The sequence below is a fragment of the Dipteris shenzhenensis genome, chromosome 11 (genome assembly GCF_047967505.1).
Source record: "Dipteris shenzhenensis isolate YYH24624 ecotype China chromosome 11, Dip_SZ_1.0, whole genome shotgun sequence".
NCBI classification, from domain to species: Eukaryota; Viridiplantae; Streptophyta; class Polypodiopsida; order Gleicheniales; family Dipteridaceae; genus Dipteris; species Dipteris shenzhenensis.
Genome location: NC_141606.1, coordinates 24,537,920 through 24,610,008, shown reverse-complemented (window position 1 = coordinate 24,610,008; position 72,089 = coordinate 24,537,920). Strand labels below are relative to the sequence as shown.

Genomic DNA, 72,089 nt, shown 5'->3' with positions numbered 1-72,089 from the left:
CAGCATTTCTGTGATACACGTGGGATTAAGACGGAGCTCACATCCCCTCGTACTCCAGAGCAAAATCCAGTTGCAGAAAAGATGAACCATACCATTCAAGAAAGGTTGCAATGCATGCTTTCCAATGCAAGTCTTTCTGGTGGTTTTTGGGCTGAGGCAATGAAGATTGCAGTGCATGTGATCAATAGATCACCTAGTAAGAGTTTGGATGGTGGTGTTCCTGAAGAGGCATGGAGTGGCAAGAAGCCCTCTTACTCTCATTTGTGTATATTTGGGTGTGAGGCATATGCACATGTGCCAAAAGAACTTCGAAAGAAGCTAGATCCTAAGTCTGGGAAATGCATCTTTCTGGGTTATGGTGAAAGTGGAGAGATGGGCTATCATCTCTGGGATCCAGAAGCAAAGAAGATCATACGCAGCCATGATGTAGTCTTCAATGAGAAGAAGATGCATAAGGCACCCATGAGGGATGTGGAAATGAGGAGAATCACTTTCCAAGATGTGAATCCACCTACATATGTTGATAGATAGCAAGCTGTCCATGCACCAAATGTGCAAGAAATGGTACCACCAAATACTCCCACAGGTATACAATCAAGGGTAGATGATGGATCATCTATTGGTGGAAATGATGAGCCAAATGTGGCTGATATGCAGGTGGGATAGCAAGCTGAAATGCCCTTGAGAAGATCATCTAGAGTGTCTAGGCCACCTGATAGGTTTGTTCCAGGGGTAGACTATGTGATGCTTACTGATTGTGGGGAGCCTTCTTGCTACAGAGAGGCTATGATGCACGAGGATCAATGCAAGTGGGAGTATGCTATGCAATCAGAGATGAGTTCACTTATGCAGAATAAGACTTGGGACTTGGTTTCTTTGCCACATGGAAAGAAAGGATTGCCATGTAAATGGGTCTACAAAATGAAGGTCACACGTGATGATGTGCCTAGGTACAAGGCCCGTTTGGTCACTAAAGGGTTCAAGCAAGAGAAGGGTGTGGAATTTGATGAGATATTCTCTCCGGTTGTGAAGATGACCACACTTAGATGCATGCTTGGACTAGTGGCAGCAGAGGATATGGAGCTTATGCAGATGGATGTCAAGACAGCTTTCTTGCATGGGGATTTGCATGAGGAAATTTACATGGTGCAGCCGGAAGGCTTTGAAGAAAAGGGCAAAGAGCATTTAGTTTGCAAGCTGAAGAAGAGTCTCTATGGTCTTAAGCAAGCACCTAGAGAATGGTATCAGAAGTTTGATGCTTTCATTCGGTCCCAGGGTTTTAGGAGGAGTGAAATTGATCACTGCCTCTACACTAAAAGGGCTAAGGATAACAGCCTGATAATCCTAGCACTATATTTGAATGATATGCTATTGGCTAGCAAGAATACTTATGAGCTAGATGCATTAAAGGCCAAGTTGCATGAGGCCTTTGATATGAAGGATTTGGGACTTACAGGTCATATTCTTGGTATGCGCATCATGCGTGATCGGAGTAGGAAACTCCTTTGGCTTTCATAGGAGTATGTTACAAAAGTATTGTAGCATTTCAATATGGAGGGGGGGAAGGCAGTGAGTACTCCATTGCCTCCATATGTGAAACTGAGTCATACAGATAGTCCCAAATCAGATGAGGAGAGGGCCATGATGGCCAAGGTTCCTTATGCATTAGCGGTTGGGAGTCTTATATATGCTATGATAGCTACTAGACCAGACATTGCATTTGCAGTGGGAGTTGTTAGCCAGTATATGGCTAATCCAGGAAAGAGGCATTGGGAGGCAGTTAAGTGCATCATGAGGTACATGAAGGGTACCAAGGAGATGTGCATTTGCTTTGGTAGAGGAGACATGCGTGTACTTGGGTACACAGATTCAAACTATGCAGGGCATGTGGATAGTAGGAGATCCACTTCTCGTTATGTGTTCACCTTTGCAGGTAGTGCAGTGTCGTGGATGTCTCGCGCACAGAAGTGCGTTGCTTTGTCTACCACAGAGGCTGAGTATGTTGCAGCCACAGAGGGTTGCAAGGAGGCTATATGGCTTGATCGGCTAGTGGGAGATTTGGGGATTCATACAGGTGTACCGACATTGCATAGTGATTCCATGAGTGCTATTCAGCTAGCACGGAATCCAGTCTTTCATGCAAAGACCAAACACATTGAGGTCAGGTACCATTTCATCAGGGAGGTACTTGAGGACAAGCGCATAGAGCTTGTCAAGGTTCATACAGATGATAACCCTGCAGATATGCTGACGAAGACTCTACCTAGTCAGCGGTTTGAGTATTATCGTGTATTGATGGGCATTGGATAGTATGCTCACTGGTTGTTCTCCCTTAAAGGCACATTGTCCTTTAAGTGGGAGGTTGTGGGGGTTAAAGGTCACTGTGCCTTTACCCCGGTTATGTACAATACTCAAACACATATATAAATGAATGAAAAAGAAGATGAGGGTGTTATGCACCCACCAAAACTTGTGTGGCTCTTTGTCTCTCTCTCTCCCTCTTTCGTTCTTGCTTCCGTTGAGAGCACTCTCACCTGATAGCTTAACATTGATATCTTTCACCACCCTAAGGTACTCCTATAAATTTGCAGTTATCTGCCAATGACCTTTTGTGCAGTTCCTGGTGCCCACATGGTAGCTAGCATGTTGCCCATGTTGCATCCCTACCAATGTTGTCAGTTTTTCCCCCATGCAATATCACATTGCATTCTAACCCTCTGTTGGACACCTCCCCCATACTCTCCCATGTGTTGCCAACAATAACAGCATGGATATCTCAACCTTTCTCTAAGGCTGCTACGTTAGCACTGAGAACACAAACAAAGGTTACCACATTTGGCTTCACACCTTAAGCCTGCTTTTGACCGAATAGTTGTAGAGCTTCCTTGATGAACCCGTTCTGAGCAGATGCTAAAATTATGGTATTCCATGAGACCACATTCCACACAGGCATCACTACAAACACAACCCTTGAATCATCTAGACTCCCACATTTCCCATACATATTGAGATAAGGGCTATCCCCACAACAATATTAGATTCCAATTTATAGCCAACAAAACTAGCTTAGAAGTGCTCGCCTTTTTCCAAGGCTTTTTCTAAGGTGCACACATCCAAAATGCAAATGAAAGTGACCTTGTTATGGTCAATGCTTTCACCATGCATTTGACCAAGTAGTTGTAAAGCCTCCTCGCTATGCCCTTCCTAGAGACAAGCTGTGATTCCACAAGATCGCATCCTATAGTGCAATCTTTGCAAAAAAAACCATTGAATCGTGTAGACACACTGCAATCATGGCATTCTAGGAGGATGCATTCCGAAGTGGCATCTATGTAAACACAACCCTTGAATCATCCATGCTACTGCACTTAACATACATATAGACAAGAGCTGTCACCACCACCACATCTGACTACCATCTGTTGCCAACAATAAGAGCATATATCTCTGAACATTTCTCTAAGGCTGCTACACTAGCACATGCATCTAATACGCAAGTAAAAGCTATCTTGTTTTTCTAGACTTGTATTTGAATTTCTTCAAACAATTGTAAAGCTTCTTAGCCAAAATCATTCTGGGCTTACGTAGCGATCATAATACTCCAGGAGTATTTTAGTGAACACAACTTATGCATACTCCAAGCTTTCAAAATTTTCCATACATTTCAACAAGAAGGTTACTCAGAAATTTGTTATCCAGATATCCATGCCTATTCATTTACTGATGCACACGTTCACTCTTAGATCTAAACAAGGATCTCCTCATTCAAGCTTTCAAGATAGCAGTCATAATTCCTTGCAAAGCCAATCTCCTCATTCAAGCTTTCAAGATAGCAGTCATAATTCCTTGCAAAGCCAATCTGATGGTGCCCATCCAATATATGTATATGACAAGGGTTTCTAGTTTGTAGCTCCTTAAGCACCTCCTTTGCAACCTTGGACCACTCGCAATTCACCCCGTACTTGCCAAAATCTGATTTCGTATCCCTCACCCAGTGGATCTCATCATACAAGCTTTCAAGAGGATAGAAGCCTTCATTCCTCAAAAGCCCACTCTTATGGTGCCCTTCTAACCTACGTATGGGAAAGCTCCTCGTCATTCCTAGCTCCTCTTCTGCAAGCTTGAGGCAAGCTTGAAACCATACAAAGTCAACGCACCATATAGCTCAATGCACGTATACCTAAAACAAGGACCCCACCCAAGATGTTGATATGGCATTTTAGCCATTTTAACACTAGTACCTAAATGAAAATTGCTAGATACTAAATGCAAAGTTCTATATCCCAAACTCAAATTGCTACATGCTTTATGCAAAATACTATGTGCAAAATACAAAATCATACATTCCTAAATGCAAAATACCATATGCAAAATGCAAAGTTCTATGTTCTATATCCCAAACTCAAATTGTTCATGCCGCTATGCAAAATACTAAGTGCAAAATGCAAAATGATATGAACCCAAGGAAGGGCACGTTCCTCGGTCTTATAATTTTTGGAGAGAAAATGTGCCGACTCTCCCCCCACACGAATGTGTGGTTAAGTTTGCTATGTGCTAAATGCAAAAATGCTACTTGCTCAATGCTATATGCTATATGCAAAATACTATGTACAAAATACAAAATCATACGTTCCTAAAAACAAAGTACCATGTGCAAAATGCAAAGTGCTATGTTCTATATCCCAAACTTTAATTGCTAATGCTATATGCAAAATGCAAAATGATATGAACCCAAGGAAGAGCACGTTTCTTGGTATTATAATTTTTAGAGAGGAAATGTGCCGACTCTCCCCTCACACAAATGTGTGGTTAAGTTTATTTGTTTATGTGTTGGATACAAAGTGCTCTATGCTAAATGCAAAAATGCTAGTTGCTCAATGCTAAGTGCTAATTCTAAATGCAAAATGCTATGTACAAAATTCAAAGTGCTATATCTCAAATTCAAATTGCTACCAAATATATACATACTTATAAATGAAAAGTGCTATATCCCAAATTCAAATAGCAACAAAATATATGCAAAATAATATATGCTAAACACAAACTCCTATGCACAAAAGAAAGAGCTATTTACCATGTTCTATATTCGAAATGCAATATGCTACATTCAAATTGCTATATGCTATATTCAAATTGGTATCAACATAAACTAAAGATGTTATAAATTTTGTGTGAAAAATATAAAGTGTTAACAACCTTGATATTTTGTTTGGAGATTATTCGAATTGGTGAATTTCAAGTCATTTTTAACACTCTCATCTACAACGGGAGAATAAAAGGTGCTTCTATTTTAACATATAATTTACTTTACAAATATGAAAAGCTCACTTATTGAAAGGAGAGAACGTGCTTCCTACATTAGCATAGAAAACAAGAAAAGACGATTACAACCGAGTTTCTCTTCATGGCTATTCATCGATAAATTTCTAAAAGAATGAAACCAAATAACTTCTCAATATATTTTAAAGATGCAATATTGTGTGTTTTGTGGTAGAATCGAATTTAACATAGGTTCTTTTACAAAGTTAAAATCACTAATACCATCACTACTAGAATCAAGTATAACACCATATGACTTATCTAATATGATTATAAGTTTGCACGTAGAAAATGGCCTAGGACATAGATCAAAAATGTCTTGTAAATCATGCATAGATAGTCCATTCAGAAAGTTGTACTCGGTTCCCTATAATCCAAACTATTTACAGAATGTATTAGGTGCGGACAGATTTCAAATGCAAATGCTTTCTATAATCGATATATCCTTAAACGTTTCTAAAGGTATTACATATTTAGCAACATGTATACTACAAAGGAGATCGAGTTGGATAATCCACTAATATGTTGGAATCACTAACAAAGATTTTGTAGTAAATCAACAAACTTACTATCAACAACGAAACACATTCTAGCGTTTAACTCTAGAACAAACCCCATATTTAAAAAATACTTGACAATGTATGAACGACCGCATCCAAAACTAGGAGTAAGTGTTTTTTCTTTAGAAGTTATTTTTGATATTCTTGAAAGACACTTTGTTGACTCACCATTTGATCTTATGAAAATTGCACATGAGGACAACTACTTGTCATTACTAGAACAAATCAAAATGCTACCTACAACTCATCAATTCAAAAAAAATACATCGCATGAAGTCGGCACAATTGTAATTCATGATACAACAAGAATTATTGAGCGTCAGCTCATAACATCTATGGAAGGTCTATCACAATGTGACGACTTAACACTTGAGTATGCATTATTCCCATTCCTCTATCCTTTCGGCTATGGTGCTCATGATGGCAAGATGTTCTTCAATGTATATTTAAAAATGAGAATATCAACATTGTTCTCCGTGCTCACTCTTTACAAACCATACTTGTTATTGATGTACCAAATACGTCAATCTATTATAATAGCAAGCTCTACTCAAACTACAGTATTACAAATAGATATTGACCAACAAAGACGACAAGATCCAAGAATATCTGAACAAGAGATAATTAGACGTATTCTTAAGTTTTAAATACCAAGTTCTATTCCTGGATCTCCTTCATGGCACTGTAGAAACTTAAAAGATCTAATAGCAATGGTTGACACATGGCCTAACACTTACTGTAGATGAGGTATCAACCACAAGATGGTGTGAAATCGATCAAATAGAAACCATTGCCAAACAATTCAATAAAAACTTCACATGGAGAGATTGTCCAATTGAATGCGCAGTGCTCTTCCATGTTAGACTGCAATAATTCTTAGCAAGATATATTCTGTGTGATAAAGGTCTACTAGGTAGAGTCAACCATCACCAATATACATAACACAGCACGTACAAAATTACTTCAAATGATGAACGAGTTCAAGGACTTCAAAAATGCAACTCTTTCTTCTAAACAACAAGAAATTTACGAAAATATTAATGGATCACCCACAGGACTTCATGTCATTTGTGGTACTCCTGGTTCAAGAAAGACATTTATGATCAAGTACATTACTTATAATTATGTAAAACAAGGAAAACCCATTGTTCTAGCAACAACAACAGGAGTTGCTGCAATGAGACTAAGTCGATTAGCAACTACTGTCCATCATCAGTTTACTCTACCAAAGAGACACGATATGTTTCGTGCCTCCTTACTAGTGTCAGATGAATGATACATAGAATTGCAAAATAATAATTGATGAGATCTCAATGATGACATGCCAAACATTAAATACAGTAATCAGACAATTGTGCGAAACTTGCAAGCAAACAATCTTGCAACCTTTTGAAAATAAAAAGATGCTCTTATTCAGAGATATGTCCCAATTGCCTCTAGTATGTAAATGCAAAGTGCAAGAAAATGAATTTTGTAAAAAATGCTATATTTGAAACTCAGGTTTCTAGACAACTGCAACCTTTTCATTCCTTCACACATCAATACGTAACCTAAAAGATCCAACATACATAGAATTCTTAAACATAATCAAAATAAGACAACCGACGGTAGAAGAGATTTAGTATTACCGAGGTAATTTAATCATAAGTGATAGTGAAGCAAACGATTTCATTGACAAGGACACAACTATGCTATGCACCCATCAAAATGACACACGATACTATAATGAGCTCATACTACATAAGAAATTCAATGAGCATCAAATTAAAAGCGTCATTGTGACATCCAATGCAAATGACATCTTAGAATTACAAAAATGGATAATGAATCCAGATTTCCACTCCATTCAACAAATAGCAATAGGAGCGAAAGTGATGATCATAGAAAATGTAGATCTCACAATCGGAGCTACAAATGGTGCTATTGCAAGTGTCATATCACTAGAAATAGATAATAACACAAACAACATTTTAAAAATTCATGCCAAGATCTTATCAACAAATGAAAAAATCACATTAAGATGATCAAAACATAAACGGAAGGTATTAAACTCCATATGGTATCACAAAACAACTTTTCCAATCACACTAGCATATGCAATTACAGGACACAAGTCACAAGGATGCACAATCAAAGGAAAGGCTCTTGTAGTAATACTGAACTATTATTAATTCATGCTTTTAAAAACATCATGTTTTTAGTGATATAACAATTCCAATAATAACTACTTTTAAGTATACAAGATAAATTTTCATGTATTGTTACTTTTATAATAATATTGTAGTGTATTTCAAATATTTCTACTATTATAGTGCTCTTCTTGATATCATAATTAATACTTCTCAAATTGCAAGTTTACATAAATCTATTTTCTAAATTCACTTTCAAAATTAAGTCAAAATGGAAAATATTATTTAACAATTTTTAGAAAATAGCACTAAATTCATTTATATATATTCTAGCTCAATACAGCTACCTGCCCGAATCTCGTTTGCTATCTTTCGAGCTTGAAAACTCTCACCCCTTGTGAGGGAATGCTCTCTTAGCTTCTGATGTGCACGCAGTCTTGCGACTAGGATGCCAAACATTTTCTTTGGAGAGTGGCGATGTTTTCCCTTGAACAACCATTGACTGCGAGCGCTTTCCCTTGAACAACCATTGACTACGAGCGCGTCAGGCCGCATGTAAAACCCCCTAATATGGGCGATGAAGGACCCATTGAGTATGTGCGGTATGCGCACCGAAACTAAAAAAACGTCCATTTCAGTGCCGTTTTTTGATTGCTGATTCGTTTTAGAACTGCACTCTGATGTAGCTGAAAATGCCATTACGTAAAACTCGCTCCATGTACGTTGTAGCCACACATTCAATCGGACCACGTAAAATTCCACGGAAGATCCGGTTGTAGCAGCACAAATTAGACAGTGTATATAAAAGAGGCACTGATGAAGAAGACGACGATGATAACGATATCCTAACAATTACTACGGAAACTTGAAGGTGAAGCACTGGAGCAGGATTTCTCATCGGCCAAAACGCGAGAAAGTCGTCACAAAGGCGTTCAGATTCACGTTCCCGTGACTTATAATTGAGATGAAAACAGTTACCAACTAACTCACGACTCACAAGTCGTTGATCAGCTGGTCATGAAAGGCGACGCCGGCGTTGAATCAGATGGGCTGCCGTGAAAAATCTTTGTGGTTTTGTACGTTCACACGCATGTGTCTCCTTCCCACCGCCGTGCATGAGCTTTCGCTTGTATCCCACTTTCGGTGCGTCCGTTTCCTGCTGCCTTATTTAACCGCCCGGCCTCCTGTTAGATTTCCTCATCCCACCCTTCACCAAATGCTTCGCACTAGAAGAGCTGAGCGCTTCTCTCCTTCCTTGATCTCTAAGCCACCACCTAGGCCATGGCGGAGTGTTCCAAATCTGCCAGCTTGCCCATACCCCGAACCCGTAGCTTTTCCAAGCTTCTTCTCCCCGCCGGATCATATAAGACCCGCAAGATCCAGAAAGCCTTCACCGATGCAAAGATCACTCTGATATGTGGATTCTTGACGTTTATGATGATGCGAAGCTGTTTTCAGGGGGGCAAGTTCAGGTCTCCGATGGAAGATCTCGAGGACATCCAACGAGGGCGGAGACAATTATATCAGGCGATTGCTGGGATTGCGGCGAAAAAGAATGATTCTGCAAAATTAGCTGTAGCTGTCGACAACAAGGAGAAAACTATAGATTCTACGACACCTCAGAAGGCAGATCATATGGAAACAGATAAATTAATGCCATCTCACTCTCTTGCCGAATCTCTTTCTGATTCATTGCGCAAGATAGCAGATCGGCATCAGCATACGAAGGGAGATCACATATTGGAAGCACATAAGTTTATACCATCTCTCTCTCCTGCCAAATCTCTTTCTGATTCATTGCGAAAAGTAGCAGATCTGCATCAGCATGCAAAGGGGGGTCATACGGAAGCAGAGAAATTTACATCATCTCTCTCTCTTGCCAAATCGCTTTCTGCTTCATTGCGCAAAGTAGCAGATCGGCCTCAGCATGCGAATTTGCCGCTTGATGGACGCTCACATTTAAGTCTAATGAATGGCGTACTGCAGCAAAGGAAGCCCCGCATCCTTCTTGTCACAGGCTCCCAAAATGCTCCTTGCCAGAGCGCGGAAGGGAACCATTATCTCCTCAAATCTATCAAGAACAAAATGGACTATTGCCGCCTTCACGGAATCGAAATGGTACACAAGATGTCACTCCTGCATCCTGAAATGCCAGGATTCCGGGCCAAATCGCCCATCATCCGGGAACTGATGCTGTCGGAACCACAATCGGAATGGATATGGTGGATGGATAGCAATGCTATTTTCACAGGCATGTCACGTGAAATTCGGTTGGAGAGGTATGCGGGCTATAATCTTATAGTGATTCAAGCTCGGAACGAGCTTGTGCAGCGGAACGGGATGAGGCAATGGAGGGGGGGAGCGAATTGGGGAAGCTTTCTAATGAGGAATTGCCAATGGTCGTTAGATTTACTGGAAGCATGGGCAAGCAAGGGAGAGGTCGAATCAGAGAGGAATGGAGATGCATTTAAGCTGCTCGAGCATATGATGATGGAAGAGCCATCCAAAGTGTTCGTGGAGAGCTTGGATCAAAGCAACGACGATTTGCATGCCGATAAATTATACTGGGAAGTGCGAGCAAACAGATTTGAGAATCAGGAGGAGAAGCAATATCATCATGTACAGCAGTACATGGATCAGGAGGAGATCAACTGGCCTTTGATCACCCATTTCGTGGGCTGCAAACCATGCACTAGAGCTCCCTTAAAAGCAACCCGGAACTGCGTGGCCCAAATGCAGCAAGCGTTCAACGTCGCAGAGACCCAAGCTCTTAAGCTTTCCAGCTCCACGCATCTTCAAGATTCTGAGAGCTTGCATCATCCCTTCAAGCATTAGCGCTCCATCACCCCCTTCTGAGTTTTGTAAATCTCTCACTATACTATCCCTGGGCTGAATGCATACAAAAATGTAGAGGATATGATATTGTAACATGACACAAGATGAGTCCCAAAAGCTTTGCATTCGATCGTTTAGCTCTACGTAATCAGTCTGGCATTCAAAGTTTAACTTTACGCGATGAGTTTTATTATGAATGTATATTGTGAATGATTGGTTTCCTAAAAAGATTTGATTGATTATGTATTCATTTTTAAAGTAGCCTTGCAAAAGCATGCAGGCTCCTCTTTACCGTTACATAAATTCACCACAAATGGAGCTTTTGGGGCCGCTACACTTGTCTTTGACTGGATACAGCAAGCAGGATTGCAAGCATCATGACTATGAGCTCCAAACGAAGCTCACGCACAATAGGAGAAACAAGGTGGCCAACCACAAAGGCCTTGCTGTGCTTGGTAACGTTGGTCCATGTTTTTTTCATCGGAGGGTAAAAGCATTACTTATTGATAGAAAAAAGGGCGCCTTCAAAAGGCTTATCTAGCGCCATAAACGGCTGAGTGCACCACAGGCCTCATCCCGAACTCCAAAAAACTGTACTGCCTTCCTAATCTCCTCCAGTTTGCTTTCTACTCGGATCTTTCCTGCTGGGATCCTTTGAAAGGACACGTCATTTTTGAATTGCCACAGACGGGCATCAGTACTAAGGCTCTAAGCACTTGTATCATCTTGTGGGTGAGATCATTTTGACAGTTCTTGTCCCCTTTATCTTGTTCCCAATGTTTAGATTGACAAGCTTGCTTTCCAGTCCTAACCATAGTCCTAACCATAGCTCCTTAGACACTGGGCATTCCCAAAAAAGTGCATATGGGTTTCTCTGAAACCTTTGCACAACGAACCAAATGGGGAAACTTTGTCGTTCCATTTTGCAATTCTGGATTTTAGTGGCATCTTACCCACGTTGGTCCATCTTATTAAATGTGAATGTAGATAACTGAATGATCAGGCAATCCATTATGCGTACCTTGTACCTGTTATACATTTGTTTAATGGTATGTTTGTCCATGTATGGTTAGGTGAGATCCATACATTGTTGTTGGTTGTTTAAATTGTAATTTTATATTGAAGGTGTCCATCATTTCTTGTAAGTTGGTTATGTTTTGGGACATGCCAATATTAAAGTCTCTTAAAAGGATAAAATGGATTTCTTTTTCTATTATATTTTGTGGAAAGGAAACAAACATATTGTATTTTTTCGATGGTGGTATGTATATGCTGAAATGTTGTAGAAGTGGTTGTTCTATTGATATTAGAGGAAGTAATTTCTATTCCTTGATGTGAATGTCTTTGACACTGAGTGATACATATTGATTTTCTAATGATTGCACATGATCCAATGTTAGCATAGTTGTTGATGACATTGTAGTGATCAGGCAAGTAAGTTTGAGGTGTTGATGTTCATTGTTCTTGTTTCTTGGAGACATAACATTTGGATCGGGAAATTTTTTTGTTTTGAAAATGTCCACAGGGTACTTTGGAAGTGATCTTGTGTTCAAGGATTGCAAAATTAGGTTGTGTTTGTTCAGAGATGCAGTGGCTTTACTGTTCATTGTTTCCCATCGTGAGGTTGTGTTAAGTCGTTCCATCTCCAATTTAACGTCCCTATCAACATCAAAGTTTGAAGGTGTCAGTGGCTCCATGAGGTATCCTCAATGCATCTAACGTGAGAAAGAGCAGTCTAAGCAAGCCCATGGGATTGTACTCCTTAGGGAGAAAGCGACTTTAACCATGGTGAGGCCTTGTGCTTGAATATTGTCCTTGCACCTATCAAAGCTATTAGAAGTTCTTGCCATGTGAGGATGCTTGTTTTTGAGGGACCTACTTGGACTTCTTTTGTTGTACAAAGAAGCGGTGTCCAATTCCTTGCAAATTTTTGTGCTTAAGTCGTGTTTGCATACCTACTTTTGCTTGTTGGAATAATATCCACAATGTCATGATATCTTGGCTATTGTGGATGGGCACTCCCATAAACATACCAATCAGCGCCATTGACCAAACCATCATGTTGGTTGATGTTACCCAAGCAAATTTCAACTATCATTCCTTCCTTTATTTTTAGTGTTGTGTGTAATCCATTGGTAACTCTTGGGTCTTCAAATATTTTAGAAGACTTTGGAATGGATTGGGAGAAATTATCAATGACGTGCAATGTGTGTTGCCTACCATTTGCAATCTCAAGCACTTTTTGGTTGTCTTTGTTAATTTTGAAGATAGTATAGAGCAAATGAGGAAATGTATGACTTAATGGTATTTCAGACACGCAAGCATTGTTTATGTAATCAATGTCTTCTTGTGTGTGGTTGCATTTTCAAAAGGAATTTAGTGCTTGAACAAAGGAGGCATTTTCTTGCCTCATAGTTGTTTGAGGCTCATAACATTTTACCATTATTTCCCAGTATGTGCTTGCCATGTCCAATTTGTATGTGCTTTTCTTGAAAATCCAAGAGTCTTTCACAGACTTTGCTTGATATAAGTCACCGCGACAAATCACATCGACATTGCCAAAGCGATTTGTGTGGTTTCTCTTCAATGTGTGCATCCGTAAATCTGAGAAGTCCATGGCTCGCTTTTCCATAATTGAAATCTCGTCAAAGACAAGTAGCTGCACTTGTGGCTGTAAAGGGCTATTAGTGTATCCACCAATCTCTCCTTTGACAAAGATGTAAGGTTCTTGCTATGGATTGGGAGTTGCAAGGTAGCATGCACTGTTGTGCCATTGATGTTGTATGCAGCTCTCGAGGGTTGCACTATTAAGAAACCCTATGTATCACGTGCGTTCAAGGGGTATTAAAAACACCTCTCAACTAAAATTCTCTACCTAATAAAAACACCACTCTTTACTTATAAACTAATGGATTTTTTTCTAAAGTTGAATTAGAAACCTCTCATGTTATTGTAAACTTGTTAATTTTTTTTCCAAAAGTTGAATTTATATACCCCTCCTTTTGAATGCACATGGTACAATAAAATTTTTTGAGGTGAGCCCCTCGAGATGAAGCTTTGCTAGTGTAAGCTAGAATCAACACTGTTGGAAGGTCTACACCAATATTATGAGGGAATATTATGATAGTGCCATAGCAAGTCTTGCATGATTAATAGAAGTAAGAATGTCTTCCTTGTTCCTATTTGCCCGTGAGAAGATAGCATGGTTGTCTTGTTATGAGCTAAACGTTATCGAGCTCTCATCTTGAGTGTAGGCATGGAGTGCATCCTTGCCAATCACCTTGTAAATATTGTACTTGAAATTGAACTTGTCTCTATTCACCTTAATGATTGTATGGTGTGCCTTGTACGCATCCTTCCATGTTGTGACATGTACCAATTCTTCGGTCTCATCAACGAACTCTTCCACTAGTCATGCTAGCATGTGCCTCCTATTGGCCATGAAAGACAGCTACCGCAAGCATGAGAGGCAAAGTAAATCAAACCAGAAGACATTGCCACTTACCAGGAAATCGTGCTTGGTACTAGTTTATTTTCTTTACCGTCGCGTGGTCCTCGGGGTTAGGACCATCGCCGATGATGACTTGGTTTGTTGAAGGCATCTCCCTTAACGATGACAAAGGCTAGGGTGTCAATTACTGAGGTGAATGGTGCTCTCATATTCTCCATCTGATTTGTTGCCTAGGGTGCATAACGCTTGATGACATTGTCAGGGACAAAGGAAATATCGCCATCGAATGGCTCGCCCTTCAAGATTGTGGTTGTTTCATCCACGCACAGGGAAAAAGAGGATGTACCGCCCTCGCCGAATGCATGCTTGCAGACGGTTGGGCCCTCCACCCTGACAAAATCATCTACTTGAAAGACTTCCTTCAGGTGTGATACGTACGTGTGAGGAACATGTAGCGTGATTGTTTCCAAAACAAAACAATCAGTCATATCAATGCGCATGTACACAGGGTACGGCACATCTTTGGCTTTGTAAGTCCCATACTTCTCTAAAACTTTGCCCTCGAAGGCGAAGCGATGTGGAACAAAATTTGACAAGGCACTGATACAAAGGATTGGTAGTGCGTTTGGGTTTGGAGGATTTGAGTCAATGGGTGGATTGATCCTACTAGGGCCACTCCCATCATCCATCCGTTGCATATGTTCATTGTGTTGAATGTTCTCAGGTTCAGGTTGGACAAGACGGGGGGCACGGATGTTTTTATCAAACATTTTTCGGATGCGGATATCATGCCTTGCTGGGCAAGTGCATGGATCACTAGACCATCTGCAAAGCGGAGCCTATTTTAGCAATACAAAATGCCTATCATTAGAGCCACAGTATTTGAAAGTGTCTATCATTGGAGGAGTACCTTCCACAGGGTTGAATTTCTCAGCTATTATCTCCAGAGTGGCATTTGACGTTTGTGGGAGGTCGCAAGGTATTGATGTATGTGCTCTGATTTCTATTGCTATAAGGAAACTTAGCTTTAATTAAACCAAGGAAAGAGCAGACCTAAAGACTTACATAAATAGAGAAAGTCATCCTAAAATCTGTACGGCACATCTTTGGCTTTGTAAGTCCCATACTTCTCTAAAACTTTGCCCTCGAAGGCGAAGCGATGTGGAACAAACTTTGACAAGGCACTGATACAAAGGATTGGTAGTGCGTTTGAGTTTGGAGGATTGAGGGAGGATTTGAGCCAATGGGTGGATTGATCCTACTAGGGCCACTCCCATCATCCATCCGTTGCATATGTTCATTGTGTTGAATGTTCTCAGGTTCAAGTTGGACAAGATGGGGGGCACGGATGTTTTTATCAAACATTTTCCGGATGCAGATATCATGCCTTGTTGGGCGAGTGCACGGATCACTAGACCATCTACAAAGCGGAGCCTATTTTAGCAATACAAAATGCCTATCATTAGAGCCACAGTATTTGAAAGTGTCTATCATTGGAGGAGTACCTTCCACAGGGTTGAATTTCTCGGCTATTATCTCCAGAGTGGCATTTGACGTTTGTGGGAGGTCGCAAGGTATTGATGTATGTGCTCCGATTTCTATTGCTATAAGGAAACTTAGCTTTAATTAAACCAAGGAAAGAGCAGACCCGGAGACTTACATGAATGGAGAAAGTCATCCTAAAATCCGATTTCTATTGCTATAGAGAAACTTAGATATAAATGGAGAAAGTCATCCTAAAATCCGATTTCTATGGCTATAAGGAAACTTAGCTATAATTAAAGCAAGGAAAGTGTAGACCAGAGACTTATATAAATGAAGAAAACTTCTAATGAAAATCAAGTACCGCCGATAGCCTGGTTGTTCTCTGGAAGTTGTTCATTTCTTGGGTTTTGAACTCCACAAATAACTTCCTCGGCTTTGAGGGGCTGACGATCCATAAACACTCTACTGGTATAGAGAGATGTAGAGTTTACGTTCGAAAGAAAAGTTGTAAGCGGGGTAGCAAGGACGTTGTACACACAGTGAGAAACGTAAAGAGTTGGCTGGAATTGGAGAAGTTATAAGAGGACCACTAGGTATGCTTGCTGCAGAGTCACATTGGTTTATTGCCTGGAGGAAATACTCGTCCGAGGTAACGTCTACGAAGTTGATCTGCAGTAGAAGTACAAGCGGGGAGCGCAACCAATGGCAGGAAGCACGCTTTTCGAACGACAGAGAATTCGAAAAAGGGAAACGTCCGATTTTGAAAACACAGCTTACTGTACCGTGAGTTTTAGATTGCACGTCGTCTCAATACATCTTGCTGGATTCGGCCATGTTCATAAGACCTTCAAAGTCAGATACCGAATATTAAATCAGAAACAAGGATAGAAGTCGGAATCGAAATTATGAAAGGAATGTGGAAATTGGGAGAACCTCGCTCGAAGTCGCCACTGCTAGTATCCATCGAGTCAGCGTATGCTTTGGACTCATCGTCGGAAGGAATTGTATGGACTCCTGAAAATGCTTCTAGTGCTTCACAAGAGTAACCAGAAGAGACACACGCGAACTAGGACATGGAAAATGGCGAAGGCTCAACTTAAATCGGAGGGATCCTTTATAGGAAGACAGCAAAATAGGGAGTTTGCGAAGCCCATACTCACCCCATCCGTGTCCATTTCTGTTCGGAACCGTGTTGCATACATTTCTTTCCTGGGTTGATTCTATAAGATTTTAGAAGCGGGTACGTGGTTGAAGATGATGTGGATGCGACTCCTTTTGCTTCGCTGTTCGAAATGCAGGTCCGCAAAGAGGCCGGTAACTCAAGGTAGTGGGATGGGACAGAAGGTAACGCCTAACGAAAATGCAGGCTTGAAAGAATGCATTGACGGAAATCGAGGGTCAAAATAAGGGCTCCCAAACAATTCTTTTCTGGGCAAGAGTGTGCACTACTTATCTCGATCAACTACGGTTCCAGTGGGAAATGAATTCTACTAACAATCGCAATGAATCCCTTCTGCAATATCTGTTCATCGAAAACAGGACGTGTGTTAATCCTTACATCCATTTTGCATGGGATGTAACATAGTGGAGAACAAGTGATCTAACATGGGCTTTCGCTGGGTTTGCCTGATGTCGATTGATAGCTACTTGTTAGCGCATACTACACCGCACAGAGCCAAACAAAAACAGCTCAATTATACAATCAAAATAAAATTGAAGGACGCAAACCTTAATCGTGCCATAGCCAGGTATTTTTCACTCTTGCATTTCATTCAAACTCGACTCCAATTCTGAAATACTTGCTGATGATAGCAAGTCTTCAGCGACTTGAAAGCCTTTGAACAGGCCAATCGCTCTTTCAAGTGACTCGAAGGCTAAGGACTCAGAGGGAAAAGGTTGAACGGATGGACTTCTCAGGACCCGGACTGACTCTAGCAAGCTAATACACTCCACCCCTCGCTCTAGCTCTGCTACTCCATCCACCGCGAATCCTTTGGACTTTGTTTTGCCCAAGGACCTTTCCTAGAGAGTGAACAGCATTGGGGAGGTTATACAGGACGAGGACAGGAAGGAAGTCACAAGATACATGAGGAGGTTGGTGAGCACCCACTTCCCTAATGATATATTCAGACCTTGGAAAAAATAGGACAAAAAAGCCAAGGAAGCCTGCATGGAAGCCCTCAAGAGACAATTTCCAAATCCTAAAGGGTTTGAGTTTGAAACAAATGCCATGCTTACTCGCATGGGGGAGCTCCTTAGGTCTCGTAGATATGAACTAAGGGATGTTGTTAAGGGGGGTAAGCACAAGCCAGGGTGGGCGGACCCAAAGGATTGGAAGAGAGCGAAGAAGTTTTACAGGGAGAATCCAAATGAGTTTGAGCCTCAGTGGAGGGTAACGAGGATACACCTTGAGATCGTAGGTCCTTCGCACCTCGGGAGCGGTGGCAAACTCGGCAACGAGGCATGGGTGGTAAGTATATATTTATCTTCTATTGAATTTATAATATGTTCAATCATTCAAATGTCTTGTCATTCATATCTAACTAATTGAATTTGGATCCACAAGAATATGTGACTTGAAGGCCTCCAAACAATGAGAAGTACAGAAGGGCCTTCAGGATTGGAGCCAGGGAATGGTTTAAGGAGAAGAAGAGAGAAGGAGTCCATATTGATTGGGAAAGGGTGGCGACGTGTCATGTGAGGATACCCTATTCCTCTTCGTTATCATTTAACTATCACCATTGTCTTACAATCAATGCTCTTAGTTTTTCTAACTTGTTTCATTCTTAAGCAGACACGTTCAACCCACATCCGGAGATCCGAACGGAGAGATGGAATTTGAGGAAGAAGCGGCTAGGTATGCAAAAGAGGAGGGCGAGGGATCGGATGCACGCAGAGAGACCGAGGGCGAGGAGGATGAGGAGGGTGCACACAGACTAGAGACCAAGGGAGAGGAGGGCGAGAAGGACGACGAGGAGCAATAGTAGGATAGGACATTTAGTGGTTCAATATTTTGGCACTTCTGCCCTTTTGTAGTAGATTGCCTCGACAGATTTGCCATTTTGGAGTTTGGCACTTTTGCCATTTTGTAGTGCATTAGCGCATTACTTCGGCGGATTTGCCATTTTGTAGCATATTGCCATTACTTTTTAGACTTTCTTTTCCAAAATTGTAATGTACACCTCTGCATTTGTAACATTTAATCGTGATTTTAATGGAAAAAAAATTTATGTGAGGCAGGATGGGACTGAAACAAGCCTCTCCATCACCTTCAGCTTCACAAAGAGCTTCTTGTAGACAATCACGAGACATGCGTCTGGGGAGAAGAGCAAGGTCCGATGGATGTGGCACCCTTCGCTTGTGTATGACTCTAAATCTCGCCCCCTCATTTATTCTTTTTTCTTTGGCCTCTTCATATTTCTCCACCCATCTTTGCATCTAGGGACTATTGAGGACCCAAAACTAATTGAATTTCTCTCATTGCTCTTTGCTCATATTTCTTTCAACCCCTTTACCTTGGGAAACCTCTACAATGACATGATCATCGTCCTTGATGTTCCAAACATGTGGCATATCGGGATCCATGGATGCAAGAAACTTTGTACTCTATACTAATAATGACTGTTGCACAAGCCATCCCTCCGCCATGCTTGCTTCGGGTCTAGCTCTTTGCCTTACAAATCCCTTCAAAGTTTTCATAAATCATTCAAGGAAAAACATCCAACGTCTATGAACGGTTCCTACAATGGCAACCTCATAAACTACGTGTACAAGCAAGTGCACCTAAGTCATCATAATGCTTGAGGGAAAGTGCTTCTCAAGAAAGCACATAGATTCAATGGAGTCCACCTTAGCTCGGTCGATGCTTGATATAGAGATCTCTTTTTGTGAGATCCACCTATTCCACATGCACCCATAAAATTCAATATTTTCTACTGATCATTTAAAATTGGATGAAATATAATGAAGGTGATATGATTGTAAGCATACTTGACAATGCCACCAATCTTGTAGATATCTTTTCTAACATCTTCTTATAAGCATCCTCTCACTATAATTGGGAGGATTAACTACCCAAGCAACAAAGGAGCTATAACAATGTGTCACAATCATATAAGTTACATGAAAGCATCACAATCTTAGTTCTATCCTTCTTTTAAGCACAAGCATGTAGAATACATGTAAGACCTTGGGCCAATTATGGGACTTGAGCCACTAAGCTTATTGCCCTTTGTAAAAGCTCCCCTCAGGCAACGCATGTGTCCCATGGGTGTCCAAAAAGATGCAATGTCCACCTTGAATCTTTCCTCCTCTACCTTGGAAGGGATCCATGGTGCCTTCGGGAGAACAATTCTAGGTGGAAACTATTGGGTTCCTAAACCACTCTCTTAAGTTGTAGAACCACACTCTTGAGTTCTTTGTGCACGCTGTTGGGGCCACAAGTGAGGCATCCTACCCATCTCGTGCAAGTATTCTCACACTCCCCTTGTGTCTTTCTCACCAACCAAGTGTGCCCAAATAGAATCCCCCACATTCTTTAAGATATGTATGGGATCCAAGAGGTGATTGATTTGTAACTCACCCCAATATGGAAGCTCATGAAAGATAGACAACCGGTCCATACTAGAGGAGGCTCCTCACTATTAGCTCTCCAATTCTGAATCCAATCTCTTGCCTTCCTATGGGACCGGTGGTGGATCAAGTTGACCTTTGTGTGCAGGATGATCAAGCGGAAGATATTGAGCATGACCTTTATAAACCATCTTTCTCATATGTTTTGAGTGTCATGCATTCAAACTAGGGCCACAAATAGGACAAGCATGGTACCCTTGTGTTTTAAGTCCTACATAAATGCATGAACAAATAGATCATGAGACATGCATAGATCACACCACAATAAAGCATAAAGGTATCAATAGCACATACCTGCGCACTTCCCATATCTTGGATAGTCATGCATGGTCCACATCAAAATTACCCTCGTTAAAATTATGTGGCCCGCCTCGGGGCTCTAGAAATATCAAAGACAGGTATGCCCCTCCATAGGGTCTATAGCTCTTTGATCAATGGTGCCATGTACATGTCCATGTTTTCGGCATTGTACTTCCTTGGTGCAAGTAGGGCAAGCATGAGGTGTCCCTTCTTTATTGTTAGCCATTGCGAGATATTGTTGTTCACCAATACTATGGGCCATGTTGACCAAGATGTGAAGTGTAACCCAAAAGGTTTCATGCCATCCACCAGTGCGAGCCCGAGATGTAAATTGCATGGCTCCCTCACCAAGTCTAGACACATGTTGTCTATGTGTCTCGAAGCAGCACAACCTATAGGATCCTCAAAGTGTCATCGATGGACCAGTGGACTTGCATCTGAACATGTGTTGTATTGTGGGGATGATGGAAAAATGTATCAAGACCTTCACTGGGATTGTCTCCCTTAGAAGTCTTATCTGTAGTGTTGTGCCCGCTCTTTCTCTCCTCTCTTTTTCTCTCTTTCTCCCCTCTCTTTTCCTCTTCCCTCCTCTCTTTTCCTCTCTTTTCCTCCACCCTTTTCCTATCTTTCTCTCCTCTCTTTTCCTCTCTTTCCCTCTCTTTTTCCCCTCTCTTTTCCTCTTCCCTCCTCTCTTTTCCTCTCTTTTCCTCTCTTTCTCCCCTCTCTTTTCCTTTCTTTCCCTCTGCTCTTTCTTTCCTCTCTTTCCCTCCTCTCTTTTCAGCTCTTTCCCTCCTCTCTTTTCACCTCTTTCCCTCATCGTCTGTCTCTCTTTCTCTTTTTTAGCAACATAATTATTTCTTTCAGCTTTTCAGAAACTATCCTCTCTTTCCCCTATCTTTCTCCTCTCTTTTCCTCTCTTATTTTCACAAATGTATTTCCCTCTCTTATATTATTTTTTGCTCATTCTCTTCTTTTCCCTCCTCTCTTTTCGTCTCTTTCTCTCCTTTTCCCGCTCTTTCTCTCCTCTCTTTCTCCGCTCTCTTTTCCCTCGTCTCTTTTCTGTCTTTTGCTCCTCTCTTTTCCTCTTCGTTCTTTTTCAATCTTTCTCTCCTCTCTTTTTACTCACTTTCCCCCTTCTTTCTTTCCCTCCTTCCCTCATCCTCTTTCTCTCTTTCAGCATAATTACTTCTTTCACAAATGTGATTTCGTCTCTTATATTCTTTTTTCTCTTTCTCTCCTCTCTTTCTCTTCTTTTTCCCCTCTCTTTTCCTCTTCCCTCCTCTCTTTTCATCTCTTTCTCTCCTCTCTTTTTATTTAGCATGATGAAGAATGGGTTAAGTTCAACGTGGAAGTGCACGTGCATAGGTGGGGTCGAGATAGATCATCAAGGGAGGAGCATTTCTTGAGAATCACAAGAACCAACATGAGGGATCTCTGCAAGTTTTGGAGGGACCAATTTGAGCTAGAAATGAATGAGGAGACCATGAAGGATATTATGGGTTGTGTTCAAATCTTCTTGGGCTGTGGGTACATCATCTAAGAAGAGTATCAATATATAGAAGAAGATGTGTAAGATGAGGTCCCAAGTATCCCTTCTAGCCATGAGGAAGAGGACACTACAAGTGATAGTAATGCAGAGCAATAGACCTCCTCTTTCTTTAACATATGCTAGAATGTCTCTTTTGGAGACAAATTTCATTTATGAATTCTCTTTTTGTTAACATATGATAATGTCTTTTATGGAGATACATGATAATATATGATAATGTCTTTTTATGGAGACCAATTTTGTTATCAATACGAATTTATCATAGTTTTAGTAAATTGAACTTGAGTTTTAAGAAGTAAATTGTCTTTTAAGTAAAGTTTAAGTATTTATTGTTTTTTCGGCTTCTTACCCGATCTTTTGTTTGTGTTTGTTTTCTTGTTTGTGTCTGTGTTTGTCCAATCCCGTTAAATTAGACATGTCAGTACACCGCACGTCCGAAAAGCGAACTCCCCATGGTCCTCGAACTCCTCGTAGGAAGAGACGTGATGGGCTCTACTCTCCAAAGGACTTCAATTCCAGTCAATTCCTGAGGGGGCTACCCCTGGGTGGACTCCCCCCACTAGCCAACTCCTTAGGGGACTACTCCTCGGGGAACCCCTTTTCTAGCAGCCCATGGATTTGTTGAGAGTACCGATGAGTTTGCCGCCACAGCCATGAGCGACGTGGAGGCAATGAGATTCTTCTCTCTTCTGTCCCAGAGGACCTCCATTGTTCCCTTTCCTGCACCCAGGGGAGTAGATTAAGGACATTGATGGCTTTACCTACTCAACATCCCCTGTAGCCCCTTCCAAGGGATCATCACTTGGGCGTACCCATCGTAGGTCTAGAAAGAGCAGTAAGGGTTGACAGGCTACTTTGGTGGCACAGGAGATGTAGACGAGTCTGCACACTCCCACCGCTCTAGGTCTCTCCTTTTTTATGAGACGCAGTACCAGTCTGCTGGTCCCTTTCCCTCCCCACTCACAGGCCGCAGCACCCTAGAGACCACTCGCTCCCCTACTCCTCACTCCTTAAGCGCTCGCTCCACCCCTCACTTTAGATCTGCTACTCCATCCTGCATGCATCCTTTGGACTTTGTTTTGCCCGAGGATCTATCCTAAGAGTCAACAGCATTGAGGACATCATATGTCAAGGAAAGAAGGTCACAAGATACATGAGGAGGTTGATGAGCACCCACTTCCCCAAGGATATATTCAAACCTTGGAAGAAAGAAGACAATAGAGCTAAGGAGGCCATCATAGATGCCCTCAAGAGACAATTTCGCAACCCTAGAGGGTATGCGTTTGATCAAAATGCCATGATTATGCTCATTGGGGAGCTCCTTAAGTCTCATAGATATGACTTAAGGCTGGTTGTTAAGGTGGGTAAGCACAAGCCAAGGTGGACGGACCCGAAAGATTGGAAGATAGTGAAGAAGGAGCACAAGGAGAATCCAAATGCGTGTGAGGCTCAGCGGAGGGCAGCGAGGATATGCTTGGAGACCATAGGTCTTTCGCACCTTGGGAGCAGTGTGGTAGACTAAGCAACGAGGCATGGGTTCAACAACAACACAATGTATCCATATATGTGCTTGATAGAGATGCACAAAATAGCAGGTGTGTCTATAGGCACTGATAAACTTAATGAAAATACGGGCACATCTATTAGTGCGGTTATTAATGCGTCTATCAACACAATTATAGATGTGTTTAATAGCGCATATACACTATAAAATAGACGCGCTTAGACAGGTTTATAAACATGCAGCAGAGTTTGAAATTATACTACATGCTGATAAATGTGCATCACTACTTGCCAAACAATGCCCATGATTACCAAAGCACATAATTTAATAAAAATCCCAAAGTTATGCATGTGTCACACATGATAATATATATCCACCATTGGTTGATAGACAACCTATTCAAACAAAAATACAAACATGTTATTTTCCTTGCATTGAAGGTATCAAATATAAATAAGTGAGTATTTTTATATATGTGTACAGTACTAGTGTATCCTTCTTGCGGTAGTGCTAGTGTGTCCTTGCTTTGCCAAAACTTTGTGGAGTCAATAGTTACAAAGCCACTTGCATGGCGTTTGATTGTTGCATTAGGGCCTCTTTCCACCATGTCCTTAAACCACTTGACATCCAAAACATTCACAAAGAAGTGCCAAAAGTCAAGGTTAATAATATCTTGGATTATGCCATAATAATCATCCATGGCTCCATTGGCTCCCTCAAAGCTAGCAATGACACCGATGTGCTTCTCTTATCATAATCCGTTGTGTCCGAAAATGCTTGCCCTCACACCATATCGCATTGAACATAGAACACCACTAAGAAAAAATCAATTGAATAAGAAATCTAAATTGTTTAAAGCTCTTAACTTATGCATAGCATTCTATATAGTACCGACCTTTTGCATGCATCCTCGAGCATACTCCCATTCTTCCATTGTGATATGCATCCCCTCATCTCTCTCTACTCTCACCATTTCATCAAGTAGTCAATTGACATGAATATCCTTTGGAAGTGCTCTTAGATGCTCAGGGTATGGCACACGAGATCCATGGTGTGTATGAAAGAGGGCCCTTTCTCCTTGTCTTCTTGCCTTTGCATCCTCATATCTTGTCACCCATCTTTTCATCACATCACTATTAAGCATGCACTAGAGGTTTAGATTATTAAGCAACTCCATGTCCATTATTTGGTCCATCCTTTCCCTTGAGGCACAACAGAGGTCATCCTTAGGTATTCTTCATCTTTCCATAGTCGTGGGAGAGAGCTATCCACATCAACAAGAAACTCAAAAATATATACAAGTGACTCTTGTACCAACCAACCCTCAGCCATGCTACCTTCGGGCCTTACATTTTGCCTCACAAATCCCTTCAAGGTCTTCATGAAGTGCTCAAGGAAGAACCTCCATCGTGCATGTACATTGCCACATATAGCAATCTCATCCACCAAATGCACTATGAGATGTAGTTGGCTTATGAGAATAGAATGCAGAAAGGTCTCCTCCACTAAACAAACCACCTCCACTGACATAACTTGAGCATCCTTAAGCATGGTGGGATCTATTTCCTTTGAGCTCACATACCTAGAAAGAAAAAAGTGCACCATATTAGCAATATGAAAACCTTGCATAACGCATTGATACGCTTCACATTTTGTATAGGGTGAAGTACCTTACAAGCTGGCCCATCTTGTAAATACAATCCTTCACGTCCTTTGATGCACCATGAGAAATGCTAGTAGATAGTATGAACTGAACACATGAGTGATGGTTGATTAGTTGCTTCTACACTCACAAATTTGGAAGGAAAAAGAGATTATGCCAAGTCATACTTACTTGGAGCATCTTGTGCCAATCATGAGATTTCAAGCTGTATAATTGCTCTACATCTCTTTTCTTGCTCTTTGTGAAGACCCCCTTCAAACACCTCATGCATCCAATGGGAGTACGAATTGTAGCCTATAGCCCGCTTCACCGCCACCATCTCTTTCTTTGAATCCAATATAGCACACAATAGCTCTACGAACCCTTACCGGCTCATGCCATGTGGAGGAGGAGTCATGGAAAGGTCCCAAATTTGCTTCCAATCTCCTACAGTGAGTGGCTGTGGAGGGACTTCATTCCAAGGGGTGACATATCTAGGATGATCAGGTGGGAGAAATTGATGGTGATTCTCATAGATGACCTTATTGAAGTCCTCTCGCTGTGAAGCAATTAGCAAAGGACCACAAACAGGACATGCATGGTAACCCAATGTAGTGAGACCTAAACAATAGATGCAATTGTATAAGCAAGGTGGGTTCCCAATGCCACACTGATTGCCTACTCACATAATTAAAAGTTCAATGCTTACCTGAACACTCGCCATAGCCTGGGAAGTCACATGCCTGATGAGTTAGTGGCCTTGATCTAGGCCCCAAGCTATGAAGAATGGAGATTGCACATACAATTAATTGCTCTAACAAGAAATTGCATTAGAGAGAGGGAACACAGAATCCCAAAAGAAGAACCCATTCAAGAAGAGGAGAGTGAGGACAAGGATGATGAAGAGGAAAAGGCGCCAAAGAGGGACGCAATGATTGAGGAACTCAAAAATATCCTTAAGGAAATGGACATTTGAGCAACTAAAAGAAAGGGAAGGTCTAGTGCCACAAGTACAAGACAAGTGGTCACACTACAAATGAGTGTTGGGTGGGGTAGTTCTACACAATCTATGATTGATTAGGGTCCCATGACACCAAAGACGATGGATACAACAAATGTAAAAGTGCTCCTGTGGTGAATCATGTAGTGCGAGAGCCCAAGAGGGACTATCAAGGTGAAAGAAGGTTTAGTCATCACCAAGATAGATGAAAAGGTGGTAACAAAATTGCAAGGGCAAGCAAAGGTAGCACTACAAAAATCAGAGCAGTGAAAGGAGGTAAAGACGACCATAGCAGCAACAAGAATCAACCAAGAAATGAAACAAAAGGGACCACTCATGGAAGTAGAGGTGCCATAAGGACTGACATATGCATGATGAGAAGCTAGAAACAACAAATCTTCAAGAGATGAGAACAAACACCGCAAATAGACGGAGCAAACATAGATCAATTTGGGATGGAACAAGTCTAAGGAGATGAATGTAATGATCAACACTGTGCAACTAATGGATCTTGCACCCCACTACATGGAACTTTTTTAAATACCTATAAATGGATCAAAAATGGATTGTCGCCCCAATGGCTTCAATGATCTAGGTGACTGAAATGACAATAAGGAAGAAAGAAGTATAGATGATTGATGTAAAGGTCTAGAACCATAACGTAAAGGGGTAGTTGTGGATGGGGTTTGAGGGTCAATCTTATTTCAGTAAAAATTGGAATAGACGTAATTTGAAACAATGGAAGCCTTCACCATTGAAAATAAAAATGGCAAATCAAATATTTGTATTGCTAGTTGGGAGGCTAAAAGAGGTGTACATCAAATTCCAAGGGGTCTACTTCATTATGACTTTCATTGTGGTCAAGATAAAGCATAAAAGAGGACACCCCATGCTATTAGGACAGCCATGGTTGAAGGGTGTCAAGGTCCCTCACAAGTGGTGCATGAATTCCTTGCCCTTACCTAAGAGGGTAACAAAAAGAAAATACTAATCTGTAAAGGCATGATAAAAAAGAAGCCCAAGCCAGAATGTCTAGAAGTCAAAGAGGATTATGCCTCTAACATAGAAGAAAAGATACTTGCATTGAACATTAATTTAGTCACCACAATGGACACACTACAAGTAGTAGTTGGGTGGAGGTTCAAGGCCAAAAAACCACAAGTGACAAATGAGATTTCCACGGGACAACAAAGGGTAGTACAAGAATATTCACCCGTTGTCCATCAACTACACCTCTTAACCTTATCTTAAGCACTGCCTCACCCGCCGTGGATGAACCTTGCAGAGGAACCCTTAGGTTTTTGAGGCATTGGATTCTCACCAATGTTTATGTTACTCAAGTTGACATTCTCACTTCCACTTCATCCACACCTGCTCATGCTAATGCTTCTCCCTAGGAAGGCATCTTTTGCAAGCACATTCTCACTAAATGGGGGGAATATATCCCTAAACCCTTGCTCAAGACCATTCTCTACTCTGGGCTAAGTGGAGCAAGCATGCCAGGGGGGAGGGTCCATTAGGTCCAAGGTGCAGGAGGCATGCAACAATCCATCTGGTTTTGCTTCGGGGAATACCTCCAAAGACTATTGAAGCATCCCATCATCCAAGAGTTGCCCTATTTCTAGGAATCCCTTAGGCGAGAGATAAGATCTATTGGCCCACCCAAATCCAACCTTATTACAGTGCGCTAGGGGGGGGGGGGGGATGGTCTTCCTAATAGTAAATACTACAAGAGTTGTTATCACGAAGGGTTGTGCACTTCTCAATAAATAACCAAAATATTTAAAATAAAGAAGAAGGCCAATAAGAGATTGAAGAAGAACCCACACGAAAAATTAGCCAAATCAGTTGGCAGAGGTCGAATGATCGAAGGACAAGCAATTAGGAAAATCAACATGGGTATGAGTGAGGAATCAAAAATGGTACAAATCAATAATGAGCTTCTTGCCAAGTTCCTCACCACCGTCATAACTCTATTCAAAGAATACCATGATGTTCACATGGGAGTATGTGGCCTTAAGAGGAGGTACCACCTAACTTGATCCAACACCAATTCCATTTGACTTTGATGCAAAGCCCATTCAGCAACTCTAATATGAATGAATCCTAACTGTGAAAAGCTAGTGAAGGTTGAAATAGACCAACTGCTCAAGGTAGGGTTTATTTACCAATTGGACCAAAGCAATTGGTTGTTCCCAATCATTATCGTACCAAGAAAATGGAAAACTTTGGGTCTACGTCAACTACCAACGACTCAATGAGCATCAAAGATTTGTTTCCCCTACCAAACAAAGATTTGTTTCCCCTGCCATTCACTGACACAATCTTGGACAAACTAGTGGGACATGAGATGTACTCATTCTTTGGTAAATTGGAAATGCCAAAGTACAATGGATGAGGGGACCCCGGTAGGTTCCTTCAACTCTTCGATGCAACATGTTGTGCTAGAGGCGACCGATCAAATCAAACCAAAGCCGCTTGGTTCCCAATGGCCCTAACTGATGAGGCTTCGGAATGGTACCTCGACCTTCTCGTAGAGGAGAGAGCCACATGGGCACTGCTATTTGACTAGTTCAGAAGAAGATTCCAAACAGAATCGCTGCAAGATGACCCCACATTACAACTCAGCAATATAGATATGTGCAAGAAAGAAAAGGTCAGAATATACCTGGGAAGAATGAAAAGATTAATAGCAAAATGTGATCCCCGTCCGGACGACAAGTACCTCATAGCATGGTTCCATCTCTGGCCTGAAGAAATCCATTTGCAAGGACATGAAAAAAGTCAGCAGCTATGCACATTTCAGCGACACTCATGAAGCTGCAATTGACATTGAGGATGGCATGATTGATTCTGATAGCAACAATGATGGCTATAAATCAAGTCAACGCAACAAGAAATCTTCAAAGAAGGGAAGCACTTCACACAAAGATGGCACCACCAAGGACAAAGTGGAAGCCATGGCCCTAAGAGTAAAAGATAAAATGATGCAGGCCATCGAGCAAAAGCTGTGTCTCTCAACCATCACAATACCCATAGAGAGAATATGTTTGGTGCCCACATTGTATGGCCAACCATACAGCCAATGAATGCCCGATCTTGAGGAACAAATAAACCCACCAAAAGTGGCTCAGCCCCCATGCTTATGGTGCCCCATTTGCAATGTTGTAGAGCATGATGTAAATACTTTTTTCTACAATATGAGGGTAGCACAACCCTGGCCCCAACAATACCAACAGCCGCTGCAAATCCCAGTGTACAGACCACCGGGACTGGCACCTAATGCACAAGTGCCATGTCTCAACCCACTCATGGTGAGAACACAAGTGCCTCAACTAATGAGGAATCCCAATCCTCCGCAATATCCACGGGCTCCCAATCTTGCTCCAGTAGTTCTGGTGCAACAACTCCAACCTAAAGAGCTGGAACCTCACTATGATTATGAAATAGAATACCCTATGTACTACATGGATGGTGTTGAAGGACTTATCCCAGTGTATGCAAATCAAGTAAGACCCACCACATAATGAACACCCATCAAGTGTTTTGGTTGTGGAGAAAACCACCGCATAGCAGAATGCCCACACAAGGGTAACCCTATTTCACTCCAACTTGTGTGCAAGGAATGCGGAGTTGGGCATGCTTGCATGGATTGCCCACTAAGAACAAAGCTTCAACCAACCACGAAAGTAAAACCTAATGTACCCCTGGGATGATAAGTGTGGAAAATCACAGTGTGGCAACACGAAGTGTGGCATCACAGCCAGTCTTGATCATAACAAGACAATAGAAAGAAGCACACGGCAAAAACTCCTTTCCGCTCAAAAAGCAAAGAGCCCTCTAGTAAAACAAGCCATGCCAATCCCACAACACAGTGAGACCATGCCTAGCACGTCCACGGAAAGTGCCACTCAAAAAGCCAAGGAAGCATATCCCAATGCTGAAACTAAAAAGACGTGCTACCAAGCCTTGAGGCAATGGGTTCAACAAGAACAATAAAAAATTGAGGCAAACAGGATGGCAGCAGCAGAGATAAGAGCACCATCAGCACCCAGCATTGACACGGTGATTGATCCCACCCACTTCCAACAGGTAATAGAGCAACATGCAAAACATTCCCAATTGGATGGCACCGCACTAGCAAGCTTGATAAGCTACCCCTTCACAATGCCAATTGGGACCTTCCTAAGAAATTTCCCTACAATGTGGGAGAGTTTCAAGGGATGGATCAAATCTTCACAATACTTCCCCCCACCTGAAGAAGAGGAAAAGGTAATTTCAGTAAAATTCGGTGCTCGGGATGACATAAAAAGTGTAACCATCCCGCTGGAGCATAAAGCCTATGGTCAATACCCAATAATAGTGGATGGCAGAGCCGGAGTAAACATTCTGGCAAGAGAGCTATATGAAGAATGGGGCTTACCTCCAATGTAGAAGGCCACATTTAACATTCGCCTAGCTAACCACATGAAAATGAAGCCATTGGGTATCCTGACAATGTGTCAATAAAAATTGCTGGAGTAAGATTCATGCTCCAGTTTACTATCTTGGATCTTCCCAAGGGTGCCACAACATACCAGATATTGTTGGGAAGACCATGGCTTCGGGAAGTGTCGGTACTCCGGCACCGATAGGATCATTATCCAAAATAGAGAAACAGCTGTCAAGATAAATTTGGGAACAGGGGAAATTAAACCCACTATTCCTATAAATGTTGAAGACACTTCTTCCACTACAACCACCAGTCATGCATCCCCTGTACCTACCAATGCACAAAAGCCCATAGAAGGGGATACACAAAGTGACATCAACAATTGGATACAGACGTTGGCTACAATAGATAATTGTAAAACAACACATCTAATGTTGCCAGATGTGGATGCCCAAATGATACAACTAGAAGCACCAATCTGGGACGATGAATCAAAAGTAGTGGAAATGCCAGTCTTCATGACAGGCGTCAAATGGGACAGTGACCCTGAAGAGTCCGTAATAGAAGGCTACAGTGCCGACATAGAGTGGGATATGGAAACAGAAGCTGATAATGCAACCTTGGAAGGCCAAGTATTTGACAATGACTTGGCAATCCTATAGGCACTCATGGCCATAGAATACCCCAAGCTCGACCCTCCAGCACTATCCAATAGCAACCGGTCCAGGAAAAAGGAGGGTGTACAATGCCACAAGGCCAAGATAGAGCATTTCAACGAAATCGAAAGAATGCAGACAAGAGTGGTAGAGCTGTACTTGACTAACCCACAAAAGCACATGAGTCCCCAAATTTTAAATGGGATCCTAAAATACACCTTTTCAATTGGTGTACGGCCTTGAAGCTATGGTCCCAGTGGAATTTGTAATACCTAGTCTATGCATAGCAGTACAAGAACATATGGGAGATCATGCATCACTGAAAGAAAGACTCTAGCAATTAGAGAGGCATACAGAGACCGGATTAGTTGCCTACCATGCCATGACAATAGAAAAACGAAGAAGGAAGGCATGGTTTGATAGAAACCTCAAAGACAAAGACATCAAGGAAGGTGACCTGGTTATGTTGTACAATACCAAAGTCCAGAATGGCAAGCTCAAATTTCTAGGTCAAGGACCTTATAGAGTCAAAAAAATGAATCCCATCGAAGCTGTGCTACTAGAAACACTGGATGGAGTCCAGTTCACAACAACAATAAACAGGAGCCGACTAAAGCGATACTACATCAACATGCAAGCCATCCTCGACAATAATGAAGATTTGGGGGCCCTAAGTCTTCCATAGTTAGGACTAGATTGTATCACGAGCATTCACTACTAGCATATGTACGCCTTCACACATATAGGTAGTTTCAATTGATTTCAACCTAGGGCTCAGAGGTGATGACTGAGTCCTAGCTACCCTATGATTCCCTTAGCAAATTAAGCATATAGGAGGAATGCCCACCTCACTAGTCATGCATAGCACACCCACACGTTTGGAGCACCACGGATAAATTGCACAAATAAAAGCCCAAGAGATACTTGTTTTCATCCACACACACGGCACCCTCATCACAAAAAGAGTAAAATGCATTAGCCACTCACAAAAGAAACAGGCACTCTTAGCACATGGCACTAAATTGGCAACTGTCAAACTGGGACCTGATTCATGTGTGCAATGCCAGGGTGAAGACAGTGCAATAAGATGGGGAAAAGGCCTACAACGCCATCGACAAAGCGACACCATGCCAAACGGCCCAAGCCTCAACCTCAACAGCCCTCCTCAAATCACCAACCTGAAGAAGGACACAGTCCAGAATCACCAACCCAGAGGTTAGCACCAAAATGACCATGGCTAGTGGTTCTGGACAATGATACTGATGAGCAAATAAATGCAACATGCCAAGAAGAAATGCCACAGAACCAAGGGATACTAGAGGTAGGAGAAATTGAGCCAGGAAGTAGATTATGTTCACAATGCGAGGTGAAGGGGTGAAGGCTATTGCGTGCATGTGTGTGTGTGTGTGTGCGCGCGCGCGTGTGCACATGCATGCGCGCGCGCACACACACACATGTATACTTTCCCAACTATGAATTATTATTTTATGTACCCCGTGAAATCTCCCCTTTACACTCTCTTTTGAACCACCCTCCACATGTGACTTAAACTTTCACTTGTGACTTAAACTTTTTTTAGTTATCTACAAATCCATATGGTTGTCTATATTCCTAGGTAAAGCAATAACAAACCGGGGAAAATAGGCATTACCTGTTTACCCAACATAACCATGATGTTCTAACACCTAGTTTGTTTGGATGGTGGCAGGTAAGACCCCAACCTCGGAACCTGGACTGCCTGAGGATTCGACATCTTTTTTTAATAATATGTTTGTCAAATTCAATATTATTAAAAATTCTTAATTTTGGTCAAAATTTTTGCAAACTCTAGCTGTTTCATTTTTCAACTTAGATGTCTCAAACATTTTTTCCTTATATGTTTTCCTTTTTTTACTTTTTATCCAATTGATGAAATTAATTGTATGGCTCTGTTATTGATGTGACTTTTTAATCAAAACACACACTTTGATTTCCCAACTAGCCTTTGGTTGGGGCTAGTGCCATACAGATAATTCACATCCATTGGATAATTCTTTAGCATGGATAATCCCTGGTTATTTTGTGATCCGCCTTCTTTTTTACTAACTTTTATCTATTTTGCAAAAGTGGTTTATACATTTACTATTGGCATCATTTTTTCATATTGGCACTCATCTTACAGATCCACATTTATTCACTTATTATCATTAGGTGGGGAGGAAGTTCCACATGATGGGCTTACTCCCCATCATGTGGTTTTACCCTTTGGGTTGGGGGTGGGACACACACACAATAATTTTGATTAGTAAATTTATCTCACACACACAGACACTTATTTCTTCACACACACACACACATGTATACTTCCCCAACTATGAATTATTCTTTTATATACTCCTCGTGAAATCTCCTTTTACACTCTCTTTTTAACCACCCTCCACATGTGACTTAAACTTCACTTGTGACTTAAACTTTTTTTAGTTATCTAAGAATCCATAAGGTTGTCTATATTCCTAGGTAAAGTGATAACAAGCGGGGGAAAACAAGCATTACCTGTCAACCCAAACGTAACTATGATGTTCTAACACCTAGTTTGTTTGGATGGTGGCAAGTGAGTGAATCCTGACCTCGGAACCTGGACTGCCTGAGGATTCAACATCTTTTTTTTATATTGTGTTTGCCAAACTCAATATTATTGAAAGTTCTTAATTTTGGTCAAAATTTTTGCAAACTCTAGTTGTTGCGTTTTTCAACTTAGATGTTTCAAACATTTTTTCCTTACATGTTTTACTTATTTTACTTTTTATCCAATTGATGGAATTAACTATAAGGCTTAATTATTAATGGGACTTTTTAATCTACACACACACACACACACACACACACACACACAAAGTAACCCAGCTTAGGTTTTTTTTTTAAATTACAAATTCACAAAAGAGTTTCAATCCTCTACTATAGCATACTCCTTCCAAGGAAACATTGCTAATAATTAGTAATTTAGTGAATGTTGGACACCTTTATAATTTATTCATCTCTTTCAATGGGTCTCTTCGAGTGCCAAATTGGAGCAAATATTAGATGCAAAGAAAAGTCTTTTTATTTTAACGAAAGTATAATAGTGTGTGATGAGAGAGAGAGAGAGAGAGAGAGAGAGTGCCAAAAGTCTAGAAGAAGTTTCTAAAAAGTACAACATAAGTGCACGGCTTCAACTTTTAAGGCAATTATTCTTCTCATCTCAAGAATTCTTAATTCTTAACCGAAATTTTTATTAAAGGTACAACCAACTAACTAAAGGTGGCAACCAGAAACCAAAGGTTAAATATTTTGGCGACAAAGCCAAAAAGCAAGTGAATCTTGGATGAATCAACACGAGATTCTGTAGGTGGATCGTTGAAGAACTATATAATTGCAAAAACGGCGGTATAAAAATATGGAAGAGAGTAAATTGAGACGCACTGAAAAACATCGAGAACTTTGTGTGCGCTTTTTCCTCTCTTGGAAACAGGGAGATTTTATTGTCGATCATCATCAATTCTATCGCCCTCGGGATTGCTGTAACGAACTTGCAATCTCATCTGCTGACTCCCCACTACTAGCACGCCTTCCTGCCCAGCGCAGGTACTCTCTCCTGCTCTATTTCCTTCGTATTGGGCTGCAGGAATTTATTGGGTTGCAGGAATTCCAACTGATTGTTCGCATTACCACTAGCATCTGCGCAGGAATGTTATTATAATTCAATGGGTCGTGTATTGGGTATTATTTGCCGGTTCATTGCAATGGAAGAGATCCTTTTGGATGGTTTACTAATGGAAATCACGCCTGTACCCTGTAGGACACCGAAGCTTATTGCTCTTAAATAAAGTTCGTGCCGACATTGTTGTCTGAAGGGAGAGAGGTATGATGAGGTTAGAGCCTTTCCAGGGTCAACTCCACTCGTTGGTTGGAGACGATCAGCGGGCGAAGCCAACGCTTTGGTTCTCATCCGTGATACTTGGAATACTTGCATGTAAATCTGTACGTACACAGCCAGAACTAGTTGGGTCCAATCACTGGCCTGGGATGTATTGGATTACTTTCATTGGAAGTTGGAACCTGACTATTTAACGATGGATTTTGCGGTAACTTTCAGATATACAATGTTATGAAGAACTTGAGCCCTCTTTACTTCAAGAGTTACCTCAGGCTCTCAAAAACCAAAAAAGTCGAGTGGGATAATAGGTCAGTGACCCTTTTCGTGGGAACATCGTACATACTTTTCTGTCTATTGATTGATGTCTATCCTGTTATCTCTTACTTGTGATTTTAAAGTATACGGTCAAGGTGGAGACTGGACACACGGTTGAGGTGGAGATTGGACAGAAGAAAAGAGAGGTCATACCATATCCCCTTGTAAGGAGAAGCGGTTGGGATATTGCCGTACATCCATTGACAATGTAGTGAAAGGACGAGAAAAGACGAATCATTTGAAATTTATATGTATACAGAGTGACTTCACCTAAAGGCATATTGATTGATATTGAAAATTCTTTGTAATTATGGGAAGTACAGGGCACATTGTTCCACATTTTTGGTTGTGTACACATTTCTGTAAATAGGTTGGCCTATTGAAGGCACTGATCTCCTTGAGATTGGCCATAGGCACAATGAGCCTGAGCGCCTAGTAAGGAGAGCAAGGGCCTGAAAATGGGGGGCTGTCCTCGAGTAGTGTCATACAAAACATTGAAATACATCTTTGATGTCAGAGATTGTGATATTCTGATGTGAAGAGCACGTGTATGTAGTCGGAACGGATATGCACATCCCCATTAAAATACGTCTTGTTTTTTCTATAAGAAGACTTCTATTAAGTAGGAAAAAAGCACCAAGAGCAGGTGCTCGGTACATTTTGCATAGCATGAAAAACAGAATACCCTGAGTGGGTCAAAAATCTGCTTATCAAGCCAAGGAGGGAACTTCTAAGAAGTGGCTCAAACAGAATCTGATGCAAGAACTCGTGGATGTAGTAGGAACAGGGGTGCACGCTTCCATTTCTGCTTAGTAGCATCAGGGAGTTACTTTTTTTAGGAACTAGGACGTTTTGCTTTGGCAGATTCAACTATGTGAAATGAAACGCACATGTAGGCTTGGCAGTGGGGAATTATCTCCCATTCTAACTCGATAGCATGGTCCATGCCTATATCGAGGCTTGGTAACTAGCATTGTCTCCCATTTCAACTCAACAGCACAATCCATGACTGCATACCGTAAATTGGTTTCCCAAAACCCTCGTCTTGCTCATTGAAGGTTTAGTGTAGAAAACTTGATATTCTTTGGCCAATCCATAACCTGATCTCAGCTGCATGCATTGTGGCTTGATCCCAACAAAGGCACTCTTTGCCTTTGTGACGTAATTCCATCCTCTAGCTGTTCAAATCCATTGTAACTGTGCCTAATGGGGAACACCAAGTCAGAGTGCAAAAACATACCAAGGGATTCATACTGCGAAAACAAATTCACCATGGAAATGTTAGTGATTTGAGTGTAGGATCTTAGCTTGCTAAATGGGAGATTAGAGGATGGAGCATTGTTCTCATAAACTATTCTTTGCATTGCATTACTTGGTTGTCTATCTAAATGTTGCCCTAATTTTAACCCTTTTAAGCAGCATATTTTCCCCCTTCATTACAGCCATCCCTTCCCAAAGAAGTGGTGGCTGCCCAGAAGGAGTGTCTAAGGCAACGAATGCTCCTCCAAGAAGTGGGGGTGCTCCTACACAATGCTCTCAGGCTGTGAAGATGGTTGACCTTGTTACGAAGGAAACCAATAGTCCTCTCTGGAATATAGAGGACATGCCCCTTCTCATCCAGAGGTGACAGCTCAGGAAAGACTTGACAGGCCTGTTTTGTAAGGCCTGTCAGTTAAGAGGAAGAAAGAACGGAGCTATCTAGCCCACTATGGTCTGGTTCATTTAGCCAAAAGGCCCAACTCCAGCCGGCCAAAATGCCAGCCATATTGACCCCAGATGAGATGCAATGAAGGAGACAAGGGGGCAGATTGGAGGAGGGAGAAATAGGAAGAGGGAGAAGGAGAGAGAAGGGAATGGGGGAAGAGGGAGAGGAAGAGAGAGAGGTTGGGAGAGAAGGGAGAAGGAAAGAGAGAGAGATAGAGAGAGATTGGAAGAGACGTAGGAGGAAGGAGGAGGGAGTAGATAGGTATTAGATGTCACATCAAAAAGTACATAGTAGGGGGTAGATGGAGACTTATATAGTCCCTCCACAATTTCCACCTAAAGGACCTCTAACTTGGCCCCTTTTTCCCCTTCATTACCTTCCCATAGAATTTTGCCCTCAAAATTTCACAGCTTGACTGTCCAAAAGTGCAGCAACTACTACTAATCAATCCGGTAGGAGATAGGGGTGGTCCTAGACAAAGCTTTCTGGCTGCCATGAATTTTCATCCTCAGGGAGTCCCTGCCACTTGATAAGATACTCTACGTAGGCCTTGTTCCGGAGTACATGATCTCTGAAACCCACGATGCGCTCCGGGACATAGAGGATGTGGCCCTCTTCATCCATAGGTGGCAACTCTGGAAGAACATGGACATGCTGTCCAACATGTGGTTTCAGCAAAGACACATGGAAAACGTCATGGATCTTGGAGGTACTGGGTAGCTCCAACTGATATGCTACCTCTCCACCTTGCGGATGATCTTGTAAGGACCGTAATACCTATGAGCAAGCTTTGTGTTGGTATTACCTTTCAACGAGGCATAACGGTTCTTATGGAGATGCAAATGCACATAATCTCCCTCTTTGAAAGACAAATATCTCCTGCGTTCATCCGCATATTTCTTCTGCTTGGCTTGGGCATCCTGCATATTTCTTTTGCCCAACTACAGAAGGGCATCCATCCTCTCTAAGTCATTCCATGCTTGCTGATTTTTCACAGCCATGCCACCAATTGAAGAAGGCATCCCGACCTTGCATTCGTACATTGCCTCAAACTGGCTCATGCCAATGGAGAGATGCTTGGTACTGTTGTAGCAAAATTCAACGAGTGACAACTAGTCGGCCCAAAAGAGATGGCTCAGCCTGCATAGATGCAAAAAGCTGTGAGCCAAAAGATGGCCTGGCATCCTGCAAGAAGGTGCTCTGTGGCAAAGAAAATGCATCATCTAAGTCCAGATAATCCCCATGCTAGGGTACGCGCAACGGTCCAGAAGATTGATGCTCATAGGCACGGCGGGCGTCTGCCAATAAAACCCTGCGTGGAGCAGACAAAACGTCTTGACTGTCTGAATGGTCCCCTTGCTGGGGCAAATGTTCCATAATACGTTGTTTCTAATAACATTCCAGTCACCCTGCATTCATGTAGGCATATCACCTAAAATAATGTAGGCATAATGCGTGGGAAAATTCACAATGGTACTCCACTTTGACAGACTGCATGCAATTCATGAAGATGTGGGTGATATCCTCATTGGATCTTTTACATCTTTGGCATTTACAATCTCCCTGTCCAATTCTTCTGGCCGTGCACAAACATTAACCAAAGCAGAAAGGCCTGTTTCTCTAGAATGTCCTTATGCCATGTTCTTTCAAATCTCTTATACCATGTTTGTGCGGTGTCCTTCCTATGCAATTTCATGTTAAGTTGATCCACCAGTTCCTCTTGAGCATCCAATATGACTGGTATAGGGAAAAGTGAGTTCTGTCTCACCCATCTAAATTCGTTGAGGGAGGGTTGAAGCTTGCCTCTCATCCAAGAGAGTGATTCCCTGTCCCAAAGGTCCCTACTCTCTTGAATCAGAGAGATGTCAAACATGTTCAATATGTACTCTCTCTTAGCACATCCTCCCCTTTCCAATGACCCCCTGCCCTGTCCCACAGATCCTGCCAGGTTCTCAGACCCTTTTTGTTTAGCCTCGATGAACTCTTTAATAACTCTATCCTCTAGTGGGTTCACTCTGGATGATAGAAAACCAATTAGAACTTCTGCCACAGAAAGTGCTTGTTTCCTGGAGAAACCTTTCCAAACCAAAAAAGGTCTAAGAGTCTCCCAATCCCTCCACAGACTTTCAGAGTTCAGAGCCTTTAGCTACACAGGGTTGTGAGATGGATATCACTAGAGGGGAGTTTCTAGAAATATCCATGTAAAGTAGGTGTTAGCTCAAGGTGTCCGCTGTGGTAAAATCGATGTAACCATGGTTGGTAGTAGATGACAGCTATGATACAAGGAAGATGCATAAGCTTTTTGGGTTGAGAGAATCAAGGTGATAGTTGAGTGATTATAGGGACTCAAGATGCTCTCAATGAGCTCACCTATGATGTAATAGCTTTTGCATGCTGAACCTATTTAAAGGGCATTTCTTTGTGAATAAATCTGCTCATTGTTGTTCGCATAATGTCTCACTCGTAGATATGTTTCTCTTTTATCCTCCATAGCCATCGCCTCACTCTCTTGCTCCATTTTCAAAAGGATAGTCATTGCTTTTGGACTGTCAAGGATCAATTCTCTTTGTAAATTGTGGTTCCCTTGCTTTCCTCTTGCCCTGCCAAGGCCCCCATTTGTCTTAGTGGCCTCTTTCCCACCAATGGATGTGTTATGTGGCCCTTCGGGTAAGTAGGCGAATTTGTATGAACCACGAGGAAATTCTCAAGCCTTTTTTTTTTGTGGACTTGGCTATAGAACTCTATCAGAACTTTTAATGTTCCCAACATTTGCTTCCTGTGTGGACCAGTAGGCCATTTTTTCAAGGATTAGGTTGTGGAGGGAGCTCATATTTTTAAAAGTAGACTTTGACAAATATGGAGATTTATGCTGGACACAGGCCTAAGACCCAAATGATTGTTTTCAACCATTCTTGTCAAGGCAAGTGCTAAGATAGTTCAAATGGCACAGGTCACTCGAATTCGTGTTGCCCTCCTTATTTAATGTTAATGCATTCTTGTTTTGATGATCTGCTACTTTATTAGTTAGTGAGAACCAAATAGAGCTGTTGGTTGTAGAAGTTCCAGTTTTCTTGGTCCTTTTCATATCTTTAGCACCTCCTAGGATGTCCTCCAGATATCAAATCCCTGTTTAGGACAACATATAGCAGGAATTTTGGGACACCCTTTCCAATGATTTACACTTCTTAGCTTTGGTCTACTTAAGATTTCTGAGAATAGGACATGTACAAGGTTTCCTCCTTAGGCTGAGATTCAAGGCCTACTTCCCGTAGGCTGCTCACTGAGCACCAAATATTCCCTGTCCTCGTTCATCTTTACTTCTTGTAAGAATCTCCATTGACCTTTGATATCTTCGTGTGCTCTTCATCCCTTCCCTATTGACAGGTCTTTAATAGTGCATTTAGTTTCATCATACAGTCTGATCAAGCTAATTCAACTAGAAAATGGGCATGTGTGGTCAACTGACAATTTATCGATTATATCAATCTGACACCCCGTGAAGATCCTGAATCAATGTCTGCTGCATTATAATGCTTGGAAGTCCTTTGCAATGAAGGGTGGCATTTAACCCTTCCCTCATTGCTTAGTGAAGGAGCGACTAGTCAAAAAGCCTCCTCCGTAGCTCAGATAATGAATGCTTCTCAGGACCGTGGCGGTGCAAGAGCACCATTCAGTGTTCTGCCAGCCAGGTCAAAGGAAAAGAGGGCTGCATTTTGGGCATTGTCTGAGTTACATCTAGGATCTTAGAGGCATCCCCTTGTCATCAAACAATTCTATAAGCATGCTGAGGTCTTGTTCCCTTGTTCTCAATTTGCATATATGCCTCTGCTTAGGGACAACTCTATAAGCATGTTGAGGTCTTGTTCCCTTGTTTCCAATTTGCATATATCCCTCCGCTTAGGGTCCATCACTGACCACATATAAGTCATGAATAGGACCTCTTCTTCTGCCCATGTTGTCCTTTGAGTGTTTTTTAACTTCTGCCTTAAAAGAAAAAAGATCGAAATTTGCATAAGGTCTTTCTATGCTTTTTATGTTTGGTTTCGGGCGGGGGGGATGGGGGCTGTAAAGGGTTTATAATTGTTAAAATTCTGATATTTACATACAATCGCTTTTTGGGATTACTTTGTAAAGTAAGAGAGATAAAAACTCAAAAGTCCTTGAGGAATAAAAAGTTGCCACCACACAAAAAGAAAGCTGCCACAAGATACAATCCTACTCAGAAAAAGATCACTGCTCCCAGTTGTCAATCCAACCAACTTGTGTGGCAGCATGGAAACATTATGTCAGGTATAGATAGTAGGTCAATACAAGCCTTGGTGATCATATACAAAGGCAATTTTCTAAGTAAAATGCATAAGCATTCTTTTCTGACCAAATATCCAGCGCATGTGTCCCATAAAGAGGCTCCAGTCCCCATGAATCTAGAGGCATTTGTTCTCATAATTGAAAGGAAAACCCTGTATATTGTTTTGCAAGTCCCCATGATCTCTTAGAAGAAGATCAGTTCATAAAGAGGTGGTCCACGTCCTTTTATCTGAGGGTGATCATATACAAAGGCAATATCTGTCTCCATTGCTAGACGCCATTTTCTGAGTAAAAAGCATAAGCATTCTTTTCTGATTAATATCCAGCACGTGTGTACCCTAAGAGGCTCCAGAGCATTTGTCCCTCATAATTGAAATGAAAACTGTTTTGCAAGCCCCCATGATCTCTAGAAGAAGATCAGTTCATAAAGAGGTAGTCCGTGTCCTTTGCTCAGATATATATCCGCCTTCAAATTCCAATCGTAGATGGTCTAGCTCCTGTCCAGACTACCCTGTATATTAGAAAGGTGAAAAATATTGAGGTAGGGCTATATCCCACAGAGCACCACTAAATCTATGGAGGCTACCTATCTTTTGAACCGTTTTCTTTTGAGGGCATCCACTAAAACCTGCATGCATATCTTGTGTTGAGGGATAGGATTACGTTTCTGTGGATTAGTCCATTAGTATACATTAATATATTTTTGTTTCGTCGGTCCATCAAATTGAAGCATCCTCGTGTTACAAATTCATCCTTCACTGAATGAGTACCTTGTCAAATATGTTCTCTTGCTAGGACCACCAAGGGTTTCCAGGTCGTGTGAGGTCTATCATACCACATCTCCTTTTGCTTCGCTAGTGCTTTTAGTTGACACTTCACAAAAAGGGCAGCTCCTCTCACACAGCTTTTCTGTGGAAAAATGCTGTCTTGTGGTTAAATGAAGCACAAGCCTACATTGGAGATATGCAGTTTTCTTTGACACATGCCCTAGTGTTGAAATGCCTCGATTTTTAAGACCATCATTATGGAGGAAGATGCCAATGAGAAATATTTTAAGGCAGGAGCATGAGTGATTTCTTTTGAAGGTAGGAAGTGTGATGTGAGTGACAAGGAAATTTTGGCAATCCTATAAAAGTTTTCTTGAATTTTTTTCGAAGATTAATCCATACTTAAGTTGAGCTTTTATAATTTTGTTAATTGTAATACATTCTGTCTTGTTTAAGAGACAGTCTAAAGACCTCTATAGCTACTTTTGTAGAGTGGTAGTGTCTCATGCAATTCCTTTCTTTCTTTTTCTTTGCAACTTACTAGAATAGCAGGAAGGTATTTCGTGGCTGTTCTATCCTTATTCTATTTGAAAATATATGATATTCCGTTGGGGATTTTCCTGTAAAGGTGATTGTATTGCTATTTAAACTTTTGTATGTCTCTGGACCTCTTACAGGGCATTCTCTTCTGCTCATGCTGTCTTTGTTGGTGCAACTGCATCTTATTTAATCTTCATAAGTGACTTTTTCAAAGACAATGGTCCTTTTGATCTGATGGTCTTTCGTAGTTCCTTATTGTCACAGGTGGTTCTTGGGGTAAGCACTATTTGTTACCTTTTTGTGCTGTTAATATTTATTCAATGTCTGTTTATTACAAGGTTATTTTTTATTTGTATGCATGGACAAAGTCTAGTTGTCGTTATATCTCTTGACATATGCCCATATAATTTTCCATTTTTGCAGATCACATAACCCATGTATATTATATAAGTCAACATTTTGTTTGTGCCAGCATATTCACTATATGTAGATATGTATAAAAACTCTATTACATAGAAAAGTGCAACCAAGACTACATGTCCACCTCAGGATCCTCATGATGTGACACCAGATCCTATGCAACTTCATCTTTTGAGAAAAGAGTACGACTCATATTGTCACTGTGCGCACGTGCACGCACACACATACACACGCATGCATGCATTCTATATGGGCGTAGTGTATATGAGTCACTCTCTCTCTCTCTCTCTCTCTCTCTCTCTCACACACACACACACACACACACACATACACACACACGTGTGTGCAGCATGCACATACACACATTCACATGCACATGCACATTTCATACCCATACCCTTACACATGCGTCGACACCTATGCATATGTATATGCACGCACGTTTATATATTTAGAGGCTGCAACACCATTATATTGTTTGTGCATAAAGTGTTTTCTATGAAGCTGAGGCTCTAGCTCTAGCTTCCACTTATCAATTACTCTAAAGGGCCAGAATCAGCTAGGTCTTTTTTTTCTCCCAAAGACAAGAACCTTCTATTAATGCGTGAGAGGAAACCAGCCATACAAATAAGTTTTACTGAACGTGGAAGAAAGTAAAAAGAAGCGCTAGGGAATCTCACAAACAAAAGCAAAGAACTAGGTGAGGGACCATACAGCCAACAAATGCCTCGATCTTTGAATGTGTAGAATGCGGCCAAGCGTTGTAAAAATATGCATGCCTTTCGAGGGTCATCTAAGAACCCATCAATTCCTCGCTCCCATGTGGCATGCAAGGTAGCCAAAGGGCAACGAGGGTGGAAGTTGGAGGTGTGTGTTGGTCTCCCATTACACAAACTGCAATGGGTGACCCAAATGATCTGAGTAGTAATGATGGACACTATCTCCCAAGCACTATCCTTGGGTTGATGAGATGGAGCGATTGAGTTTTGCACATCCATCTAAAAGACCCTTTTTCTAACAATCTTGTAGGTTGGCGCTATACCATCTCAATTGAATAGGCATGACACTCCTGCGTCAACTAGGCTACCATGTCCCAAGTGAAGTTCTGCTGCAACCTCTATGGGTCCCCCGCCAAGTCCTCTGTGCTGAGTTAGTGATCGCATTTGTTCCAATCTGGTGCCAATGGACACTCCTCATGGGCCACCATCTAGAAGATATATTTAATCTTCTGCAGATGAAGGCTAGTCCACAGGTGGGACCAAAATATGGTAACCACCTCCTAGGGCAGCTGCTACTCTATCCAACGCCACTCTCTTGAGGGGGTCCAGGTGGCCTTGTCTAGCCGTAGACATCGGCTGATGCACGCAGTGTATATGAGAAGAAGAGATCCTCTATAATCCTCTCTGAGTGCCCTAGACATCCAAAACGTTCACCTAGATCCAATAGGGGAAAGCCCTCATCAAATCCTTGGCTACCTTTGGACTGGCCTTGGTCAGGCTGGGCCTTTGCGGATTTCTTTTCCTTGGAGTGTTGTGAATGGGTTGTTGCTAACTTGTCCTCTCTACTTGAAGAAAGTTGAACACCTTCAGCTCGTTGGAAAACTTGTATGAGTTGTGTTAGCCAGCTTATAGAGCTTTTGCCCATTAGCTTAACTTTTAAGCTGTTCATGAAAGCCGCGATAGAAGGTGGCTGCCCACACTACAGCCTTTCCTTCTTGTGCATGCAAACCCTTAGGGAAACAAGCTGTCATAGTAATAGGGTCAACTCCCCATATGTAAGCACCCAAATGAGGAGAGCATGGGAGTGACACATGGAGAGAATTAGTGGGCAAGATAGGGATGAACAGGCTGCCACATGGGCAGCCCACTGGCTGCCATGGGAGCAGCATATAGAATACATCAGGTCTGCCCATTGGCCTGGTGGAAGGATTCAAAGGCTGGGACATTGCCCAGCTATAGGCTCTGTAGAGAGGCAGCAGATCTGGGGCTCAGTATGAAGGATCTTTGTAGGCCTTCAGCGCCTTCCCTTTTTGGCCAGCAGACTAGTCGGCAAAGCCTAGATCTTGGTCAGCCTGCAGCAGGGAGGCATCCAGAACAGGGGGGTTCAGCCCTATATAGGACCTTTATTGGGGGGAACTTCACTATCCAAGTTGGGCATTGGCAGGCAGCAGCAGCAATGCTCCACACGTGCAGCAACGGCACTAGAGGAGACAGCAAAGGAGCAGAAGCATGGTGTATAGGGTTAGCCAGCAGTCCAGTCTCCAGATGTGCATACAGGCACAAGAGAAGGGCATCAGCAGGGTGCAAGTAAGGCACCAAAAAAAGTTCCAGCAGACCCTAGCATTGTGAAGAGATCAGGTGGTGAGCAGATCACAGAGGTGCAGAAGGAAAGCTAGTGGAGAGTTTTGGGCTCCTTGCATAGCTAATGAAGACCTCATTGAGAGTGGGCAGCATCCTACCATGTAGTGAGGTGAGTTAGTGCAACTTTTGCACCTGTTTTCGGTCCTGTCTATTAGTTTTGTTTTGATATACAGTGATTGGTTGCCAAATATCTTGTCTACTCCAGATCTGAGCGTGGTTTACGTTACATGTATGTGTGCACATCCCGAGTAGGATCTAGATTCTAAGGTGTGATCTTGTGGACGATTCATGTGCACATCCCGAGTATGATCTGATTCTAAGGTGTGAACTTGTGGATGATTCATTTTCCGCTGAGTATTCTAACATGGTACCAGAAGCTAGGACTTGAGCTAGAAGTACATGTTCGGATATCTTTCAAAACAAGAGTGTGTGGAATTTTACTTGAACTCTAGCCTCTATGACACTCTTAAAATCAGTGGCACAGGGCAACCCACAGGTAGGAGAAGCAAATGCAAAACACAACGGCAGTGAAGGAAACCTTGGTAGATTATTTAGTGTCTTTGTTGAAAGCATTTTGAAGAACTTCTTAGCATAAGTGTGACATGCATAAAAGAGGCAGAAAAGGTTACTACTTAAATTTGCTCGTTTTGGCATTACCAGTATATGCTATCTATCCGTGGCCCTCATTAAGAGCTGCCCTTTCTCCCCCCTCAGCCAAATACTCCTCAGGCTTTGGAAGAGAGCTGCAATAGGCCCCCATTACCAGCTTCAGTGGCATCATCAACGACCAATGGGTATCTTTCCCCTTAACCAAGCTGATCAGATTTCTATTGTGTACGTCTCTAGAACTACATGGAGGCCCCCTTGATTACCCTCATCTGCTATAGTTTACAAATCATTCTTTCATTGGGCAAGGGAGGACAAGAGTGGGTGCCAACCTACAGTGCCATTCACCATGATGACTTTGGGACTAAAGGAGTGAACGCCATTCCTCTTTGTCTTGCTAGCTCATGGGTTTCTTAGGGGAGGTAAGATTTTCCATTGGCAACAAGCCTAGTTTGAGCTAATCTTTGCCTCTTGTCACTCTTTGGTATCAATTTGGGGTCTTTGGGCAAGCATCAAGAACAAACACTCTGGTTGAGACTTTTTGCTTTGAAAGGCAACATTTTGTCTTAGCACTGTCTTCTTTGCTAGTAGATGGTAAAGCCACTATGTTGACAACTCTCATTGTAATCAATGGAGATATACTTATTGCTCTTGGGATCAAGCTTCTCCCCATCCTTTGTGTTCAATACATTTAAAAAAACCAAATTAGAAACGACTGGTTTTTAATCTTTCTCATGGACAACCTTAGTCATTGTCCAATCGAGTATGTCTCTGCCCAAAACGATATTGGAAGAGTCTTCCCTTTGAGCACACTAACCCCATCTTCACAATGGATTGGTGCTTTATTCTTCCAACGTTTTGTTGGGAGATGCTTGCTCCCATTCTTCTTGCAGTAAGTACTAGATTCCTCTAAAGTCAACTCTGCTCTACCTGTTTTAAAAGGTCATAGCTCAGAATCAGCTATTCAGTATGAGGATGGATGGAGGAGAGTCTATTCATGACTATTTCTCAAAAATGAAAATGGTGAAGTATCACCTGGCAGTAGTGGTTAGAAGGTGGACAGGGACCAGTCAGCCATCCTAGTGCTTCTCAAGGGCTTCAGAGGATTGATAATTTCTGTGAAAACAGAGCTAGCCAATCTACTCCACTCACAATGGAGGCTAGCACCACTGCGTTTTGCAGCTGGAAGCCAGGAAGAAGATGTACAATGGAGTTGCTGATGGAGTTAGTGATGAGAAAGCCTTTTCAGGTAGATTCAAGGCACATGGAAAGGGTAAGCCTGGCGAGGGAGGCTAGTCATGGAGACCCAGGTTTGACCATCTCATGTCAGACCTAGAGCAGTGGTCCATATCTCCAGCCCCACCTGGGGATTAGGTGGAGTGACAATGCCATACCTAGTGGGCACTGTGCTTTTTATAATCTGGTTTAGCTTGGAAAGCTTGTGGACTTGGCAAAGCAGTACCTAGAGGTGAGTGCAGGGTTCAATGTCCAAGGATGCCTTTGACTCATTCTCCCATGGGAGATGATGGAACATCTTTAAATCAGGTGTTTGATGAGAGGGGGTGTTAGAAGGGTTATCTGCCAACATGCGAGCTTCATGGGCAGATGTGAAGCATGCCATGTGGGTAGATCTGAGGAGTCTGTGGAACCACCCCTGCTGCCACGTGGGAAGCACTCTGGCTTTCCATGTGAGCAGCTGCCACATGGGTATTTGAGGGAGAATCCTTCTTGGTTGGTTGGAGGCTATGGTTAGGACTAAACAGTCCATAAGGGACTGCCATGGAGTATGCCATGGGTAGATCTGAGGACTCTGTGGAAGCACCCCTGCTGCTTACACGTGGGAAGCACTCTGGCTTTCCATGTGAGAAGCTGCCACATGGGTATTTGAGGGAGAATCCTTTTTGGTTGGTTGGAGGCTATGGTTAGGACTAAACAGTCCATAAGGGACTGCCATGGAGTATGCCCAAGCTTGGGGCTGTCCATGAGCCCTGAGATAAGCTGGGTGGAAGGGCTGGCAATTGGCTGGGTATGAGGTTTTACATGGGCCATGAGAGGAAGCCAGATAGACAAGAATAGACCTGAATCTGCCAGGGAGTTCGGCCAATGGTCTGCTAGTCAACCAATGGGCTGCAGGTTGGCCAGTCTGCCTTCTCAGTTGCCAAATTCAGGAGGGGGAATCTCTCCTATTAACAGCCCAATCGCAGCATTGTTTAATCACCATGTAGATCTCTCCCGCCCACCACTGAAAACCTTTCATAGGGAACGTGGCAAGAGGAGCAAGCAGGAGTAGAACAGCAGAAGATCTGCTCCTTTTGGTTCTAGCCTCTTGGCTGTAGTTATGAGGCATAATGCAGGCAATTTTTGTACTATGATCAGTGCTTTGGTGCATAAGATATACATGACTACATGATTCTCTTTGAGTTGTATGTATTCCAGCTTACTAATGTGCACATGGTGGTTTGTTATTTAGAGGTAGTGTGATCTGTGGGCACCGATCATTCCTTTGTGGAACAAGCCTCTATATTCTAACAGTATGCATTAAAGGCCCCACTTACATAGTAAAGAAAGGTATGTGCATTTCCCATCATATCATGCTTTAGGTCCACCTCTTGAAACTCCTGAACTCAAAGAGTTGGTCAAGACTCTATTCTTGCATAATGATAGGGATCTTGAAGATATGTGTTGAAAGATCCGATGTTTCTTTCAGGATAGATATGTGATCCATTATTATTTGGTCAAATGACAGTTAGTTTTGCAAATTGAATGCTTAAAGTATGCTTTTTCTTCATCCATTCTGTTTAAACTGAGCAAACTGCGAATTGCGAAGCTTCTCTGCTTCCTTACACCTAAATGTAAAGAATATATCTGAGGTTGGATGCATGCACATCAAAATGAGAGGAGAATTTGCTGGTGGTTGGATTGAAAGCTATGATTATGGAAAGAAAGAATCCGGGCCTATCTTGTGAAATAGAATATAGTGTTTGCAGACCTTGGAAAAGGGCTGGAACTTGGAATGTGTATTCATTAAAAGAAAGCAAAAATGGCTTTTTGCAAAGGGAGCGCTTTGGGCTTGGCAACCAGACAGTGGAGTCCTTCCACCTGGTGAAGTTGTAGCAGCATCAATCTCTGAGTCAGGCACCAACCTCTACTCAGGCATTTAAGAGAGGAGAGTGATGGTTTTTATAACAGGCTGATATGTGGTGACACCTTGGTTGGTTACACGTGGAGGTTAATCCATAATGTATCCATTGATTCTCCATTCTTTCATGTTTTACAGCGGAATAATTACATAATAGTTTATAAGGTTCTATAGGTCATAAAGATAGTAGCTTAGTTGTCTGAAAATCATAGAACTTGACTCTTAGTGATCAATTCATTGCATCTATCTTAATACTTTTTTTGTCTTTTTTATTTAAACTTTTGTATGTTGCAGGTGTCAATTGGTTATTTCGTTTCTGACTTGGCCATGATATTGTGGTTCTATCCAGCATTGGGAGGGAAAGAATATGTAATACTCATATACGCTTCTGTTATCTTCTGAATTTCAATTTTCACATATGCCGGGAGCAGATGTCCCTGCTTTGCGATCTCTTGTAGCAGGCTGCTATGTAGTCGCCTAAAGGAATGCCATTTTCTTATTGGTTTGTAAATAATCATGCTGTTAAGTATCAACGGACTGCTTGAGTCAGTTTCTAATTTGAGATGGGGATTATGATTTGGCTCTTGTTTTCATGGCAGGTTTTGCACCATCTCCTTTCAATGATCTCCTTATCTTTGTCCCTCTATAGTGGACAGGCACAGTTTTACATATACCTTGTTCTGCTATCAGAAATTACTACTCCATTTGTGAACCTACGATGGTATATCTTGTGCTAAGCTTTCACGAGCTTGATGATTTTCAGAATGAGTTTTCAATACACTAATCTAACTGCTAGGAATGTTCAGGTACCTTAGTGCTGCTGGAATGAAAGACTCAAAAGCGTATATTGTAAATGGAATCTTGTTATTCTTTGGGTGGCTGGTAAGCCTTTTTAACACAATGTATTATGTTTTTGGAGTTATTGAATTACATAAAACATGGATTGTGCGCTAGAAGATTCCCCCAACCTCCCGCTGCGCCTCCCCTTTCCCCTCTTGTTTCGGCAATATTTCTAACCTCATTATGCTTTGCAGCTTGCCAGAGTTTTGCTGTTTGTATACTTCTTCGTTCACATTTACCTTTATTATGATCAGGTACAATTCTGGAGGATTTTTCTGAACTGCAATGTCTGATGGTCACTTTGTTGTATTTTGACAAATAATGTTCTGTGACAACAGGTCAGACAGATGTTTGCAGCTGGTTTTTTTTGCTTGTTTATTGCACCCCCATGTTTAGCTTTAATGAACGTCATCTGGTTTTACAAAGTTACGAGGGGAATGCTAAAGACTTTATCTAAGAGGGCTTGAGTCCGTCGTAAATATATGCAACCATGTAGGGGTTGTGCATTTACAAATGTTAACATGTGGTCCAGAAAAATAAAATTAGAGGGCCACTGACGACCCCATTCATGGACACGATGCCATTCATGGACTTTTAAAACACTTTTGGTCTGCTGGTTGGCAAAATTGTATAACTTCTTCAGCTCTATTACAATGAAAAATATCAGAGTGTTTGGGAAATGAATGGAAATGGGCAAAATGTGATAGACCAAGATAAGCTTAGCATGGATCGATATAGGAGGAACAAATGAAAAGACCTTGGCCTGGGATTGCCTAACATAGGACTACCTTTGCACTGCCTGTGAGATGATTCATCCGGCTAGAGGTCTGTGTATGAGTGCACGCGTTATTAAGTACATGTACCATTCGCAAGCTTGTTTTTAGGACTATCAAGGGGAGGCTTCTCCTCAACCATCCTCTACTTACTCTATCAATCTGCCTATCTGCTTGCCTTTGCCTTTATCAGGCTGTTTGGGTTTTTCAAGCTCAACATCTTGTTGTCCATCTTCTTCGGCATCGATTACCCGGCTGGGACTCATTAGACTCGTGAAAATAACATTATTGCTTTCTTGGAGTGCATGTCATATAACTTATATGCTTTTACCTCTTTGCATAACCAACAAAGATGCATTTGGTCTAACTTCCTCCTGTTCTTGTCTTGTACATGAGCATATGCTTTGCAACCAAAGATTTTGAGGCTTTGAGCTCTCGGCTTCATAGCCTTTTGTTTTGGAACATAAAATGTTTAGTTTGCAAGAGACTTTTACCCTATGTAGTCAATCAATGTACCTTAGCAAGAAGACACTAGCCTTAAGTCCCCTTTGATCCTCCCCTGATATCCTCTCAAAAAAACTCACTTAGCAAAGTGCAGTTAAATAATTACGCTTATCAACTCTTATTACCTCCTTAGTTTAGCCAGCTCCTCTAATCACGATGTCGTTCCATAGCTAAAAAAGAACCCAAACCCATATCTTGAGAGAGATTGGCTAATCTATTATTCTTCCTCAAGTCATGGTGTATTAGAACAAACTCCTTTCAAGTTGCAAGACATCGTTGAGGCACATTTGCTCACTCTCCCCATCACAATGCAGATTGTTCATGTAATCCCTTTCCCCATTTACTCTCTCTTCTCAACTATTATGACATAGGGACATATTAGAAAAAATTCTACTACGATGTTGACTTGGATTCAAATAAAACCAATCATGATGTTAATGTCAATTTGCGAAGAAATATAGCTCCATGGCCATCTTTATAACACTCTAAAAATAACACATGGATGCTTCACATCATGTATGCCTTAGGATAAACTTTGGTTGCATCCTTGTCACAAAGTGTTAATTCAATGGTCATTCATCCTTATCATGACAATACACTCTAACTAGGTCCTCTTATGCTATCTTCTAAATCCTTCAATGACATAATCAAAGTACCTAGGGGCAATGTGTTGGTTGCATGTGCCCTTGTACACATTAGAGGCTTTGAATGTTCCATATTCATTTAAAACAATTCAAATTGCATGGTAATTCACTCCATGAAGTAGAAGATCAAGTCTCACATCCATCGTATGGTGTGACCCAAGAGTTTACAAAATAGTATTTTGTAAGCCAACAATGTACACCCAATCGTATTACCAATTGAAACTTGCAAATCATATACGTCCTCTGAAATGTATTGCCTTGTCTAAAGCACACCTTAATCTATCTTTAGTTCCATATCACATGTAAAGATCCATGCTCGAAGGTGAAGATTTGTGTCACTACCATTTGGAAATGCTTAGGCCACCAAATGCAACATAGTCTTAGCAAACCTAGACTTTGGCAAAACTAATAGCATGGGAGTCTTGTATATATACCCTAAGGAAAAAAAAAAATTTATTTTGTTTAAATGTCTACACACTACAATGCTAACAATTGGTTTTTATTCCATTTGATCAATGTTTCTACCATTTTATCAATAGTTCGAGCTTAGGATATCACCTTGCTTGACAAAGCATCTTACCAATGCATTGATTCTTTAAAAGTACCTCCACATTTCTCCATATCCTTGCCTCCAATCTTTGTTATAATGCTAGCCTCAAAATCTTTACCAATCACCTCATCCTTGTTTATTACTTTCTTGGAATGCCCTCTACCCCATTTTAACAATGCCAAGACAAGGCTTGGGGTTATCAAGGAGGTAGAAGAAATTAAGTAGCAACTAAAGGTGAATCCTAGTTGATGCAATACATCTAGACCATGCAAAGCAAAAGCACAAGTGCAAAGTAAAGCATTGCCTATAGAGAGACCCTAGAGAGGATGCTTAGAATTGCAAGCAATTACACAACCTAGATCACATAAAAAATACAAGAGCTAGATTGCAAATAGGTTGTCATTGTTCACACTAAGCACTTAGCAACACACTAGCTAAAGCATAGTAGGTAGGCATTAGCTAGGCTACAAACAAAAAGTGTGATTCAACAATATATGAGCTAGATTGCGTGGAACATCATTACATAGGCTAGATTGCACATCAAAATGATCTCTCAGTAGTAGCACACAATTTGCATTGTAATCAAGAAGAATAGAACCATGACAAGACACCATCTAGACACGAACAAGTAGAGTTGTATAATAGCGCCATAATAGCATGTGTTCTCCACACAATAGTTCACAATCACCAATGTCCATTATGTAGTGTGACATACTTGTAAAAATGTTCGAGTATCTTTGTAAGTAAACGAAACATAGAATGCAATCACAACGTGTGTCCCCTACATTCCACACAAAAGTCTTGTCACCTAACGCGGTAAATTATTGATGCAAGCTACAAGGCTATCAAGTTGTCATTCAAAGAATAACAATTAGTAAATTACAGCATCTCCTCAGCTTGGCCTACCAGCACACTTGACAAGGATTACCTCCCAAATACGCCATAATGAATGTGATGGGACATTGTACACGATCATTGCTACAAATGAACACAAACCCAAATCTTTGAGTGATATTGGCAACACGATTAGAATTCACTCTCCCTTAACTTCGTGTTTTAGAAAGTATTATAGTCACATAGGACATTTTTAAGGCATAGCTACTCAATCTCTCTCTTACAAAATGCTTGCTCTTGCTCAAAATCTAAGTACTCATCCTTTGCCTTAACATTCTTGTGCATAGTTTATCTCTCTTCAAGTTGTCCATCTTTTTGTTTCTTGCCATGGCCTTGGAATCACCTCCTTGGGTTATAGGCACATTTGAAACTACTATAATGCACTTATCACACTTTGAACCTCTCCTTATGACCCTAAAACTAATCAATGGCCACATTTTTCAATTGTACAAACTTTATATATGGTTTGATCTATGTTATTCCACAATTGATTGTTTTACCATCGCTATTAATTATTCCCTTTATTATTGAAAAAATACAAATAGTTTTCCCTCTCTTATTAGCTCCCTTTTTCATTTTATCCTCATTGATAACTTAGTCCCATTTTTCTAAATAATACGACCACTTTCCTTCTCTTATTATCTCAATGATGATTTTTTATATCATTCGTTTAAGGTGATCCTCTCCCTCCTAAACTAATTAATGGAGTATTGTTTTTTGCATGACATAGGGGGAAGTTAATAAAAAATCCAATTAGTTTAGATGAAATGAGAGGGGGAAATCTTAAAAGTAAGAGGATGAGGTCTCAATAAATGTTACATAGGAGAGGGCCAACATAAGAAAAAGATTGTACAGGCTTATGCTCCTACAGTCCTATCTCTAGGGTTCGAATGTAACCCTTTATATCTCCCATATTCTCCTCTATAGTGATCTTCTCCTTTGCTCATTGTAGCATAACAATCCATGGGCCAATGCATGATTGGGTGTAGCCATTTTTTGCAAAGTTCGAGGGTATATATTGCATATGGCCAACTTGCTTGATTCGTAACTTATTCATTTCTCAATAGAATTTGACAAACTTGGTGTTTGAACTAATCCACAGATTTTGAACTTAAACTTGAGATAAAAATATTACAAAATTGGTTAACTATTTAAAATGCGATAACACCTATGAAGCATGCATCTTGGACTATATAGGATATCCAAAAAAATTTTAAAACATCAAATAATTATTATACACATGTATGGAAGCAATTTTTTATTTAAAATTTCACTACTTGAGATTCTAACAAACCAAAGGAGACAACCAATTGAGAATATTTGCTATGGTTTAGGTGGTCTCCAAGTTTTGCGCATACATTTCAGTGCAAGCTAAAGAACTTTTCCTCGTTTGGTCAGAAGGGCAGACTCTTTGAAAAAGTGTACTCCATACTTATGGAGCTATTGCATGGTGGTCTTAAAGATTTGATGTTTGTAGCTTAGTTTACCCATAAATGGATGCACTAGAAAAGTGAAATTCATACAAGTGCAATGCTATTTGAATAAACCCCACATTATTTGTCATTTTGCATTGGTTTCTTTTAGAGTCACGACCTTGCAATGAGGCCCATAAGCATGACAAAGGTGGTTCCATTTCTTAATCCAAAGCATAAAACCCACTAGTGAGCCATTTTGCCTTTTGGTTTTCGCTCTTTGCACTCGTTTAGGGGGCACAAGTTGGTGATGTGTACAGTTGGAGGTGAAAAAAGTGTAGCCACCACAAGGTTATTTTTAAATTATTGCATTTAAAATTGTCACTAAATCTACTTCTCCCATGCACACCCATGTTACTTATGTCCTGCCTTGTCACCCTGTAACTTGATCATTCTTCCAAGAATGCGATTCACTTGCATCCGTGACCTTGGCTTCTTCCCCTCCCTACTTTATTTTTTGAAATTGTTGAGCTTCCCTGCTCTTCGGGGGCATTTTCCCTCATGGCTCTCCGTGCTCCTCAGGCTCTCTTGGAAGTTGGAGCATGCATAAGTTTTGATTCATGTCATGAAGCTTTTCGGTGAGTCCTTGTTTCTCTTCACAAGCTAGCTCCTCTAATAACATAAATCATCTTTCATTTTTTCAAAATGAGGGACCACATGGTGCGATGCAATTTGTCATGGGTTTCAAGAGAACTAGATAGAGGCTGCAAGATGAGAAAGTTGATATAACCAGTCAAGGTACGAGGAGGAGATTAAAGGCTATGGAAACTGATGATACAATATCCAAATGACAATGGAAGACACATTTGCAATGAATGTGGAGGGAGAGACAACGGAAGGAAAAATACCTACTTGCTGTGAGCAGCTCGCCTCGAAGGCAACAAATGCACCCATTCAAATAGTGCCATCAAAACAAAGAACACAAGCTGTGGTTTTGATGCAGCAATATCATGTCATTTGGGTGACTACTAGGCTCGTGTACTCAGAAGCTTTGCCTTGCACTCGAGGGTTCATTTAGTGCCCACTCCTTTGATGCTCATGGAGTTGCACACCCAAGAGATCTTACTCTGTAACTTGAGGGTTGGCCTCAACAATGTGGAAGGGGTCATTGCTTGGATCAGCTAGCTACAAATAGGAAGTGAGGAAGTCATAGTTGTAGTGACATTGTTCTGGCACAATAACATGAGAGTTTCTCGAAGGAGATCTGTAGGCTATAGAGGGGAAGCAGGCACTTAGAGGAGCACGTTAGTAGTCAGACTTGCAATGCTGAAATCTTGCTATCTTTTTTTCTCGCAAATCATTATACTAGTTAATTTTCATTTGCATCTTATGAAATTTTGAGGGGAGAGAGAGAGAGAGAGAGAGAGAGAGAGAGAGAGAGAGAGAGAGAGAGAGAGAGAGAGAGAGAGAGAGAGAGAGAGAGAGAAAGAGAGAGAGAGAGAGAGAGAGAGAGTATTATTTTCCAAGCTTGGTGGTTGAAATAACAACCATAATGCTGGTTCTAGTTGGGGATCTATGTAAGTGTGATACATTGAATGTGCCATGTGTGCAGTGTGGTCTCAAGTCCCAATCCTAGCACATGAAAAGAAACCCCTAACCTAGCCACAATAGTAAATGGCTTGTGTTGTAGTTAGGAGTTTTGATTATCCATAACAATGGTCAATCAATTGAGATTGTATGCTTTAGGGCCAATGCAAAATTGGGTGTAGCCATTTTTTGTGAGATTTAGGGTGATGATGAAGGCCAATATTCATTTTCTAGTTCCACCCACCATGCTGGGTGTTCCAGTTTGCAAAAGAATATTATCTGCTAAATCCCAAAGCTGTAGCTTGCAAGTGAGAGAGAGAGGGAGCTGCTTGTCGAGGAGGGGAGAACTAGCTATAGAAGCAAAAGGGAAAATTCGTGCAGCCACTGTGCCGATTGTCGTTTTCTATTATGCTGTTTAATTTTCATTTGCATTTTATGAAATTTGGGGGGGTGGGGGGTGGTTTATATTCAACTACTATCATGGTTCAGCTGCATGCTAGTTGAGTGCTGTGAGAGAAAATCGGCTTAATTAGAGGACATGGCTACTTATAATAATGATGGAGGAAATTAGCCACCATGTTGGCACTACTAGATACTACTAGTTAGTGAGCACATGTGTGACTTCTAACTATTCCCATTACTAGAACCAATTAGTGAGCACTAGTTTTAATGAAGACACGTGTTACCTAGGAGAATTAGTTATCTATAACTCAACCAATTTTGTTAGCTTTGCATAAATTCTAGTTACCATGCATGTTTGATCACATCGACCATGTGGTCTAATGCAAAGATTGAATTATAAAAATCCTTAAAATTATACTATTACTAGGATTTTTTTATTTAACCAAGAATTGCATTGGTTTTCACACTAGAGAAATCAGCTATCACGTGTCATGGCATTAATTAGGCTTAATTAGGATGTGGATACTTATATTAATGATGGTGGTATTAGCCACCGTTGGTGAAAGTACCAGTTACTACTACATAGTGATCACATGTGTGACTTCTAATTATTCCCACTACCAAAACTAGTTAGTGAGAACTAGTTTTTGTCAAGGCCTTTGTAACCCTTGTAACTTATGTTATCTTTACCTTCACAAATTTGGTTATGTAATGTAACATTGGTCATTTGGAAAGTCATGGAGTAGAAATCATTGTCTAGGTGAAATGATGGTGTGATGAGGATTAAGTGGTGGCCCTTGGAGTTTGATTAGGATTAAGTGGGATGACTTAATTTCATTGCTTTTCATCCACTAGGCTTGCAGCCAATTAAATGGCCATCGGGCTCGTATAGCCACCTGGATTGCATGATGGAACAACCATCTGATCCATCCCTTGAAAATGATAGTAGGAAGCCAATTGCTCGTCAACTTGCAATGCTATTTTTTCCATAGGAAAGCAACTCAAATCCCAAGTCTGGTTTTGTAGCAAAGATTCCATGTCCTCTTTCATGCCTATAGTCAATTTCTCATTGGGGTGGCTCAATGGGCATTGGCTATTTAAGTGACATGCGGCCTCCATTGGCTTCACACTACTTTGACCCTCATCATCTCCACCATCCTTGTCACCTTCAAACTGATCTACCCTCGTCTCCCACCCTTGTCTCCTACGCACTTCTCTTGCTGCACCTCTTGATCCACTCTCATCTCCACCAAGTGCTATCTACCACCTCTAGCTTATTCCGTTCTTGTTCTTAGATCTCTCCAAAGTGGTGGCAGTTCCCTCCTATGATTGTAGCGTGGGTGATATGCTCTAAGACCTTAATTGGATGGGAATCTATTTGATTTAGTCCATGAGAGATCCATGTTTGAGTCCCACAACATTGAATATTACTTGTGGATTCTCTATGGGCCACATTCTCTTGTAGGAGTTTTTGCAACGTCATGTGATTTATCGATCGAGTTAAGTAGCTCACCAATTGAGTAGAGGATTTTTGTAAAGTTGAGCACCTCAAGCACTTGCTGAGCTAAGCATTCTAAAGTAGCTCACCCAGTTCAGTAGAGCATTTTTGTGAAGTTGAGCACCTCAAGCACTTGCTGAGCTAACTATTCTTGTATTAATAAAACACCTTGTCGTAATATAAGTTACATATAAACTTTTTATGAATCTTGGTCTTATGATATTGCATTCTTGTTGCATGGATCTAGTTGGTGGGCTCGACCATCACAGTGGTTCACGTGGGCCACAACACCTATAATAGAATTTTTAGCTAGCATGCAATGTCACATGTTCTGCATCATGAGATAGCATTGTGGTTGCAGTAGGTTTTATGAATACAAGCTTGTTAATATATACAAACTTGTTATGAAACTTTGCATATATTTCGCATCATGTGCTATCAATGTTGTGTTTCACATAAATCCAAAGTTAATATGGCCCTTGAGGGGTGCCCTTTAGGGACGAGAGCCATATCAACATGCCATATATGTCCAATGGCATCATTTTCGATCTACAAAAAATAAGCAACCATCTATTTTACATGTATTGTGCTTTGTTATAGATTAATTGATGTTCATTTGTTGCTTCTCCAAGCAATCCGGTGGTTGAAAGAATTGTGCTTTTACATTAGTTTGATTTATTTTCTTGGCATGCCATTGGGTAAGTTTAAAACTAGCCTTAGCCCGATGGTTGGATCAATATGTTGTTATAGTAGTGAAATGTGAGTGTAATTAATAGTTAAAAACTAGTGTGGTGTTGTCAGCTACTTTTTTAATATTTTAATAATTTATTATCTTAGCGTGCCACCAACCCATGGTTTGAACCATCTCAGTTGGAACTTGTTATAGGTTAATTAATTTTTAAATTTAATATTTAAAACCACCCCAATGGTTGGAATGACATGTATGTTGTTATACATGTTCATGCCCAAAGTTTTATTTCCCGCATAGTTAGATAGCAGACGAAATTGTAGCTTAGATTTACGGCTGGGAAACTTAACCTTTCAATCAAGTAAAGGATCTTTGAGCATTGTAGGCCTTGGTACATTAATAAACTCAAAGACAAGAATGTGTGTAAGAGTGCTCAATTTCCAAGGTGTGCTCCCCTTGGCTGCTGCTTTGGCTCAAACTCTTGAGTCTGCATCATAACCAAGTCTTATATGCTCCGTATTAAGGCAATGAGTTGCTGTACCAAGGAAAATCAACAGATACTTTCTCTACCCAAGCTGCCCATGAACTCCTCTGGATGATTTGATGAGGGTCCCGGCAACGAAACCACTGTAACCACTGACAAAGGGCAGAGTATATCTTACTCTACTTTCTCACAACACCAAAATACATAGAAACAAGGGAGGCTAGAATGCCACTACTCAATAAGCATACACAGTGACACCTGTTGGTCCCAACACTTGGCACCCCTTGCGGTATTTATTTATTCACTCGTTAATTCAATTACAAGGGATTGACTTCTTGAACTCAACCGCAAGTGCAATCCACCAGTACAATGCCAACCAGTGGCTATGCAAGTGACCAACACCCAGTGCTGCCTCTTGGTTCCCTTCAGTAGCCAAGCATATCACAAGCAGAATAACCCAACATCATACCAAGCAATGCATCCACACAAATCAAGGCCATCATTGAATCAAGGCTTGCCACTGCTCCCCCAGGAAGAGAGTATCACAACCAGTGGCCCAATCCTCTTCCAGGCCAATGGCAAGGCAACCAACCTTCCAAAACTCAACAAGAGTAGCAGATGCACACACCAGAAGAAGAAGACCAGTACGGCTAGCAAATGGAGCCTGTTTGAGCTCGAAATAGCCTCAAAAGATGGTCAACCAATAGCTAGCACACAATCGTCCACCAAACTAAGGATTTCAGCGCATAGCAACCTCAGAATTCAGTGCGCACAGCACCAGACAGGAGCCAAGAGAAGCATCCAAGAATATGGCCTCAAACAATGAAAAGGAAGCATTTTGTCACAAAGAAAGTCTAGAAAAGCGTCAGAAAAGGTCCAGAATGAGGACGCCCAAGCCCAGGGAGCATGCCAACAGTCCAAAAATCCATATGAAGACCCAGAACAATAGGATAGGATAGGGTAGGGCTCCAGGTGCTTCCAGATGGGACACACAAGCACCACAAGTCAAGCATACAACCCAAGCATGCACACACTTAGGACACATGGCAAATTGGACGTGGGAAATTAATGGCCCTAGGGAGTCACTTTTTAAGTCATGACCCTAGTGAATAGAACCAATGACCCTAGTAAATAGGACCTCTAGTGGGTCACTTTTTAAAACATGACCCTAGTAAATAGAATTAATGACCCTACTAGGAGTTGCACTTGTTGCACACTTAATCATAGGTACCCTTTGGACATTAATTAATGCCCCTAGCCTGGCACCCTAGGCCAAATTCAGTGGCGGTTAGTTTAATCACTTCACCATCACGTTCCCATGACAAATAAATTCGTCATCCGACGTGTCTGATGAATCTCATACATGCATTAGTAACATGTACTTGTGGCCATGCATTCACATGTGGTTGGCCAATCAAGTGAGAACAGCTTCATGATTTAAGGAGTTTTGACGGTGATTGGAGATCTTTTTCAATGCCGTGCCTGTGAGCAGAGACAGTGTGCATATCACATGAGAGTCATCTTGCTGGAGCTGTGTAGCTAGTCGGTAGGTTTGCCAATCTCTCTTGGCCGGCTAGTAGTTTGTAGTAGAGTCTTTGTTCCCGGACTGTCCTCAGATGATAGCAGTGTCTAGTCTTTAGTCCTAGAGTATTTTGTATTAACAACAAACTCCGTTGAGGGTGGACCTTAGTCCAAGTCTAATATAAAGACTATTTTGGTTTATCTGCTGTGTCCATCTTCAATTGTGTTCATTTCAATTTGATTGTGATAAGAGAGAGAGAGAGAATTGTTAATGCTTTCAGATGTCCTATCTATTATGCCATTCGAGGCCAGTACCACTACCTCTTCCGCGACAGATTCGACCCTCCCACACATGCTGTAGTTCCCGGATCAGCGATGCCTAGCCACTTTCTTACATGAGATGACTCACCACCGAGATACCTCTCTCCGAGCACGGCGACATGCGCAGCACACACAGCATGAGGACACCCAATGGCCCATCACTGATTTCTTCCAGTCACAGGATACCTCTCCTCAGTCTAGCCGACGACGCGGACGTGAGTGAGAGCCAGAGCCGCGACAGCTACGCCAGCCAACAGACTCACACACCCGAGTCCATGACATCTCGTCTCTGCTCTATGCCCGTCCCACCGAGATTACCGTTGCTCTCATCCACAGGGCCACCCGCCGCCCCCGACGACCGAGCTCGACTAGGCCGCGTGATGTTAGAGGCCAATCATCTATCGCAAGGTTTTTTCCGACCTCCCATTTGACGGCCCCTCTATGATTGGTCTCTGACGATCACGACCTGCACATATATACTGTATCTCCCCCCTCTGCCCCATTTTTGGTGTCCCCCCCTTCTTTTTTGTATCATCTGGAGGTAGATACATATTTTTTGTATCAGGACTAGACACACCATCCTTCATAACCTCTTTTTTTGTAGAAACGGTTGGCTAGCCCGTTTTGAGACCGCCACCGTTATGCTCATTGTATCAGTTATCTTTAGTCTCATAGACCTCCACGGTCTCCCGAAGACTTTAATAAACTTTCTTTCTTTCTTTCTTCAATTGACGTGAAAGGCAGAAACAACTGTGACAAAGGCTAGCAGTAAAGGAGAAGGCAGTCCATACATGCCCAATTATGAGCCACCAATGTGGCAGCCTGAATCCTAACCTTGTGCAAGGGGCTTGCAGTAAAGGAGAAGGCAGTCCATACATGCCCAATTATGAGCCACCATTGTGGCAGCCTGAATCCTAACCTTGTGCAAGTGTCCAACACTGGCTGTCCTCCTATGGGGTTTCAGATGGGAGGAATTGACCAAACCACGTCTGTTTCCAGCGAGTATCCATGGCATTTTTGTATCACAACACCTCTGCACAAGAGCAAACGGCCCTTGAATGCTAAATAGGGTATATGTATTAAAGATGATTTCCTGGATATAGCCTTCCTGGAACCGAGTCATTGTGCAACTTGCAATGTTGAGGCTGAAAGTGTATGCACATAATGGAACTTCTTTCTCTGGCTAGGAACCAAGCCTCACTACCAGGTCCAGATTCGGTACATACCCTTCCCCCTTCGCACGTGAACTCAAGATATTTAGCATTGCTGAAATTTCCTTGCCTTGGTTGTTACCAATCACGAACTCGTGCACTGTATTGTTCACCTCTACTAAAGCATTTGCAGGCTTTTTCTTGGCCCCAGCATGTTTCCTCATCCCCTCTATTACGTATGCATCATCCCACCTGGCAGCATTTGCATAGATGTTTGCCATTAGTACATATGAAGCAGCAGAATCTGCATGCATCAGTACAAGTTGCTGAAAACATCTCAGTCCTAGTTCTGCTTCCCCGTAAGTTTTGCAGGCACTGAGCAACGATGTCCATGTTTCTTCAGATGGAGTATACTGCATAGTTTCAAGAAATTTTTCTGCCTCGTACAAATTTCCTGCTCGTGCAAGAAGGTCTACCATGCAAGCATAGTGGTCTATTGTTGGTGCTATGCCACATTCTTCTCTCATCACCTTGAAATATTCTTGGCCCTTGAATACCAATTTGGTACGGCTGCATGCAGAAAGAAGACATGTGAACGTAACAATATCTGGCTTCACACCCTGCTCTTGCATGTCATCAAAACATTGTATAGCAAAGTTACCCTCATGGTTCATACCATACCCTCTTATCATTGCATTCCATGACACAACATCTCGAACAAGTAGCATGTCAAAAACTTCTTCAGCTTCTGAAAGTGAGCCACATTTGGCATACATGTCAATCAAGGTGCTGCAGACATACAGATCCCTTTCAAGTCCATTTCCTGCAATCTCAGCATGTATTTCTCGGCCCTTCCCTGTAGCTCCTATGCTGCCACAAGCTTTTAAGACGCAAACAAATGTGACAGCATTCGGAGAAATGCCCTCGAATCGCATCTCCTCAAAACATTTGATCGCTTCCTGACCAGGTCCATGTTCAGCATATCCTGCAATTAGTGCATTCCATGACACAACACTTTGAAATGGCAGATTGTCAAAGACTTCCTGTGCCTCTGCAAGCGAGGCAGATTGGGCATACATATCAACCAAAGTGCAGCAAACAAAATGATCTCTTTCAAATCCCTTTCGTGCAACCTCAGCGTGTATTTCTCGGCCCTTTCCTATGTCCCCTGCATTTCCACAAGCCTTCAAGACACAAACAAACGTAACAGCCATCGGAGATACGCCTTCTAGTTGCATCTGTTCAAAACATTTTATCACTTCCTGAGCAGATGCATGTTCAGCATATCCTGCAATCAGTGCATTCCATGACACAGCATCTCGTACTGGCAGTTTCTGAAAGACTTCTCGTGCCTCTGAAAGTGAGCCAGATTTGGCATACATGTCAACTAAAGCAATGCCGACAAACATATCGCTTTCAAGTCCTTTTTGCGAGATCTCAGCATATACTTCTCGGCCCTTGGCTATAGCTCCCATGCTGCCACAAGCTTTCAAGACACATGCAAACAGGACACTATTTGGAGAAATACCCTCTTGTTGCATCTCTTCAAAACATTTTAGTGCTTCTTGCCCAGGTCCATGATCAGCGTATGCTGCAATTAATGTGCTCCATAATACAACATCTCGGGTTGGCAGCTTGTCGAACACTTCCTGTGCCTCTGAAGGTGAGCCACATTTGGCATACATGTCGACTAAAGTGCTACACACAATAAGATCTCTACCAAATCCATTTTCTTCTATCTCAACATGTATTTCTCGGCCCTTGCATATGTCACCAGAACTGCCAGAAGCTTGTAAGGCACAAACAAACGTGACAGCATCTGGAGATACACCCTCCAATTGCATCTGTTCAAAGACTTTCAGTGCTTCCTGACCTCCTCCATGTTCAGAATATCCTGCAATGAGGGCATTCCAGGACACCACATCTTGGATTGACAGCTTGTCAAAGACTTCCCGTGCTTCTGAAAGAGAGCCACATTTTGCATAGAAGTAAACCAAGGTGTTGCTAACAAAAATATCCCTTTCAAATCCCCTTTGCACAATCTCAGCATGTAGTTCCCTGCCCTTACCTATTGCTCCTATGCTGCCACAAGCCTTTAAGACACAAACAAACATGACACCATCAGGAGACACCCCCTCCAGTTGCATCTGTTCAAAACATTTCAGTGCTTCCCAACAAGGTCCATGTTCAGCATATCCTGCAATTAGTGCACTCCATGATACGACATCTCGACTTGGGAGCCTGTCAAATACTTTCCAGGCTTCTGAAAGAGAACCACATTTGGCATACATGTCAATCAAAGCGTTGCCAACAAAAATATCTTTATCAAAACCCTCTTGTGCGATCTGAACATGAGTATCTCGGCCTTTTTCCACATCTTTCAGCCTAGCACAAGCTTTTAGAATGGCCATAAGGGTATACATGCTGGGATGAATACTATCCTCTTGCATTTTCTGATACAGGTTTACAGCATGCTGTGTTTGCCCACGTTGGATATACCCTAATATGAGAGAAGTCCATGAATGCTCATTGCGATGTACCAACCTGTCAAAAACTTGCTGAGCATCAGTCACACTTCCACAATCAACGAACATTGGCACAATGTGGTTCCCAACAGCTCTCTGAGCTTCCAGCCCAATATTGCAAATGTGTGCACGCACACGCTTTGCATGTGCTAGAGATTTTTTTTTCCTGCATTTCTGCAAGATGCAAATAAGGTTCTCAACTGAAGGCAGCTCATACATCCGGTCCAACATACTGAGGGCCTCATGTAAGCTCAGCAGTTCCCACCAATCAACCTGGAACTGAAGATGGTGTGGCCGGACCATACCGCAGAGCAAGAGCCTCTACAATTTGAGCACGCCTCTTCTTGCTTTGCATTGACCTCCTCTCTCGCAAGCGTGGTTTTAAGCCATTCTGGGTTGTATCACAGTCACACATTTGTAAATTTACACTTGAAATCTGGAGTCTTTCATCAGTTTGCCTGCAAAAATTCACGACCTCGTCAAACGAACCAATCAAAGCACTTTCAGAGTGCCAAACGATTCCCAAACCTTGCCTGCTACAACTCACCACATCCTAACGAATCAAAACAACATAATTGCCCAATGTCCCGCCACTGAGAGGGATTCGTGACGTATGCCTGCCATAAAGCGATCTGCATGCAACCTTGGCCCCCTATCTGCAAGCAGGAACACGCTGAAAACCAGCAGAGGCCAAACCTTGACGAGGAAAAGGACGTCCGTCCAGCAGTAGCAAGGTAGTAAACCTGACCTCGAAATTCTCGAAGTACTTAAAAAAGGGCCAGATGAGAACCGTGGCCGAGCATATGAAGTTGGAGGTGAAATGATAGGTGAGGGCGTCATTCTGAGAGATGGCGCTGGCACCTACGCCCTTTAAGCTTGTCTGGGCTTTCGTGAACGAAGCTGACTGCTCGTTGTCTCTCTCTCTTTTGCAGAAACAAATGAGTTCTCGATCGCTCGCGCTCGCTCTCGCTCTTAGAGGGCCTCCCCGCGTCGCCCGCTGCATCTGTGGGCGGACGCCGCCGTGTTTCGGCTGCCATCTGTTGCAGCCCCACACACGGAGCGGACCCAACGTCCTAGGTCTCCACCACATGTTGTAGAACGTCTCAGCAGCAGTAGGGACTTTCAGCAATGAATGCCGGATTACACCAATCCAGCAGCGAAATGCTCGGCTGGAACTTGAGAAATGCAAGCGTCCAAACTAGCATTCAACCACCAGATTTTGAGCCATAAGGCCACAACAATATTATGCTAGCGCCACTGCCTGGCACAGGGAGGCCTCCTTAGTACATTGGTATGATCTACACAATGGTATCATACAAAAACATGTTTTAGAAGCACATGCTACAGTTTATCGATCACATCTATCAAGGGTACGCAAATTTAAATGGCTAGTTGATTCAATGGGCACTTTACCTAGCCTCAAGGCATGAAGTAAGAGGGCTCCCCGCTTGGGCTAGCAAGGCTGAATGCTCATTAGGAGCACAAATTTAGAACATTCCCATGAGGTGATAGCCTTGCTAGTCTATCATTCCAATCCTAGTCCACAATTCCAAGTTGTTGGACCGTAACACCACAAATTTGACATATGATATTTCCACTTTGTAGTATTTACTAAAACCCTTCACCAGAACCACCTCTTGATCCCATTGCATTATACCTAGCATGCAACTACTCTACTCCACTCTCAAACAAGTTGTTGGTCTACACCAAGGAAGAGGCTACAGTACCAAAAGACTAAACTAAATAATGCCCCTACATTGGGCCTTTTATAGGGCTGGAAATGTTGTATTGGTTGACCTAGTCAGCCAGCCAGCTGACCCATACAATAGACTAGAACTATCATATTGGTTGACCTAGCCAGCCAACCAACCCACCCATACAACAAACTGGATGACCAGGTTTACAGATCTATTGACCTAGCAGTCTATGTGTACGGCTAACCTGGCCAGTTTGGCTGCCATCTGTTGGCCCCTGTAGCCTCTAATTGGCCCTTACTCTTGCTAGCTCTTGTTTTCCTATGGCCAATCCATTCGAGGTTGCTGTGCCAACTACTCCAATCTCTACTAGGCTGTTATGGTTCTTTATTCTACCCTTTGAAATATGCCGCTATTGTTGCCCTGCCCCAACCCATTGGCCGTTGTCCATAGCCCCATGGTGGCTGACTACATGTAGCCATATATATAGGCCATAGTGATGCCCATGTGACAGTCTTTCACGCCACCACATGGGAGCCATTGTACCTCTTGTTTTCCCCCTAACATGCTATGAGCATCAAGCCCCATTTTGGGGCTAACATGTGGGGCATTGATTCTATTTATCCAACACTTATAACATGTATAGTGTGGGCATTTTTCTGCTTGATTCCAATGAGATTTTTTTCTTCTTACTGTAGAGCATAGTTACCAAGGAACGACGTTCCCCATTCCAAAACGTTTGAGAACTCTAGAACATCACCGGCGGAATGTTCTTAGAGATGGAATGCAGTGAGAACCTATTCGGTGTTCCAGGAATGCATTCCAGACCTAGATCTAGAATTTTGGATATTGGTGGATCATGGACCAGGTAAATCCCAAATGGCATTTTTTTGTGCAGTTTCATCGCACGACTTGCTAGTCATGTTTGCTGCTCCAACTCCTACACTACCTCCCATCCACTCAACCCCCTTTCAAGCCCCCTTAGAACCTCCCTCTCCTCTTAGCCCCCTATCTCCACTCCTCCATCCACTCAATCCCCTTCCAACCCCTTCTCTCCACTCTTTCCCCCTTCTATCAAAGCTTGCTTCTCTCAGCCCCTTGGGCCTTCTTTCCACTCTCTTCCTTCTCTCAAGCTTTAGCCCCCTTCTCTCAGCACCCTAATCCTAATTTTTGTACAAGAATGCACATAGATGGGATGTGTGGATGTGGAATGAAGTCCAATAGTTGACGTTGAATAAGCTCTTGTCTCTTGCAGTGGTCTTCAAGTTTGAGTTCTTCTTGGGTGATCTTTCACCATGTTTTGAGAACTCTCCCTTGTGAGCACTTAGATCCTACTTTTCTACATAGTATAAGAGCTTTTATCTCTTATCCCTACTGGAAGACCTTTTGCTTAAGGCTTCGTTTAAATGGTGACTAGCTTGCATTTGTATGAAAAAGACTTGTTGTTGGATTCAATGAGTTTTCTAGCCGAAAATTTGGTGGTGTTGCTTCTCACCTCTTAGAAGTTCTATAGTTTTCCAAAAGCAAATTATTCATATCCAGGGAATTCTTTGGAGCTGCTAGTTACTTCAAGACAGTAGTATTTATCATAAAGCATTCAAGGCTTTTTTTGGGTGTCCCTCTCAAAACGTATGAAGGTTTTTGAAGAATTGAAGAGCTTGCAATCGAAGAAAAGAAACTGACAATTGATAGCAACGCCCTAGCAACAAGCTGATCAAGTTAGAAATGTTACAATCGAGCAGCATGGAAGGCGTCAAAAGATTTTCTTGCTTAAGTCTAGTTCAGGAAACTCGTACAGCATTATTTGTTTCGTCTATCTAGGGGGATTTCCTATGTTGCAGTCTTTTGATATATTGTAGTCTTTCCTATGTTTGTTTCTACTATCTAGGGGGATTTCCTATGTTGCAGTCTTTTCATATGTTGCAAATTGAAGCTCTTATTATCAATTCTCTACAACTACACATTGCGGTGGATGTTATCTACTAAATATTTGCTACTTTTAGGCTAAATCCATTATATCTGCTATCAATGGAACTATTCAAAAGTTTCTCTTTTTCTTTTGAAGTAGTTGGATCTCCTTAGTGTTAAGCTCTCTGCATTCTCACTGGTTGCACTTTGTAGTGACCCATTGCTCACAAATAGGGCGTGGCGATTCATGAAGCGATGATTTCCTTGTAATGCAGCATTTCCATTTGATTTTCTAGAGTTTCACCCCTTGCCTTATGCTCGCTATAGCTTTAAGTAAAAACATCAAGCCTTGATTTTGATAAGGAAGCTACATCTCTGTGCCCATCTGTCAAAGATTCTCTCAAAATAAGTTTTGTCTCTACATTGCCATTTTCTCTCATGAAGGTTCTTGTTTATCTAGGAAAGAATTTGAGACTCCATCTTCAATGTGGCTATGATCCAAGATCTCCTGGTGTGTTTCTTTTGATGAATTAGCTATGAAGGCTACCAATGTGAAATCTCTTCCGTCTGAGAAGAGTTTACCTCATCATGTGTTGCTAGTGTTTTTGGTTTATGCAAACTACTACATATCTGTTGCTACCATATTTGTGATGAAGCAACATGGGTGACAAAGAGGATTCACCATGAGACTCATGTGTAACACTCGTCAACCCTTTCTCAAAGCTTTGGCTAAGGCTCTTGATATAAAGACACATGGCATTTAAATTCATGGCCTCTTGAAATGAATTTGCCATTGATGGCCAAACTTGAGTTGACCTAGATTGTTTTCAAAGTCCTTGCATGGATTGGCCACAGAAATGGGAGCTGATTTTTGGGAGCATTTTATTGGAAAACTCATTATTTTTCTCTTGGACTTTCATGGCTCAAGTGTTGATCATTGGCAAGTATTTTACAAAATTGGCAAAAAATCATATTGCCATATGTGCTTTCGAAGAAGCTTTTATTGATCTATGGCGTGCGAAGGAAAGAGAGAGTTGGAATCCTCCAACTAAAGGAGGAATATTTGTATAGCCAGAGGGGATAATGAGATCCCTTATACATTCAACTTTTATGCACTGGCATATCTACTCCACTCTCAAACAAGTTGTTGGTCTACACCAAGGAAGAGGCTAGAGTACCAAAAGACTAAACTAAATAATGCCCCTACATTGGGCCTTTTATAGGGCTGGAAATGTTGTATTGGTTGACCTAGTCAGCCAGCCAGCTGACCCATACAGTAATATTGGTTGACCTAGCCAGCCAACCAACCCACCCATACAACAAATTGGATGACTAGGTTTACAGATCTATTGACCTAGCAATCTATGTGTACGGCTAACCTGGCCTGTTTGGCTGCCATCTGTTGGCCCCTGTAGCCTCTAATTGGCCCTTACTCTTGCTAGCTCTTGTTTTCCTATGGCCAATCCATTCGAGGTTGCTGTGCCAACTACTCCAATCTCTACTAGGCTGTTGTGGTTCTTTATTCTACCCTTTGAAATATGCCCCTATTGTTGCCTTGCCCCAACCCATTGGCTGTTGTCCATAGCCCCATGGTGGCTGACTACATGTAGCCATATATATAGGCCATAGTGATGCCCATGTGACAGTCTTTCACGCCACCACATGGGAGCCATTGTACCTCTTGTTTTCCCCCTAACATGCTATGAGCATCAAGCCCCATTTTGGGGCTAACATGTGGGGCATTGATTCTATTTATCCAACACTTATAACACATGTATAGTGTGGGCCTTTTTCTGCTTGATTCCAATGAGATTTTTTTCTTCTTACTGTAGAGCATAGTTACCAAGGAACGACGTTCCCCATTCCAAAATGTTTGAGAACTCTAGAACATCACCGGAATGTTCTTAGAGATGGAATGCAGTTAGAACCTATTCGGTGTTCCAGGAATGCATTCCAGACCTAGATCTATAATTTTGGATATTGGTGGATCATGGACCAGGTAAATCCCAAATGGCATTTTTTGGTACATTTTCATCGCACGACTTGCTAGTCATGTTTGCTGCTCCAACTCCTACACTACCTCCCACCCACTCAACCCCCTTTCAAGCCCCCTCAGAACCTCCCTCTCCTCTTAGCCCCTTCTCTCCACTCCTCCACCCACTCAATCCCCTTCCAACCCCTTCTCTCCACTCTTTCCCCCTTCTATCAAAGCTTGCTTCTCTCAGCCCCTTGGGCCTTCTCTCCACTCTCTTCCTTCTCTCAAGCTTTAGCCCCCTTCTCTCAGCACCCTAATCCTAATTTTTGTACAAGAATGCACATAGATGGGATGTGTGGATGTGGAATGAAGTCCAATAGTTGACGTTGAATAAGCTCTTGTCTCTTGCAGTGGTCTTCAAGTTTGAGTTCTTCTTGGGTGATCTTTCACCATGTTTTGAGAACTCTCCCTTGTGAGCACTTAGATCCTACTTTTCTACATAGTATAAGAGCTTTTATCTCTTATCCCTACTGGAAGACCTTAGGTTCAAAGATTGCTTAAGGCTTCGTTTAAATGGTGACTAGCTTGCATTTGTATGAAAAAGACTTGTTGTTGGATTCAATGAGTTTTCTAGCCGAAAATTTGGTGGTGTTGCTTCTCACCTCTTAGAAGTTCTACAGTTTTTCAAAAGCAAATTATTCATATCCAGGGAATTCTTTGGAGCTGCTAGTTACTTCAAGACAGTAGTATTTATCATAAAGCATTCAAGGCTTTTTTTGGGTGTCCCTCTCAAAACGTATGAAGGTTTTTGAAGAATTGAAGAGCTTGCAATCGAAGAAAAGAAACTGACAATTGATAGCAACGCCCTAGCAACAAAGCTGATCAAGTTAGAAATGTTACAATCGAGCAGCATGGAAGGCGTCAAAAGATTTTCTTGCTTAAGTCTAGTTCAGGAAACTCGTACAGCATTATTTGTTTCGTCTATCTAGGGGGATTTCCTATGTTGCAGTCTTTTGATATATTGTAGTCTTTCCTATGTTTGTTTCTACTATCTAGGGGGATTTCCTATGTTGCAGTCTTTTCATATGTTGCAAATTGAAGCTCTTATTATCAATTCTCTACAACTACACATTGCGGTGGATGTTATCTACTAAATATTTGCTACTTTTAGG

The 72,089-nt window shown here is 41.8% G+C and overlaps 2 protein-coding genes and 1 pseudogene across 4 annotated transcripts; 2 read left to right on the top strand and 1 right to left on the bottom strand.

Annotated features, from left to right (window-relative positions):
- The first annotated feature begins 9,221 nt into the window (after nucleotides 1–9,221).
- LOC147896805 (uncharacterized) lies at nucleotides 9,222–11,017 on the top strand. The gene has a single exon (XM_087381979.1). It carries the CDS (start codon nucleotides 9,290–9,292, stop codon nucleotides 10,841–10,843), a length of 1,554 nt encoding a protein of 517 aa, XP_087238105.1. The 5' UTR covers nucleotides 9,222–9,289; the 3' UTR covers nucleotides 10,844–11,017.
- Nucleotides 11,018–34,788: 23,771 nt separating this feature from the next.
- On the top strand, nucleotides 34,789–51,076 carry LOC147896804 (uncharacterized). 2 transcript variants are annotated; one of them, XM_087381312.1, is made up of 9 exons: nucleotides 34,789–35,094; nucleotides 35,309–35,490; nucleotides 35,606–35,694; nucleotides 43,159–43,297; nucleotides 49,841–49,915; nucleotides 50,146–50,267; nucleotides 50,353–50,428; nucleotides 50,581–50,640; nucleotides 50,725–51,076. In XM_087381312.1, exons 2-9 carry the CDS (start codon nucleotides 35,374–35,376, stop codon nucleotides 50,851–50,853), a joined length of 807 nt encoding a protein of 268 aa, XP_087237438.1. In that variant the 5' UTR covers nucleotides 34,789–35,094; nucleotides 35,309–35,373; the 3' UTR covers nucleotides 50,854–51,076. The 2 variants fall into 2 exon arrangements, with proteins under 2 accessions (XP_087237438.1, XP_087237439.1); XM_087381313.1 differs by lacking the exon at nucleotides 50,581–50,640 and having other exon boundaries at nucleotides 50,641–50,737.
- An 11,278-nt stretch (nucleotides 51,077–62,354) lies between these two features.
- On the bottom strand, nucleotides 62,355–66,572 carry LOC147896803 (pentatricopeptide repeat-containing protein At5g27110-like; annotated as a pseudogene). The gene is made up of 2 exons (XR_015541771.1): nucleotides 66,089–66,572; nucleotides 62,355–65,996 (listed from the first exon to the last, which is right to left on the bottom strand). The product of XR_015541771.1 is annotated as a pentatricopeptide repeat-containing protein At5g27110-like (transcript).
- Nucleotides 66,573–72,089: the final 5,517 nt, after the last annotated feature.

Bases quoted from the DNA above. Each gene is read 5' to 3' on its own strand.
- LOC147896804 (XM_087381312.1), top strand. From the start codon at position 35,374: ATGATGAGGTTAGAGCCTTTCCAGGGTCAACTCCACTCGTTGGTTGGA. The intron at 50,268-50,352 runs GTATATCTTGTG...AGGAATGTTCAG, and splicing joins CCATTTGTGAACCTACGATG to GTACCTTAGTGCTGCTGGAA. The intron at 50,429-50,580 runs GTAAGCCTTTTT...TATGCTTTGCAG, and splicing joins TGTTATTCTTTGGGTGGCTG to CTTGCCAGAGTTTTGCTGTT.
- LOC147896805 (XM_087381979.1), top strand. From the start codon at position 9,290: ATGGCGGAGTGTTCCAAATCTGCCAGCTTGCCCATACCCCGAACCCGT.